At 43.9% G+C, this 60,948-nt stretch overlaps 2 protein-coding genes across 5 annotated transcripts; both read left to right on the forward strand.

The window, feature by feature from the left end:
• The first annotated feature begins 7,007 nt into the window (after window positions 1–7,007).
• nfic (nuclear factor I/C) lies at window positions 7,008–35,648 on the forward strand. Of its 4 annotated transcripts, XM_078259582.1 has the most exons (14): window positions 7,368–7,455; window positions 10,380–10,695; window positions 13,354–13,524; window positions 13,624–13,800; window positions 17,512–17,695; window positions 22,258–22,332; window positions 22,831–22,905; window positions 23,563–23,695; window positions 24,443–24,564; window positions 26,876–26,989; window positions 27,310–27,467; window positions 28,138–28,312; window positions 29,530–29,618; window positions 32,335–32,448. In XM_078259582.1, exons 2-14 carry the CDS (start codon window positions 10,666–10,668, stop codon window positions 32,353–32,355), a joined length of 1,524 nt encoding a protein of 507 aa, XP_078115708.1. In that variant the 5' UTR covers window positions 7,368–7,455; window positions 10,380–10,665; the 3' UTR covers window positions 32,356–32,448. The 4 variants fall into 4 exon arrangements, with proteins under 4 accessions (XP_078115706.1, XP_078115705.1, XP_078115708.1 ...); XM_078259580.1 differs by lacking the exon at window positions 10,380–10,695 and having other exon boundaries at window positions 7,008–7,455; XM_078259581.1 differs by lacking the exon at window positions 29,530–29,618 and having other exon boundaries at window positions 32,335–35,648.
• A 6,456-nt stretch (window positions 35,649–42,104) lies between these two features.
• sass6 (SAS-6 centriolar assembly protein) lies at window positions 42,105–59,768 on the forward strand. Its single transcript, XM_078259583.1, has 16 exons — window positions 42,105–42,307; window positions 46,537–46,597; window positions 46,712–46,791; window positions 46,879–46,983; window positions 48,151–48,319; window positions 48,537–48,614; window positions 49,545–49,664; window positions 49,816–50,007; window positions 51,574–51,768; window positions 52,419–52,508; window positions 52,756–52,935; window positions 54,146–54,227; window positions 55,471–55,574; window positions 55,723–55,802; window positions 55,943–56,034; window positions 59,710–59,768. Exons 1-16 carry the CDS (start codon window positions 42,246–42,248, stop codon window positions 59,760–59,762), a joined length of 1,743 nt encoding a protein of 580 aa, XP_078115709.1. The 5' UTR covers window positions 42,105–42,245; the 3' UTR covers window positions 59,763–59,768.
• Window positions 59,769–60,948: the final 1,180 nt, after the last annotated feature.

The raw sequence follows: 60,948 nt of genomic DNA on the forward strand, positions 1-60,948 counted from the left end.
CCTTTGAGGTGCTTTGAGTTTTACTATGGGGCGCATTCAGTTTAAATTTTCCAGCTGATTGAATATGTATCTCACACAGGAGATCTTGTAAAGCAACATGGTATATGTAATGATGTGCAATATATTTATAAGTAAAGAATGAATAGTAAATCTAAATGTTAAATCTAACACCTAAATGGTGATGTAAATAGCCCACACTGTGTTTTTCCAGCCTACTTTAGATGAAACCATCCATATGATGAAAGTGTACTGTAGCCAGCCCTGCGGCCCCTCCGCCTACTCCCCACTGATAGGAGGCTTCACCTGAGGGGAGAGCAGGCGGCAGCTCGGGAGACGGACCTTCAGTTAGCTGTGCGCCGTGGGTCACAGCTGGCCAGTGGCCAGCGTCAGCCAGGGCTCTAACCGGTGTAACAGCAGCAGCAGTTTGCTGTGCCGGCGGGGAGTCAGGACGCTCCAGGGTCAGACCCCTGCTTCCCATCTCAAATGGAAGGAAAGTCAGCTAAATATTCTAAATATATCAGCTAGATAAATATTTATTTTTTTTACATTCAGCGCCCCATAAATGACATGGTTCCCTCTTGTCTTATTTGTTCAATCCTTTTGTTAATTCACATTCAGTGTGGTCAGGTTGGGGTCAGCACACAATGACATCACTGCTGGGTGTAGTCAGCACACAGTGACGTCACTGCTGGGCACAGTGCCATCACTGCTGGGTGTGGTCAGCACACAGTGACATCACTTGTGGATATCTGTTTTCCATTTTGGATATCTAAAATGAAAATTATGACTTTTATAATTATAACAATTGGATGGTAGATATCTGAAATTGGAGTTTTTTCTAGTAAGAATTCTATAGCAGATATCTAGAATGTTCATTCTGGATAGGAAGAATGACGTTGTGGATATCTGAAATGCTCTTTTTGACTAGGAAGAATTGAATTGCAGATATGTGCAATAAATATCCAGTCTAGCTGTTAAATGTTAAAACGGCTTGCCATAGTCGTGCAACAGATTTGAACCTCTCAAGCAGGAGTGGTCAGTGAAAGATATCGATTTTCAGCTTGGTATCCAGTTTCTTTCGGTGCATTTACTCCCTCTTCTATTGCTTTAAGTGTCCATCACAGACCAAGACAGTTAGAAAGACCTGCAGCTGTGAGTTTATTACAGAAAGTCTTTCCAACGCTGGCACTGTGGCAGAAAGAGGCTGAGCTGTGTAAGCCCAGCTGATGAGTCTTAAAGCAGATCATTACTGCACCAACATCTGTCCTCTGGATGCTTCAAGTGACACAGCTCTAACTCCCCCCCCCCCCCTTATCACACCCAACCCCACAAGGTTAGAGTCCTCTGCTGCTTTGTGCATTTCATTCATGGACAGTGAAAGGCTGCCCTCTAGCTGAGAATAATTCAGCCACACATGAGATCAGTCAGGACATTCAGGGATACACTGGGAACTTCGACACTACTGCCAAACTGAAATGGCCCAAAGGCTGGAAGTGATAGTCATGTTTGTGTGCATGTGTTTTCATTTCCAGCGTCTGCACTAGAAGTAAGTGTACTTGTGTTATCTGAAGGCTTCCACTGCCCAAAGAGCACAATTTTCATGTAAGGCCCCCTTTATAGGGCTTTAAGTTGAAGTTAAAGTTCTTGACCTAGAAAACAATCTCACTATAAAGTGCATTTTGTAGTTGTTCTGGAGCTTCTTACGCAAAATGATGATGATTTTGAATCGTCTCACTGCTCACTATAGAGTAGCTTGTGTTACATTATAGAACTCGCAGACACGATCTGCGCGTAGTGAGCGTCTGGTTCACCGAGACAGCAGCTCATTTCCCAGGATGCACTTTGACTGTGAGTCAAGTGTTCAGCAGTGGGGTTCTATGGGATTTCCTTGGCTCTGAAAAAAATAAATGTATGTAGTGCTCTCCGGGAGCCAATGAACATGTTCAACACTTCCAGACTTCTGGTTGATATCTCTCAGTGGATGTCAGACTGACTCACCTGTTCACACTGAAAACTCACCTGTTCACACTGAAAACTCACCTGTTCACACTGAAAACTCACCTGTTCACCCTGAAAACTCACCTGTTCACACTGCCCTGTTTACACGACGACGCTTGCGGGTGAAAACAATTTTTTTTTATCGGATGTGCCTTTCGTGCCCTTAAAAACGCAAAAAAGTAAACCACCCTCCAGAGTGGAAATCTTAAAAACGCTCCACCGTCACGTTACCGTCTAAAGGGTAAAACCGCAAAAGTCTGAAGACAGCGGTGTGGAGAGAGGCGAGAAACAGGAGGGTACAAGGAGGAGGAAGAACAAAAATAATTGCAAAGAGCAAAGCAGAGTAGTAGTTTCTGATCAATTTTGAGCTTCTATGATAGAACATGTTTTCGTTCATCTTAAAACAATGACGGAAAAATATGAATTTTGTTTTCAGATTAAAAATGTACTTCTCCCTGAGAACTATATGTTTTGAACAACGTGTTTTCTATTTTTTGGTGTACTGTTTACTGACTGCTTGATAGTGTGTATCATTTTGATCACTTTGTTTATGATTTGAGAGCAGTGTTTGATTTTGAACATGGGTAAAACTGTTTGGAGACGAAAGTTTCATTTTGCGAGAGGAGTCCGAGGTTTTGTAAATAGTGCTTGAAGATGAGGTTTAATGTTTTCAGAAAATGGAGCAAGGTTTCAGAAATTGTGTTTTAGCAATTGAGAAAAACTGTAGTTGAAATTGCAATCAGCAGTGTTTGAAATGCACCAGGCTGAAATCCATTCTGTTTTGAGTGTATGATTAACAGTTTTGACTGCAGCGTGTTAGCGTTTGAACAAAATGCCATCGGACAAGTGTGTAGAGCTTCGAAAACTGTGTTCAAGCAATGAAAAACGAACTAGAGATTGGTACACATGAACTGCTGCTGTGCAGACTATAGTTAGACTGAGTTTTGCACACGTAGCTCCAGTTGTGCACACTGTCGTTTAGCAATCGGGGGGAAAAAAACTGCATTTACTCAACTCCACTCTCTTAAGGCAGCTACACACCAACCCGATATTTGTGTAACTGCCTTTACAGGGAGGAGTGAAGGAGGGACTCAGCCATCATCTTCTTCAGCAGATAGAACTGCTCATCTGTCAATGACTTATCTTTGTTCAAATTTCTGTTCTTCTGAGCACTTCTGTCCATGATGGCTCAAAAGCTGAGATTGAAACCCTTGTACACATTACACCTCTGCATAAGCATTCACTCAGTCCCTGAGGGCAGACTGCGCGCGTACCGGGATCAGCTGGTGCACTGTTCCTGAGCGTTTACAGTGACCATGCAACAGAGATGCAACAGTAAGAGGCGAGGTTTTGAACCGCGATGTTATTTTCTGGCCAGACAGTTATTACACGACTAACGTCAGCCACCTACCTCACTTTCAATGCTCCCAACCTGTACATGTTCTCCCTGCAGTTATGCAGAGCCAGCCTGAAACATCTTTCTGTCTGCTGACTCCATGGAATTATAAACTGTATTATTGTATATTCTCAGCACTGCAACTAGTTTTAACTGCCGTTTGTAGAAAGGGCTTCAAGTGAAGTGTGTGTGTGTGTGTGTGTGTGTGTGTGTGTGTGTGTGTGTGTGTGTGTGTGTGTGGGGGAACATAAAGGCCTCCAGGGGCAGTCACTATGCAAATTGAAGGAGGCTGAGTCAGCAACTGCTCCACTTCTGTTCTAGGACACACACACACACACACACACACACACACACACACACACACACACACACACACACACACACACACACACACACACACACACACAGTTACTGAGGAGGAGGCTGCTGTGTGAAGTTAGTTAGAGTGTGTAGGTGAGCTGTTATCAACAGAAGCCGAGTGCAGTCTCTAATGTCCAGGTCTATCTCCACAGAGCTGTGGAGTAAGGTCTGGCTACACCACCGATGCATTCTGGGATAGGAGAAAAAACTCTCTGGGTTGTTTTGCATTTCTTTAAATCAATCACAATGGTCTTGGTCGGCGCTAAGCTCCGGACCATCAACGGGGTCTCTGCTAAATAGTCTCTGGAAGGAACATGTTCTGGTGGAACATTTGCACCCCGCAAAATAAAACGCCACATACAATATTAACTGTTGACACAATACAGTAACGTGAGCTATTTAAATGTCATTGTTTGCTAACAGTAAAATAACTATTACAGTTTTTAACAACTGCTTACACACGTTATCAAAACTATGTCTCCTTTTTTAGAACTCCACACACAATTCCCAAAACCTCACACACAAAATGCAAAATGCCTCCCATCTCCTTTAAAATGAAAAATGAAGCATTTGCATCAAAAGGCAAACACTTTTGTCTTTCATAAGCTTATATCTACATTTCTATACAAGGTTCTACAGCGATAGTAATCTGCTGAGAGGGGTTGAAGAGTTCACTGTCAACACTAATGCAATGTTGAAACAGAAAATATGTATTTGGCAAAACATTACTGTTGTAACAGTAGCACGGTGTTGTATACAGTAGCATACAAGAAAACAAAACCATAAGCATATGTAAACCAAAAGTTATCATTTTTAGAATAAAGAACCCATCTGTGTGTGTGTGTGTGTGTGTGTGTGTGTGTGTGTGTCTGTGTGTGTGTGTGTGTGTGTGTGTGTGTGTGTGTGTGTGTGTGTGTGTGTGTGTGTGTGTGTGTGTGTGTGGCACATATGCACGCCTGTTCTTCCTGGACTACAGCTCTGCCTTTAACACTATAAGGCCAGTAAAGCTGACTGGAAAACTGGCAACTGGCTACCAGACCTGGGAGTACCTGGCAGACCCAGGAGTACCTGGCAGACCTGGAAGTACCCGGCAGACCTGGGAGTACCTGGCGAGTACCTGGCAGACCTGGGAGTAGCTGGCAGACCTGGGAGTAGCCTACCTGGCAGACCTGGGAGTACCAACACCCACCTGAGACTGGATCCTGGACTTTCTGGTAGACAGACCACGAAGGTGAGGGTGGGAAACAAGGTATCTGCTAAGCTCACACCCAGCACAGGAACCCCACAGGGCTGCTGCCTCATCCCCAAACCCTTTTCTCTGTACACATTTGATTGTGTCTCCACCCAGGACAATAACATCATCATGAAGTATGCGGATAATACAACCATCCTTGGCCTTATCAAAGGGAGGGATGAATCACCATATGACTCACCTTTTAGAGAAACTCCACCCTGTGTCCCGCTGCCGTAGCCACGTGGTCACGTGCATGTGGATCAGACTTGTCGGTGTGTTTTGAGGCGGTGTGAAAGAGTCCCGTACAGGAAAACAGGAAACATCACTGCCTCTATTGCTGCCACAAGAAACAAGTTTTAAAACACCAAACACAAGAACTGAACTGCCCGGGAGTTTGTGGAACAGCTGACTGTTTCCTCAGTCCCTCCGTCTCTTTTCTTTCTGTCTTTCTCCGGGAAATGAAGCTGCCTTCAAGTGCGCTCGGGAACATCCAGATCTTTAAACCAGCTGATCGGAAAACAGTAAATATAAAGTCTACTTGTGCTACGTTGGAGGGTTAAAGAACACAACAGGAGGTCACACAGATGGGCCTTTGCAGTGACACTCCCACTGCTGCACCACACCACAAGACAATGTGAAAAATCCAGAGTTTCCGGTGCACTTTTGCAATTGCAACTTTATTCATCTTACAGTGGTTTTCTCTTGTCCTTCTACTTTATATTTTCTTTATTTTTTAATATTTATATAGCTTTATATTTTGATTGCATTTTTATTGTATTTCTTCTTATATTTTTCTAGAGCTGACTCTAGGAGCAACGCACAAAAATTCCAATGTACCTGTACGGCCCTGTACCTGTGCAAATGGCAATAAACATTTATTCTATTGTGTACCTCTAGCTTTCTTCTTTTTTCTCTTTTTGTTTTTACTGTATACAGTATACTTTTCGCAATAATATTTGGAAAGATAACATATTTTATTTGACGTACTCAACATGCAAAAGGAATGAGTCTCCAGACGACTAATAGTTTTCTATTCAAAATAGTATTCTACATTCAGCGCGTGCGCGTGCAACTGCTTTCATATGATGGACATAAAATTATTTTGAATGCAGAGTTTCATTTTGAAAGATATTTGGGGAGTTTTGCTCTTTGTTTGTGTGTTTTTGGATGTGTGTGTAGAGTTCTGACAATAGGAGGTTGGCTATATGCTTTCAGAAAATGTCAAGAAAACATTGAGAATAACTGAAATAATCTCAACTCAAGGTCCACTTTAGAGTTTCAACCACATGTCATGGTATTGACCAGCGGATGGATGGAGACAGTGATGGACTGGCCATCTGGATTTTGGGAAATGCCAGAAGGGCTGCCCCACCTATGGACCCCTATGGGCCACTATGACTATATTATATTATTATACTATAATTTTGATAAGTTATTTTATGCATGCAGCCACACATTTTCAAGATTGTACTGTAGGCTGAGTTACTAATTTCCAAGCTGGATTATTGACAAAAATAGGGCTGGTGTGTTGCAAATGCCAGGGCTGTTTTTTGATCCCAGTCCGTCACTGGATGGAGATGAGAGTTATGCGCCCTGAGCAGGTTCCGTTTCCTGAGGAAGACCATGAGCTGTGGTTGAAAAATCAAAATCAAGTGACTGATACAGTGGATATGCATGGACAGCAGCACTATAGAGACATGTCAGGGATTCAACTGCATTGGACTGAGGCTGCCTTTGCAATTCATTTTTTTCATATCCAGTCCATAGTTAGTGTTGAGAACAATCTATGCTGCTCTCTCACTGATGTCCCTGCCAACATTACAAACCCCCTTTCTCTAGTGAGTGTGATTCTAGGCCTACTCGGGCTCTATGTTTCTTATCTGTGTGGATGGATGTGGAAACTTCAATTATTGCAATAACACAACTGCGCAGGGAAAGTGCCAGCAGGGCACGTGCAGTATGAGAGCGAGTAGAGGGGACGCTTTGATGAAGTGATTTCCTGATTTCAGAGGAAGAGAACAGCAGTAACGGGGCTTCTGATTTGGCAGGAAGTAACATTTTGGAATTCTAGGTCAGAGTTGAAGCCAGCGGCGGGACATTGTGTCACATGAAATCAACATACTGTAACTCCAGGTTTCTGTCCATCTATTGGCCAATAAACCAAGTGTTACAGTAACAGGAGAGGGAGAGTATAACGGGAGGGGGGGCAGTGAGAGGAGGCCGGGGGATGGAAAGGTGAATGTAGCACTATATTCCATTCTGCCGCAGCCTACCGGGCGGGGGGGTTACTGCCGTGGAGCCCGAAGCTTGACGCGGGACGTTCTGGTCTCGAGCACCGCGGATTTACTCCATCTGGCACGCGCATGATAATATAAATGAATATGGAATGATAACGACCGACGGCGTGAGATGGGCAGGCGTTGACATCAGCTTTAACTTCCCCCGGTGGCGGCTCCGCTTCGAAATGGTAGGAAACCTGTTCCGGTACAGTAATGTAGTAGGCTAGTGTTCTTCCTATCGGTGTGCTGCTTCGTGTTTTCCAAAAAAAAAGACGCAATGCGAGGACCTGAGTGAGTAACGTAACCTTTACCGTGAGCTACGCAGCTGAAAGTGGAGCAGACATTTCTCTCAATGCCAGCGAGCCTATGGCTCTGTTTATCCCCGTGCTCAGGTAGTAGCAGCGTCCGGACATTACAGTCCGAAAGTGACGCTTTACTGTGGAGAGAATCTGTCGCTGAATTCCATTCAAAAAGGTGCCAAGTAAAGCATCCCCTGCACGCCGCTCAATGCACAGCTGGCACAACACAGCTGGAAAACAAGGTTGACCTGTCAGGACCCACTCTTACATTCGGCTCACACACGACACGAGAAACACCCCTCACTTTTACACAATCTCAACTTTTAGAGTCGATCAGACACACTGTGGAGGGCGGATACCAGCACTAAAAAACGGTTATAAAACTTCACATTTTGCGGAGATAAAGCCAGGTTTTAGTATTTTATGTGCGCCGAATTTACCAAAAGACCATCAAACAGGAGAGGACTGTATGTCGCACACGAGGCGACTGGTATGTCCGATATTAATCAAGTCTATGTAAAAGTACTACAGTTATGCGTGAAGTTTGGAGCTTCCGACCCCTGGCGGCGCATTAGTTACCGGACAACAGATTTTTTGTATGTGTGTGTGTGTGTGCGTGTGCGTGTGCGTGTGTGTGCGTGTGTGTGTGTGCGCAGTCGCGGTTGAAAGTTGTTGAGTTTTGGGGATTTTGCAGCGTGCAGCGGCAGGCCACGGGACGGAGGAAGGCCAAGTTGAAGTTCATCTCGAGCCTTCTTCTCCTGGTCTGTGTTTGTGTGTGCGAGTGTTGCACGCGCGCGCGTGTGTGTTAGTCAGCAGAAAATGGCCGCAGTTAGAGCCAGCGGGCTGAGTTTTAGAATGACAGGCCAACAGAGGGCCTCCGGTCCCGCCACATAGTGAGGCAGAGATCCGCTGGGAGGGATCAACACAGAGCTGCAGTCCCGCTGTAAACATCCGCGGCAGATTCCGCTCTGTGCCGCTGTAGAGCCTCCACTCCGCGAGCTCCATTAGACAGGACACAGATAGAGAACAATCTGCATTTAACTGACTAACTGAACACAGCACAGTGCTGCAATAAAAACAGACTGCTGAGGTCTTGATGTGACTGTTTGCTATTTATTAATGGATGATAGCAACAGCCTTAAATGACAATTAGACTGGTAGCCTTAAAAGTGAAACGGTGTGTCGTTTTTATTTGCATATGGGCAAAGCAGTTTAAAGATGAAATATGTGTTATGGTAACACTGCAGGCCTGTGTGAGATTCACTTTATAAACACCCACCACAGCCTCAGACAGACAGAGTGGTCTGTAGTTCAGCAGCACAGCGTCACAGAGGAAACAGCCAGCAGTAGCCCTATATGAAGAGCCTACAATAATATACTGTTCACATGAAGAACAATAACAATAATGCACTCATTGATCTAGTGACAGGGTTCAGTCAGAATAATCACAATAAAGTATTTATTGGTAGGCTATTAGTCAGCGGCATTCCCTCATACTGCATATATTAATGTATTGATGGTTTAGCACACGTCACATCCCCTTAATATATATAATATGTGTATTACCCCATTGGTCTTCATATCTATAGCCATATATACTGGACTGCATTCTATCCTAATGGTGCTGACTGTGTGGTTGAATTTGATCTCATGTAGAAACAAAAGATCAGTTATAGGTGGAGGAAGTACTCTGGGACTTCAGTAAAAATACTCCCGATACAAGACAAACAACAGGAAAAGTATTAAAATACCAAAATAAGTTTCTGTATTATTATATTCAGAGTGCTACACTACTGTTTTTATTATTAGCTTATTATTACTGATGCATTAAATGATGAGGAGCATTTGGGTGTTTCAGTTGGTGAGGAGCTCATTTGAAGTACTTTACATACAGTGCATCATATTTCATAAACTGATCATCTTGTAGCCTACATGTAGCGTATAATCTTGATTTGATGACTAGTAACTATGTCTGCCCAAATACTGTAGTTCTGTAAAAACTACAATATTTCCCTCTGAGCATAGGTGAAAGTACCGTAACATGGAAATACTCCAGTACAATACAAGTAGGCCTACCTCAAATGTGTTCTTAAGTACTACAGTAGGCCTACTTCAGTAAATAGGCCTACATAAGCACAGTAGGCTACGTGGGGATTTTTTAAAGGGGGAAATGACATGTTGCTTTGTTTTTGGGATGTGTTCAGAAGAAAACACTTGAAATAATGAAGACGTTCTGAGTCACTACTGAAGATGTGACTGAGTTGCTATACTGTGTGTTTGTGTGAGAGTGTGTGTGTGTGTGTGTGTGTGTGTGTGTGTGTGAGAGAGAGAGTGTGTTCTTGTTTAACTATATTCGTGGGGTCCAAAAGCCGGGAATACAGTATACTTGTGGGGTCTGGACAGCTTTGTGGGGCCAAAATGCTGGACCCCACAACTTTAAAGGGCTGTTTGAGGGTTAAGACTTGGTTTTAGGATTAGGGATAGAATATGTGTAGTGTGTGTGTGTGTGTGTGTGTGTGTGTGTGTGTGTGTGTGTGTGTGTGTGTGTGTGTGTGAGAGAGAGAGAGAGAGAGAGAGAGAGAGAGAGAGAGTGTGTGCAGGCTAGAGACTGTAGCCTACTCTGGGTCCTGAGCTGACCTGGAGCTCCGGTGTTGGTGTCGGGCCGGCCCAGTGCAACAGAGCTGCTGCGGCTTTAAGCCCGGGCTTTGGGATGGGCTGGACTCATAACGTCATTTCATTTCTCTTTCTTTTATTCTTCGCCCCCTCATCTCCTTCCCTCTCGACATGACGCTCCGCTACACCCCGGGCCATAGTGATGAACTTTCTTCTCCCTGCGGAGCCTTTTTTTTTTTTTTTTCTCTCGGAGCCTCAACTTTTCTGGCGTGTCATCATTTGTGGAGTTAGCGCGGCAGAGTCATCCGAGGCGAGCAGAGCTGCCTGATATGTGGATCCTGTGAAACAGCGTCAGCAGCAGCAGCAGCAGCCCAGGAAATGCAGCGTTTCTCCACTGACTTAGCGGGACCGAGCGAGTAGAAATGTGCAGGAGCAAACGGCGAGCCTCGGGACGTTTGCGGGCTGATTCAGCTGCTTCTCATCAGCATGATGCTTTCTCCTCTCTCTCTGTCTCAGGTAACACGGCTCAGCACTGGTGTGGAGGAGACAAACTGTCATTTCATAATGCTGAAAACTATTTAACGACCAATGTTAATCCTCCCTAGCTGCAGCTGCTGTGGCTGTGTAGAAGCAGGCAGTTCAGGCCTGTGCTGGTTATCAGCTGCTGGCACTCTGTTTAGCCAGCCTGTGTGCTCACACTTTCCAGCTCCTCTGCGTACTCGAATGCATGTTCTCTCTGGAGACTGACAGAAGCCTCTGATAGCTGCAGAGTCCTCCCACGGTGCAACTAGTTGTAACCTTGTTCACACACACACACACACACACACACACACACACACACACACACACACACACACACACACACACACACACACCTTCTTCAGAGTCAGTGTTTCTAAACCAAATATAACAAGTTGACAAGGCAGGTCTATTCCAAAGTAGGGCTGTCCCAAACGATTATTTTTTAAACGATTAATCTAGCGATTATTTTTTCGATTAGTCGACTAATCTAAATTGTTTAACACTGCACTCTTCAAGTAAAATGAATTTGCAGTGCAACCTGAAGCCAGATATAGGCTATCAATCCAACAACAAAATAAAGTCACTTTCAGGAGGAATACAAAAATAAAAACAAAAAGAGTAGCCTGTATTTGCTTTGTTTTAACAGTAGGCTAGTAGGTAAAATAATGAATAAGCTCTTGTTTAACATCCAAACTCCTCTCCCTTTAATCTTACAGTAAAAAAAAAAAGTGCAGTTTTAGCAACATATGAAATCAGATGTATCAAATAAATCCAACATAAGGCAAGTTGCAGCGTGTCTAATATAACAGTCTGTAATCGATTGGGTCACTCATGATGATGGTACACCAAAATAATAACACTGCCGACTGACAGCGATTGATGATGCTTAACGTTAAGTCATAGCGGGGCATTAAAACGAATCAACGGACTAACTTACCGTTGGGCTACTACTGGGAACACATTCCGTGTCACTATGTTGATAATCGCACATGTCTACAGTGCACGTTGTGTCCGAGCCCAGCCTGGCCCGACACATTAACTGGAATTTACCCGATTTAACCCGACAGTTTTTTAATACGTGGGCCGTTATAACTGATTTTATAGAGGACTCAAGAGATATCGGAAACAATCTGGCCTGGTTGTGCAAGTATCGAAGTGCTGCAGATGGGGGAGACACAGCACAGTTTCCCTCACACTCAAGTCAGTGCAGGACATACACCGAGAGCTACGGGAGAAGCTGGAGAGGCATAGCTTGCTCCCCACCCAATTAGGCTAGTAAAGTAATGATTAAAAAAATACAAATACTTGATGAAGGGCCTGGCCCGAGGATAGTGGCGGGACATATCGGCCCGAGCCGGCCCGTGGGTCAAGTTCGGGCTCGGGCAGAGAATCTAAACTTTACTTGGGAGGGAAAGTGACAAAAAGGTTGCTGCTGTTATCCTGACTCAGGGATGCATTTTACAAAGTCTACAGACTACCACGTTGTTGTTGGCATTACGGGAGATCCGGGACGATTGAGACACGGGGACGAATGAAACATTCCAGTTTTCTCCGAGTGCAATGATGATAGACAGACTTCCTTAGGTCAACACATAGAGCATGTTAACCTACTTCTATCAGCCAAATATCTTCGTGTTATTTCCTTTTATCACAGAGTTACAGGCCATAAACGAGTTTTGATGGTCAAAAGTAAACTTCATTAGCGGTTACATTTTTTTCGATCATTAATTAGTGTTTTTCATTTAAAGGTTTGACTACATGCTTATTCAGTAGACCATTTAGTGTTCTCCACAATCCCAGACTATCATATTGCATGCTTGTTTACATTGAAAGCAAAACAGGCTATAATGGCATATGTCTATGTCGGGACAGTTGTTTCAACTGTCCCAGACCTGGCTGTAACAACATGTATTTTAAGTAAATGCACAAATATCTGTGTTTATACAATAATTTATGGAGGTGAGACATGGAATAGCAGTTTTAGAAAGATGAAAATCATGATATAAATGGGAAAACTTACTGTTCTAGCTATAAAAAATGGCAGAATTATCCATAGTGCATGATATTTCAATAACCGCTTCACGATGATGGCAATGAGTTGTTAACAGACATTCACGAAGACGTGGAGCCCAGCAACAATCTATCTAAAATAACAACTTTTGGGAGTACCATTCAGGATACGGCTCCACACACGCAGCCTTGTTTTTCCCAAATGTGGAGGACTTTATTGGGGTATCCTTTACTGTCTTTACAATCTCAAATCTGCTGTGTGCCGGTCCCTAAGAGTGGGGAGGGACTGAGGAGGATGCTAGTGAATCCTCAACAGTGTGTAGGAAGATGCCCTGCACACACACACACGCGCACGCATGCTTGACGCACACATGCGCGCGCACCTACGCACACACACACACACACACACACACACACACACACACACACACACAGAGTCAGAGGTTCAGGGCACTTGGGCATGAGTACAGGAAGAGCCAGGCCAGTGAGCCTCACTGCCTCCGGAGCCACAGCCATGAACATGTTACCACTGGAGAGTATGTGCACTGATGTGTGTCAGGTATACTGTACATGATGATGAAGTTGATTTGGTTATAATTGTATACTTACATTCATCTGTCCGTGTGTCTGTCTGTCCTGCAGGATGAGTTCCATCCGTTCATTGAGGCTCTGCTGCCCCAGGTCCGTGCCTTTGCATACACATGGTTCAACCTCCAGGCCAGGAAGAGGAAGTACTTCAAAAAACATGAGAAAAGGATGACCAAAGAAGAAGAGAGAGCCGTCAAGGACGAGCTGTTGGGGGAGAAGGCAGAGGTGGGATGGGTTAGTTAGAGTACATAGTAGAGATAATGAAAGAAGCTGAAGACGCATACAGTATTGTTCTGACCCTTTGCGATATCCTTCTGTTCCCAGGTGAAGCAGAAGTGGGCCAGCCGCCTTCTGGCCAAGCTCAGAAAGGACATCAGACCTGAATGCAGAGAAGACTTTGTCCTGTCCATCACTGGGAAGAAAGCTGCGTGCTGTGTCCTGTCAAACCCGGACCAGAAAGGCAAAATGAGACGCATTGACTGTCTCCGACAAGCTGACAAGGTAAATTAATGGCCAGTCACGTGCATGTGGATCAGACTTGTCGGTGTGTTTTGAGGCGGTGTGAGAGTCCCGTACAGGAAAACGGGAAACATCACTGCCTCTATTGCTGCCACAGGAAAGTTTTTAAAACACCAAACACAAGCAGTGAACTACCCGGGACTTTGTGGAACAGCTGACTATTTCCTCAGTCCCTCCGTCTCTTTTCTTTCTGTCTTTCTCCGGGAAATGAAGCTGCCTTCAAGTGCGATCGGGAACGTCCAGATCTGCGGAGAATCAGCGGAGCGACTGATCGGGTCTGAATGAAGCCTTAGTGCAGCTCCTACTTTCACATTAGGCTCGTTCGAGATGAGCCAGGTCTGCGCAGAATCGATCACCGGTGTTCGCCGCCCAATGCATGCTGGGTAGATTTGTGTCCGACTTGATCCCGACTTGCTCTGACGTCACGCACACGTGGGCAACGATAACCTCACGAGATCAAGGCGGATGCAGGCAGCGCAGTTGCTTTTCACCAACTGCAAGACCCAGGCTGACCCAGGGCATGCTGGGAAACGCCTGGCTCTCAGCTGATCTAACAGCTGATTGGTTCAGAATCGACTCAACACGATGACGTTTTACATGAACGTTTTATTGATTTTGAATTGGAGGGATTTTAACAGCTATTTGTCTGATTTAAAGGCTCATTCTGTACAGAACACATGTTGTGTGGCTGATAGTGACGTTTAGAAGTCAGAGAGACTAAATCTGTTCAGATTACAGATCATCTACAGTCTGTTGTTAAATAAAATCAGCAACAGATCACATGTAGAGCATTTTGACAGCTACTCTGTCATAATAGTTTTTATCTGGAGACTTGCGTACAAGCTGATATATGGGTCTGATAACATTTTATTAAATATGAATCAGGATATGAGCGTGTCTGTGACTTCCTATTCAGCCTGAAGGCTGCTGGAAACGGCTGGAAACTGTCCGACTTGACAGCAGATTTTTGTCACCGCCCCCGGCTGCTCTCGTCCACTTTACAGGCGAGGCGCAGTTCATCTCGAACGAGCCTATTATTCTGCATCTGAAAAGAAGGCGGAGCTTCAATGTGTCATAGAGGTGGCTTACTATATTATCGTGCAGTGGCTGCTCCCTGTTGAAGTTAAATGAAACGGGTTTCGGCTGCCGTGGCTGTTTACACGTTCGTAGTCCTGCACACACGTGTTCTCTAGTCCACAAACCAATCTGAACACACACTTTATCCAAACATTTAGAGCTTTGTTTGCACTGACTATGGAGAAGGCCTGCACGATAAATCGTTATAAAATCGTGATCTTGATTCATCCCTGTTCACGATTGTTTGTTTTTTTAAATCTTTTTTTTAAATCTTTTTTTTTCTCCTTCAATTAATTTATTGAAAGCATTTGACATTGACATTAACACGTTTTAATTATGTAAAGACATGTTCAAGGAGTTCCGATAGAGCCTGTATCAGGGCCATATTTAGTTCAATGTGTTATACAGTACGTCACTAGTTTTAGTAGCCTACTGTACTTAAATGACCAGTATGTACTTTATTTTCCTTATTCATTGAAGCCTCTATGTTTACAGGCTTGTGGTGATGCAGAGTGTGCTATAGGTGCCAACAAAAATCTATGTTTGGTACTGCCATTTAACACTTCGTGAGAAAAAAATGGTGGCAGAGAATTGTGATATCAATTCTAAGCTAAAAAATCGTGATTCATATTTTCCCCCGAATCGTGCAGGCCTAATATGGAGTGTGTATTGAAAGCAGTTTTGATGATGGTGATTGACGTGTGTTTTGATGTTTAACTGTGTCCTTCTGAGTCTCCATCACCCCATGGCATCGGTTTAGTTATGAAGGAGAGACACTTTTAAAAGTATGCATACACCTTTATTTCTAAAAGAAGGGTGTGTCGCCTCACACAGACTTCAGACCAGGCGTACAGTGTCCTGGAGCCCGCCGCGGGTCACATGATAAGGAGGACATGAAATATGAGGTGAAAGAGGTTGTTCCGGTCTACACAGCGTTCTGTATAATGTCCGTAAGAGCCATGTTGTATTGTTTGCAGTTTTTGGTATTTTATTCCCATTGCAGAAGTAAATTGTTTCATGCCATTTAAAATATGTAATATACATTAGAGTTCAGGTAACTGCTGATGTTGTAGAATGTGCTGTGATGTGTGTTTTGCCCTATCAGACTGGCGCTCCACTGGTCTCTCCTGCTATTGGACTATTGGGTTGGTTTCTTTACTGTAAGTGGAGTTAGTGTAAGTTTAGTCTCTCATGTCCAGCTCTAGCTCCACAGAGCTGTGGAGTAAGGTCTGGCTATACCACAGATGCATTCTGGGATAGGAGAAAAAAATTGCTCCGGGTTGTTTGCATTTCTTAAAACCAATCACAGTGGTCTTGGGCGACGCTAAGCTCCGGACGCGGTTTCAGGAAGGAACTTGTTTTGGTGGAACATTTGCACCCCGCAAAAGAAAACACCACACGTGTGGCCGGGTTAGCTAAGTTGGTAGAGCAGGCGCACATATATAGAGGTTTACTCCTCGACGCAGCAACTGCAGGTTCGACTCCGTCCCGCGGCCCTTTGCTGCATGCCATTCCCCCCTCTCTCCACTTTCATGTCTTCATCTGTCCTGTAGAAATAAAGGCCTAAAAATGCTCAAAAAAATAATCTTAAAAAAAGAAAACGCCACATACAATATTAAATGAAGTTTACTGTTGACACAATGCGCTAACATTTTCCTCTAAGCTTGATATTTTCAGCGTGTAGCTTGCTAACTCGAAGGTTGCTGTCGTTTCCCAAAGCGAGGGAGTTTGAGAACGGCAACACACAGAGGGAGAAGGGAGAGGGTTGTCCTGGAAATGTACTACCGTTGGTCCAGACTAGGGCAAGAAAGTGCTCATATTATGCTTTTTCCCTTTCCTTTATTGTGTTATATATCTTTTTTGTGCACATTATAGGTTTACAAAGTGAAAAAGCCCAAAGTCCACCCCAAAGGGCCTTACCATCTCCAAAAGAAAACACTGTTCACAAACTGCTCCAAACAGCTCTATTGTAGTCCAGCCTTCACTTCCGTGACGAACGTGCGTCAATGCTCGCATAGCTGCTAGCGTGGCACGCGCTCATACTCTGCTTCTGACTGGCTTGTTGTCCTTACCTAGCTACTGCGCATGTGCGACTCTCAACAAAGATGTTACAGCGGTGAGAGGTCTCACTCTGTAGCTAAAACAGAGACCTGAACACACAGGGTGAAAAGAAGAGCTGCAGCAATGTGCAGTACAACAAATATATGGTGTAAATATATGTAAGTTTGAAAATCAAACCATGTAAACCTATTCTGATACAACCTCTAAATACAATTATGAACCTGAAAATGAGCATAATATGAGCACTTTAATCTTTAAACGGAGAAAGTCAATTTCAGCATAAGGTTAGTTTTTGATAATCCAGCATTGCATACAGTATGGATACTTTTTTGTTAGTCTGTTTTTCACTTGCTACGAGCCTCGTCATCATCGGATAGCTGTGTACGTTGAGTCAGAAGCATTTACAAGCTGCCACTACAATGTCATGAAAGAGTTGATGTGTGTGGACGACTTGAGAGTGTTGAGTGAAGCAGTGGGGTACACGAGAGTCCACATGGTTTATTGGTAGATTGACGCTGCTTTCTGTCAGTAATGGTTGGGTTTGTCTTTCCCCAGGTGTGGAGGCTGGATCTGGTGATGGTCATCCTGTTCAAAGGAATCCCATTGGAGAGCACCGACGGAGAGCGGCTGGTGAAGGGAGGCCAGTGCTCCAACCCAGTGCTCTGTGTCCAACCGCGACACATCTCTGTCTCCGTCAAAGAGCTCGACCTCTACCTCGCTTACTACGTACAGGAGAGAGGTATACACACACACACACACACACACACACACACACACACACAGAGAGCGACACACACACACACACACACACACAGGGACACACACACACACCCACACACAGAAAGACACACACACACACACACACACACACACACAGACTCGCACGCACACAGACACACAGAGACACACAGAGAGCGACACATACACACACACACACACAGAGACTCACACACGCACACACACAGAGACACACAGAGACACACAGAGAGGGACACACACACAGGAAGACACACACACACACACACACACACACACACACACACACACACACACACAGAAAGACACATAGAGACACACAGAGAGGGACACACACACACACACACAGACACACACACGCACGCACACAGACACACAGAGACACACAGAGAGCGACACACACACACACACACACACACACACACACACAGACTCACACACACAGACTCACACAGACTCACACACGCACGCACACAGAGACATACAGAGAGCGACACACACACACACACACACACACACACACAGACTCACACACACACACACACACATGCACACACACACACACACAGACTCGCACACACAGACTCACACATGCACGCACACACACACACACACACACACACACACACAGACTCACACACGCACGCACGCACACAGAGAGACACACACACACACACACACACACACACACACACACATACACACACACACACACACACACACACACACACACACACACACACACACACACACAATATGTATGTATGTCTCTTGTCACCTGAATGGTGAAGACATGATTCCTGATGTCCTGCAATATGAAACTGTTGGTTGGATACGGACTGCTATGTTCTAAGAACCCTAGCTGGTCTAAAAGGGTTCTTCCTCCTTTGTGGAGCATGCCTGTGATCAGGGAATGCCATGGCCATATTAGATTATGAGGAGTCAGGCTTTCTCCTCCCCTTCCACTATCTCATTAGGTTGATAACGTAGCATTTTACGTTACTATAGCTAAGGCAGTGCTGCGCGACGTGATGCAAACGTTACAAGCTGAAGCTGCACATTATTCAAAGCTTAAGTGGATTTTTTTGGTTACTATTCACAGGGCATTTATCATAATCTCCATAACTTTAAAAACTCAAGTGAAGGCTGAAGAGCTTTCCTTCTCTTTGGATGATATAGCGATATAATTTAATTTAACTTTAGTAATGATTGGCGTATTATCGTAATAATGCAGCCACCACAGCAAAAAAAGAGAAAGAAAGAAAAGTTTATTTAGGCTCTTTCATCAGAGGGGCAGCTAAGCCAATCAGGGCAAACGGGCAGTAGCCCGGGCAACAATAGCCCGTACCTGTGCACGTCCCTGATCAGGAGTCTCCACATTAAAATCCACTGGATTCCAGCCTTTAGTTTGATTCACATTGGCCTCAGTCAAACTGGGGAACAAAGGTCAGAGGGACATTGGGAATCCTTTTGGAGCTCCGATCATCCATATCTGATTTAATATAAAATAAGAGGATTTCTAAGAAGCTACTTGCTGTCATAGCAATAGTCTTTATTTATACAACATTCAAAGACAGACACAAAAAAACACACACACACACACACACACACACACACACACACACACACACACACAAACATATATTATGCCAGGGGATTGCACTTAAATAACAAATAGGTAGGGTAGATATAGATTGATGGTTTTAGTGGCTTTTTTGTTTTAGAATATTGAATAGATGAAATGTAATGTTTGAGTTCATTTTCCAAAATGAAAAAAGATGGTTGGCGAATTTAGACTCATGAATACGAAATTTAGCAAGTAACAGTATCAAAAGTAGTATGATAGTATTTATTGGTCTTAGTGAAAGCATAGGAAAAGAAACCAAACAATCGAGTTTGACATGACAGGGCAGGAGCTTCTCCAGGGGCTGTGGATGTTACTGACTCACAGGTCATCTGGGAACTTCTGAACTGAGCTCTTCCTTCTCATTGGTCGGTTGAAACCATTTGTATAAATAGCTTTAATACAGCTACGAGTTGAGTCCAAAAACAACTGAAAGAAAGCATTGTGCACATCTGGTTTTGATATTGTGGCTCGAGGAGCTGTGGGAGGCTGACTCCCAGACGCAAAGAGGCAGCAGCGTGATGGGACGGAACAGCTCGGACTCAACAGTGACACCAGGAGTAAAATATCAACCGACTGCAGAATAAAGTGATCAGCAGCCAGCCAGGGGCACATAGAGGCTTCCCAGCAGCATGTGTGACTCCCAGTGGTTTTCCCGGGTCCGGCTTTGGTTTGAGCACCGTGCTTGTAGAGACTCTCTTAAGGTGCTGACACGCCAACCCGATAATCGGCCGTCGGACAATCTGGCTGGGTCAGTGACTCAAGTCTGTTCGGTGTGTTCCGTGCCATCGTCCGTCGGAGGAGCTGTCGGCCTTCATTTTGGCCGATTTGACATGCTCAGTCGGAGACAGGACAGTCGGGACTCACCCGGAAATGGCGAGCGGATGAGCCTCTCAAAATCTGACGAAAATCTTTTAAACTGACCTTTGTCGATCTGAAATGAAGACAGATTCAGCAACTGCACGGCCTATTTCTCGCTGAAAATGTTATCAGAAACACGTTTCGGTGAACTATTTTAGTACAATATGAGATTGTATTCTGAACAAGCCGCCATGACAGTCTGGCTGTGAGTTTCTGGAGAAAAAAGACCCACGTGACGCGTTCGTCCTATCAGCTGCCGGGTTTCATTTTCTGAGAAACAATACAGAGAAGCGTCGCCTGCTGCTATGGAGACGTATTACGTTTCGCGCACGCGCAGAGCGTATGCTCAAGTCGGCGTCGCCTCAGTGTGTTTTGAGGCATTTTTTGGACCTCGGGGACCCGACCGATCAGTCTGATTGCCTTTTCTGCCGACGGTCGGCCGTCTGGTTGGTGTGTAACAGCTCTTAGAGAGTGGTCTAAAGGCTGCTTCTAACACAACTATTGCGCCACACTCAAAATTAGCATGCAACATGTAATTAAGTTCCATACAATACAGCAACAAAGTGATTATAGTAACAGTAATAGTTGTGTTGATATTAGTAACAGTCAGCACTACTTGACCTGAAAGTATACTGGAGACATTGTTGGATTGTCTATCTGAAAGCCTGCTCGCATAGTCGTCATGGTCATGGTCATGGTCCAGATGGATGTGTTTGACATCATCTTTGTCCATCTGGCTGAGCAGCAGGATGTTATACATGTAGAGCTACACACTCACAAATACTTCACTAGTTTCCTGAATAATGAACTAATAATAAACTAATGGAAAGGTCTCCCTCTCTAGTTTAACAGCAACCAGTTCAGCTCCAGTGACTGGGACCGTACTGAAGCAATGGATTCAGCACATTCCCCCAACACTTAGGCTCTGTCTCATTCCGCATACTTACGTCAGTCCACTGCAATTTGCACTGACCACTTACTGCCGTAGTGCCCACTTTAGGGTTAGTATTGTCCCAAAAGGAACACTTACGTTAAAACACTTACCGGAAATGACGAGCGGTCGGCTCGGCTCGCCGCCTCTCAAAATCTGACGAAAATCTTTTAAACTGACCTTTGTCGATCAAAAAAACAGACAGATTCAGCAACTGCATGGACTATTTCTCGCTTAAAATGTTTTCAGAAACACGTTTTGGTGAACTATTTTCGTAAAATACGAGATCGTATTCTGAACGAGCCGCCATTACGCTCGGTTGTGAAATCCGGGAGAAGCCAGAGCCGCGTGACGCGTTTGTCCAATCAGCTGCCGGTCGACGTCCCTCGTCCCTCCCCCTTCCACTTTGTAGTCAAGATGGCGTCCGTTTAGTGCGCGTAGTGTCCATTGTTCCACACTGAACTTTTTGACTGTTTTTAGGGGTCAAAACAGTCCGGGTACTTTCAGTGCACTGACTTTTTGCGTTATCTACACTATATACTTAAAACTAAGTGTTTGAAGTGTGCAAGTAGGCGGTTTGAGACACAGCCTTACTCTACACCTTCTGTAGTTTGGGGTTTCCATGGAAACCAGTATACTCGACGCTCGGCTCATGACAGTGTGCACATACTGTGACTGCGGGATTTGTTAGGATTTGATTAGTCCCCCCCCCATAATGTGTTACTATGCCCTGCCCTCTACTGGCATAACATGTGTCCAACCCTCAGTTAGCAGGACAGAACCTGGAGGATACAAGGAGCACAGCAGGGTTTGATTCCTTCATCAGCGTAGTCTTTGTAATCTTAAAGCTGCTGCTGCTGCCCCTCCTAACCAACCAGGAAGCTGTGTGATGATGTCAGAGGGCACCAGATGGACTCACATTGGGACACTTGGGTCCTTCTGACACCTAAATGTCCCAGCAGACACACTGTCTAACATCGTGACCACCTAAGAGAAACCCTGATGGATTTCTCAGTATCCCTCAGCTGAAATCATCTCTCTCTCTCTCTCTCTCTCTCTCTCTCTCTCTGTCCCTCTCCTTCTCTGTCTCTCTCTCTCTCTCTGTCTCTCTCTGTCTCTGTCTGTCCAGAGGCAGAGCAGAGCAGCAGTCCCAGTCGTACAGGTGTGGGTTCTGATCAGGAGGACAGTCGCACCGCCACCATGGGTAATGTACAGGATCTTACATTATAGAGAAACATTGTGTTTTTCAGTGTGTGGAACCATGACAAGATTCTATAAAGGCACATTCATAATGTTGATCATGTTGGTGTCTGTGCATAAGCCAGGTTCCCTTTTTTAATCGGTTTGGTCAATAACACGAACAAATACAATAACTGCCTCATACATACAGTAAATAGTCCTTCAACTTGGTTTGATGTGATGGACAAAGTGAATACTAGGTCCCCAAAGGATGTTCCAACCATTTGAAACTAGATGCTCACAGAGCAGCAGTAATGCACACACTGGTCCAGGGATGTTGGATTATGACATAAGGTTTTCAAACTATGACTACTGTGCATAGTGAGATACTGGAGAGACTCTTGATTATAATGTTACTCTCACACACACACATACACACACACACACACACACACACACACACACACACACACACACACACACACACACACCCCTGGTGTCTAAATGCTGTGTGTTTCTACAGATGGTCCAGAGTTCCAGGAGAGTTTTGTGACTTCAGGAGTTTTCAGTGTCACTGAGCTGGTCCAGGTCTCAAGAAGTAAGTCTCATGTACTGTTAGCTTTAGCCTTTAGCCAGCCTACTACCACCAACTCTTTACTTCTGACTTTCAGTGCCATTGAGCATGTCACCTCGTATGATTGTGCTTTGGAATACTGTGCATTGACATGACGGTGCCATATTCCATCAGATTTGGGAAACATGAGTTTCCCAGTCACAATTCTGACTTGGATGTTGATGTAGGTGACAGAGGTACTGACTGCCGTATGAAATGAACACGGCTCGACATTCATGGTATATTTTGGAGGGAAATTGCTCTTCATACTTGTGTGGAAAATACAAGTGATGCCAAAAGGAGAGCAGTGATATGAATGAACACATATATTCAGCACTACCTCAGCTGTGTCCCTGCTGCTTTACAACCTGGTTGGCTGCTGGTGGATTGGAAGTTTATTTGTTATCAGGATAATGAACATTTGATTTGCTTCACACCTCTACAAAAAGGGAGACAAGAGAGAAAATGCAATACAAAGCTAGTTAGGATATCTGATCAGCATAATGTGCTGTGTGACTTTTTGTATTCAATTGCCTGAAAGATAAAAAACTTTTGGTATTGAGAGGCTGATATCAACTGTGTGTGTGTGTGTGTGTGTGTGTGTGTGTGTGTGTGTGTGTGTGTGTGTGTGTGTGTGTGTAGCTCCAGTCGTCACAGGAGTAGGACCCAGTTTCTCCATGGGGGAGCTCCAGGGTCATCTGGCCTACGACCTCAACCAGTCTGCCAACCAGCCAGTCAGCCTGAGACGATCACTGGCCAGCACCTCATCCAGCGGGTAATACACACACACACACACACACACACACACACACACACACACACACACACACACACACACACACACACACCACATGAGTAATCTCAGGTTTTACCATGACTTACACCAAGCTTAGTTGGACCCAGGTTTGGACCCCCGAGCAGCCTTTGAAGGAAGGTAGACGCACCAAAATGTCCTAATCTGGCAAAGAAATGATAATACGTGCTATGCATATGCTGGCGTGGCCATATGGCCTAACATATTGTAGTGGTGATGGTTAGACCTCATCAGCCTGTGACTCCGCTGTGTGATGTCCTCTGGGGCTGTCTGAGAAAACAACCCTGATGATGTCATCCCCACAAACTGACAATGTAAAAGATGTGTTGTGTTTGAAAGAGGTTGACATTATGGGAAATGTTTTTAAGAGTGTTTGGCCTCTGCTGCTTCAATTTCAACTACTGTCTTTTTAAAGTCCCCTAACATTATGGAAGTGTAACGCGAAGGTGCTGGAGTACTCCTTTAAAAAGAAATGTAATAGGTTAAACAATTCTGAAGCTTCATTTATGGACAATCTCTCTGCAAAGATGTCAGCTGTTATTCATAAAAAAAACATCTGTATTTACTGAAGGCCTTACATTTAGCCATTGACCCCCCTCCAAAAGTACTTGAAAAGAATATTTTCTAGCTCTCTGCTTTCATCTGTCTCACACAGAGCACCATGAAACATGGTCCATGATGTCTGAGTGTGTGTATATGTGTCTGCAGGAGTAAGCGTCATAAGTCTGGCTCTATGGAGGAGGAGGCAGACAGTCCAGGAGGGGAGTATTACCACTCACCTGCCTCTCCTGCCAGCAGCTCCAGGAACTGGACTGACGACATGGAAGGAGGTAACAGAATAAGAATATAGTGTCCAGTGTCTGTACTATGCCACACAATATCATTTCTCATTAAAGCATGAGCACAACTGAATACTTCCATACTGGAATCGTTGTCTGCCAGCTCCGTTTATCCCCCTCTCCATGCTACGAGGGTCCCAGGACAGAAGGGGTCCTAAAAAGCCCTGTTAGTAGGGCTGCATGATATGAGGAAAATGTCTAATTGCGATTTCTTTTGACTGATATTGCGATTGCAATATGATTCACGATATTGAAGGGAATGATGTTTTTTGTATTATTATTCTCATCATCATTGACTAATATTAAATCTTAAAAAATTGAAATGATTATAGTGTGATTTTTGCGAGGATCTGTACCAAACAAAGATGTTTTCTGTAGTCTCTAGGATAGGATTTGTAGCAGTAGTCTCAATTATTCTCTGCAGCACCACAATACTTTATTTTAGAATGGTTTGACACATATTTTGCCTTTAACAAATATTGCGCCCCTCTGCGATTTGGATATTGCATTAGTCCATATTGCGATTTCGATAAAATTGCGATTAATTGTGCAGCCCTACCTGTTAGGTGATCTGAGCTATACAAATAAAATGGACTTAACTTGACTCTGGTATGTGAAGCACTTAGTGAATAAAAGACAACAATGGACTCGCTGTTCTTTATCCTGTTTATTCCTTTAGATCCATTGTGAAGGACCATACCAGTGTTCTGTGATAGTTTTTTAGTAGATGATGTATATCACCTTTATACAAATATACAAATATTAACTCACACATTCTTTCTTTATAAGTATTTTATTTACAACATGAAAAACTGCCAGTTCACAAACAACAAGAGTTCCCATGTGAATGTCCTACATGCTGGCTCTCACTCACCCAACACTGCCATCTAACATTCACGTCCTTCCTGCACTAGTTGCATGGAATGATGGGGACTCAAAGATGCTAACTGTGTTGTTGTAGACTAAAGGTAGGGTTAGCATCCACAAGCCTCCTCCTCCCGCTGTTGAAGGCCCCCCCTCCCAAAGTCTCCCCCCCTCGGCTATGTAGGCAGACAATATGATACGATATGATGAAGAGGGTGCTGATCACATCGACGATGATGATTGGTGGCTGCTGTTAGCCAGTGGCGCTCCCGCTGTGGTGGAGTGTAACTAAGTACATTTACTCCAGTACTGTACTTAAGTCCAAATGTTGAGGTACTTGTACTTCACTCAAGTCTTTTCTCTTCATGCCACTTTCTACTTCTACTCCACTACATTTCAGAGGGAAATACTGTACTTTTTACTCCATTACGTTCACCTGACAGCTTTAGTTAATAGTTACTTTACACATTAAAATATCTGCACACAAAACACATGTAGTTTATAAAATCTGATGTTTTATTATAAATGAAACTAGCCAACAATATAACGGCCTACAAGTCCAGCTGAAATGATTAGACAATTAAATACACAACAGTTTGGATCCTTTACACTTTCTAAAATGGGCATTTTGAAAAAAACATTTTTTCTGATGATACTTACATACTTTTACTTAAGTAACATTTTCAATGCAGGACTGTGGTATTAGTACTTTTACTTAAGTAAAGGATCAGTAAAATACATCTTCCAGCGCTGACAGGGAGACACAGTGCTGCTTCAATGAACCTCTGGGTGCTGTTTCAAAGAACTGATGAACTCATACTGGATCTAATGCAGCTACATACATGAAGTTAAGTGTGTTCCCCACCAGAACAGTGAACCTCTCTACAGCAATATAACACACAATATAAATTCAACTTTTATGTAAGAATGAAAACTGTGCTTTAATTTCAAGAAATATTTGCTTGTTCCAAAATTTGAGCTGAGCTCTACCATCAGGAGTCCTCTTATACTGAGGAATGATGGAGATGGGGGTTAGGGCGGGACAGGGGATTGGTGTGTTGTCAGCAGTCATGTAGGTGTTGACTTCTACATAGTGACCGGTCAGCTGCTGTGCACGTATATACGTGCACCCAATATCCAACTGCGTCGGCTCGGCCATTAACAGCTCAGTGTTAGTGTATCTACTGTAGGTGTGTAATATTAGTTCAAATGGACGCTGTGTGTATCAGATCACATACATGTCACCATTGATGAACTAAACTGATCTGGATCAAGAGGCAGAGTAGCTCAGGCTCAGCTTTGTTAGCAGAGTGCAGAGTGACAGGTGGACCTGCAGGAGTCCTCTGTCAGAGCGCTAACACAGGAAATACCCTGCAGGAGTCCTCTAATAACAATATATACCAATAATAGTGGTAATATGTCTGCATGTGTGTTTTAGGTCTGTCTCCTCCAGTGAAGAAGGCAGAGCTGGACAGCCCCTCTCCCCAGGAAGACTCACCAAGACTGGGCTCCTTCACTCAGCACCACCGGCCAGTCATAGCTGTTCACAGTGGTCAGTAACACACACACACACACACAGACACGCACACACAGACGCACACGCAAGCACACACACACACACACACACACACACACACACACACACACACAGACATGAATGCACGCACACACACGCACGCGCGCACACACACAGTCACACACACACACACACGCACACGCACGCACACACACAGACAGACAGACAAACACACGCACGCACACACACATATCATTCTTATCATCCCATAAGGATAACACCAAGAACAAAATGTCATTCACTGTGTCATGTCGTTCCTCCTCCCCCTGTGGTGTCTCGTCCTTCTCTCTGTCCAGGTCTGTCTCGGAGTCCCCATCCCTCCTCATCTATTCATTTCCCGCCCTCGTCCTACTTCCCCCACGGAGCAATCCGCTACCCTCCTCACCTGGCCCAGGACCCCCTGAAAGATCTGGTCTCATTGGCCGGCGTCCCTGCCAATCAAAGCGCCAGCTCGGTGAGTACAGCCAGGTCAAAGGTCAGCTCACAAGAACACGTCACAGAGTTCGCCTCAGGTGGTGCAGCTTGGTTTTTATACAGCTGCTCAGACAAAGAGCCATCTGAAGACTGGGGTTTCTATAGGGTATAAGTAGTGTCCAGACCTTCTGGACATGAGAGACTAGTCCACACAGCATTCTGGGATAGGAGAAAAACGTGCTCTGGTTTATTGGCATTTCTTTAAACCAATCACAATCGTTTTGGGCGACGCTAAGCTCCGTATGCAGAGATGATGCCTCTGCAAAATAGCCTCGGGAAGGAACTTGTTTTGGTGGAACATGTGAAGCGGAAGGTGAGGGACATCCGGCCGAAAATGAGGGACATCCAGCGGAACTTCCGTCCTGGATATAGACTAGGGTATAAGTGTTAACGCCAGTTAACTTTGGACATTCAAAGTGTGATGCATATTAGTTCCTGCCTACACAAACTGGGAATCATAGTCTAAGTCTAAGTGGAAAACTGCTGATAAAAGGTTTTTAGCTTCAGAGTGCAAAATAATAAACAATGTTTGGGATCTATATTTTAGGACTACCATGACTGACTGTAAGGTTTATAAAGTAATGCAGCGTTCTAACACATAGAAACACAATGTGAGTACATTTGTCTGTCTGTCTTTCTGGTGTTTTCAGCTGAATGGCAGCAACCAGGTCAAAGTGCTCAATCACTACATCTCCTCTCAGATGTTGGCACCGCCAGGACCAGCGTCCTCCCTGGCCCCTCCCCCATCCCCCCTCCCCAGGCCTACAGAGTCAAAGGCCACTCCCACCTCCTCTGATGGGGGAGCAAACTCGCCAACATCACCCAGTAAGTGGTCAAAACTAACTTCTGCTCACCGTGTTGATGTATGTTCCTAACCTTCCAATAGATAGAACATTTATAGTCCAGGAACATGTACAGTCAGAGAACCCAGAGGGTCTGCTGGTGTTAAGAACATGTTGGAGAGAACCTTTTATTTCTGTACTGAGTCTGTAAGGGACTCATTTTATATGGAAATAAACATGTATGCTAATAGTAAATATAGTACATATTGTAGGCCAGATTAGAAAATTCCAACTCATGGGAAATTAAAAAAGAGATGCAATGAAATACCTTTAAATAAATCGACCAACCTAGCTGTTATACAAACCACTGTGAACCTATTTCACCATGCATTTAGAGAGGGGGTAACCTGGCCCCTGTGTTGGTCCTGTTGACTTACTGCATAATGCTCCTCTGACAGACTGAACAGAGCGCAGAGGAAAGATCAGCAGCATTATTAGGTTCCATGGATAAACTCAGGGTCTGTCAGCGCCTTATCTTTACTAGTCTGGGCCTTCCCACCCCAGTTTTGGTAGACGGAATTATGTGAACATGAGATAGCAGTGTGTACTGCGAAGGACGAGGATCCAGGTCCCTGCTGAGCTGGGGTGGGGGTGGGGGGGGGGGGTTCAGCTAGCCCAGCAGCAGAGTGCTCTGTGAGCCTTTGTGTTCCCTATAAAGCCTGCTCCCCACATGAGATGGTGGGTGCTGTTGTGTTTGTTAGAGCCGTCCTTATTGGGATGTGATGTCACAGCTGCTTGACCAATCACTGCCGGCAGCCCCTGGCAGTACCTGGGAGTCCGTATCACGTAGCGAGCAGAAGTGTAGTCCAGGAACTGGTCCCTGCAGCTGAGACCAGAGGAGCAGAGCCTGGGACATTCTAGAAGTTCCTGCAGCAGAAATGGGCTAATGGTACGAGGGGCTGGAACTCCACAATCTGGAACACTCCCCAGGTCAGATGGGTGGAGCTTGTCTTCCTGCCTGCAAGAGACAGACCATAAAGGAAGAGAAAGAGAGATGAATCTGCTGCCTGACGGTAGAAACAAGCACAGACTAGAGATAGACAGTGTTTGAATCAGTCGATGCTGTTCTCTGTTGTAGCTCCTCTGTGACATGGACAGATTTAGTTCAAAGTAATGCCTCATTAAACTTTACAAGTGCCATGGAGTTATGGGTTATAGGGTTACATTATGAGACTGACGTTGTTGCACAAACACCCTCAGCATACTCGGCCCCTGGGACCCCCCCTGCCAATCGCACCTCCTTCGTTGGAGTCACGCCCCGAGACCCAGGTGGACTCTACCAAGCCCAGGTTAGTACGCATCATTTGACATTGGCAAGCTCACTTCAGCATGGACTCAGTTGACCCTAGAGAACCTGATTATTGGAGGGTTAGGAGCCTCCAGGAATGGTGCTGGCACCTGGCCATGCAGAAGATGCTTCTGTATGCTGAGACCCCTGCCACTGCCAACACACAGAGAGGTTAGACTGTAGTTTAACACCAGCTACTGAATAGGGAATTGTGTCTAAAATAAGGCCCTAAGGCCTGTCAAATCTGACTCCAATTTATTAATTCCTGCGCCTTCTTACATCGGACTTAAGTTTACCAGAACACAAGGATCAATCTGAGACGAAGAGTTCAGTTAAGCAAAGTTTACTGAGTCCAGCATAAACGTACAACACAGCTGTGGATTCACAAACAGCATCTAAGTTTCCCTGGCAACAGACACTTTAAGTCAGAGCTGGTCCACCAAGATCTCGTCTGAAAATGAACGCTGATCTGAGTTTTCCCTGTGTTTTTATTTTCTCCTCACAGGGGGGTGTCTCCTAGTTTCTAGACAGAAACTGTGATCTTCACAAACACACACACGCACACACATACACACACACAAGGTCGGGACCTTGTGGTGCAACTTCCTCGTCTGCTCTGTAACTTCAACTACTTTTCCTGTGTTTCTGCTTATCTGTCTAGTACACAATGCATTCTTATGCCATAAAAGGCTTAAACTATAGTTAACGGCTTAAGGTTAACCTTCTATGCGTCAGTGACATTTCATGTTGTCTCTACCTTTGTCCTAGAACTAGGATGTGTCCTCGCCAGACTTACTAAGCTGCTCTTTCATTCACGTTTAGTTTTCCTCTGAAAGTGACATTTCTGAACTCATCCATGCTGTCTCTTTCTGCTGCTGACTCTCTGGTGTTAGCGTAAGAACTTTCAATACAAACTCAGTGCTCTGTGGTCGAAATACAATAAACCATTGGTAAAACAGGGACTATCGGCAGCTTCCGTCCAAACATACAAGTGTGTGATAAGCCTGAGTATGAGTCAGCCAGCTGTAACGTAGCTGAGGTGAGTGGGTCAGTAGGCGCCAGCTGCAGCTGTGTGTGTGCAGTGTGCTGCTACTGTAGCTACAGAGGCAGCTCTCCAGAATCATGTACAGTGCGTGTGTTGAGCTGCTGCTGCTGCATTGCAGTGCCTCTGCTCCACCAACAGCTCAGCTGATTCTGCTCTCTGTCTCTCTCTCTCTTTCTCTCTTTCTCTCTCTCTCTCTCTCTCTCTGTGTATCTCTAAAGTCTTCCACTGCTGAATACGTGACATACACTCTCAGTGGTTTGTCATTTGGTTGTTGTGATTGAAATTTGATCAGTGAAAGGTGTGTAAATGAGTGGGGAGAGGAGATGATGTTGCAGGTAACAGCTTGCCGTAAATACTACAGAGAAGCTTCACCACACTCCGTCTGACAAAAAGACAAATGGACAGTTTGTCTGAGCCGACAGATGTCAATGCTGCATGTTAGACTGTGGTTTCAGTTCTGAGGCACGGCAGAGGCACACTGTGCCATGAATGGAGGCACAACGGTGTACCTCAAGGGATCCAGCTTCTTATTGTTCCTTCTTATCTGCTCTGCTCTGAAAGAGAACTAGCTGTAGTTATGAAATAGGTGTTAATCCAGACACAGTGTTTAAAATACTAAAGACAGTGATGTTGACAAGTGGTATTTGTAAAGTATGTGTTTTCTGCGTCAACACCAGCTCTATTCTCTTTGTTCACATGTGGTCCCATGTGTACAGTAAGTCAACTGTCTCTCAGTGAGATGTAAGAGGACAGCTGCACAGTGGACCAGATGTCCAGACAGGACACACAGTCCTCAGGTTCAGGTTGTCATTTGATTGATTGACTTCATTTGGTTGGACGGTTACAGTTTGGGTTGAGGGGTGAACATCAGGAATAGTTTGAGATGAAACATCAGTTATTGTGCCACCAGAGAGCCAGGGTGTAAGGACCGACCTGCCTATGGTGTCGGACCGTGGACCTGGATGGTGATCATAGGGGTAGATGAAGCTGCAGCTGATTTATCTTATTGCTACTGACAGAAGTCAATTTCTGTGTTTTTTTTCAAATGTTCCATGAAGTGAGTAAGCACTGCTCATAAATGAACCAATAAGATCTTTATTTGTATGAACAACAACTTCACAGTCTGTACGAAATCATAGAAAATGGTAATGTGTCACTTACACATACTTCGTTTATTAATATCTATATAAAAGACACAATACAAGTTAAAGTGTGAAACTTTAAAGTGTGTAACAAAGCACTGAATTATGTCACACATGTACATTTGCTGATCTGTTTAAAGTTGTTCATAATGTATATATATATATATATGTTATATATACTGTATGTTTGATCTGAGATGGTGATAGTGTGTGTCTGTCAGTGTGTGTGTGTGTGTGTGTGTGTCTGTCTGTCTGTCTGTGTGTTAGTGTGTGTTAGTGTGTCTGTGTGTGTGTGTGTGTGTGTGTGTGTGTGTGTGTGCGTGTGTGTGTGTGTGTATCTGTCTGTGTGTTAGTGTGTGTCTGTGTGTGTGTGTGTGTGTGTGTGTGTGTGTGTGTGTGTGTGTGTGTGTGTGTGTGTGTGTGTGTGTGTGTGTGTGTGTGTGTGTGTGTGTGTGTGTGTGTGTGTGTGTGTGTGTGTGTGTGTGTGTGTGTGTGTGTGAAAATTAACTGTGTGTTTGTCTCTGTTACAGTCTTGGTATCTGGGCAACTGAGCGACCTGTGGAGGAAGGCTGACTGTCATGTCAGTACTGTGCTGGAGGACAGGAAGCAGTGTGGTCCAGACATTGCCAGAGGGAAAATCTATTCATCTTTGTAGAAGTGTGCGCATACATCTATATAAATTATCCAGTGGGATATATTTCTATATTTGTATGAACCCAGAAGAGACAGCTATACGGTGGACAGAAAGAGCTTTGCTGCGAGACACTAAATGCTTCTTCCAAATGTCCTCTGACGTGAGCTGTGATGTTCCAGTGAGCTGATGAGTCTGGTTGGTCCCGATGAACTGCAGACCAGAACCAGAACCAGAACCAGGCCTCAGCACCCCGTTCTTACGGTAACCCTAGTGTATTCCCTGGGATGGATATACCTGGGTCTCTACACTACATCCAGTAAAGGCCTCCTCCCTGGGACAGACACAGACCTCACACCTCTCTCTCTCTCTCTCCCCCCCCCCTAACACCCAGAATGCCCCTCTCCGCTGCAGGTGCTGCTTATAATATATGCAAATAAGCCTCCCTTTTCTTCCGAAGCGACTAGAAAGAGATCCTGTTGTTGATTTGTACTGTTTCTTTGCACTTTTGAATGTGTTATGGATCGTCTGAAGAATTCTTTTCTCTCTTCCCACCAAAAAGACAGAGGCTTTGTCTTTTTTATTGACAATCATCAGCCTGAAACAATTACGTTGCTTTGCTAAGCTCATGTTTTTAAGACTGTTTGATTGTGCTTTTTTTATCCGAAAACAACGAGTCATAGTGGAATATAAGAGCTATATTCATGTCCCTCCAACACAACACACAATGCTACAGCTGGACACCAGGGAAGAGTTGGGACATCTTTTTACTATCCTGCTGCTTCCTTCCCTTCAGATAGCACTTATCCAAGCAGCCAGAGGCACCTGTAGCATGGTGTGTGTGTGTGTGTGTGTGTGTGTGTGTGTGTGTGTGTGTGTGTGTGTGTGTGTGTGTGTGTGTGTGTGTGTGTGTGTGTGTGTGTGTGTGTGTGTGTGTGTGTGTGTGTGTGTGTGTGTGTGTGCGTGTGTGTGCGTGTGTGTCTGTCTGTGTGTGTGTCGTCCCTGCTCTGTTCTGAGGAGATTGTGTTTGGGGGTTTGTACTTGTATGTAGGTAGATTAGAGAGATATTTAGCAGCGTTGCACTATGAGAAGGTAACGATGTTACCCAGCTTGCAGGCTGTGGTGTGTCGGTGGTTGCTATGACAGTAGGTCATGTGCACGCTGACTTGAACTGAGCACAAAATCCAGGTTTCTTGTCCAAAAGGCGTCCCTGACCAGTCTGTGGAGTAGCGTTGGTTTCAAGTCAAACCTTGATGGTTTTACCACTGGCAACACGAAACAAGTTAATGATTTCAAACCAGTCGGTTGCTTTTCTGTGTCAACCTCGTATGTGACAGTTCTTTAGTGAGGAAACAATATTCTGGCTTTTCACAGCTTAATTTACTCAATAATCTTTTGAAATACATTTAATAGCTTAAACATGCTGCATTTTAACTTTTGACAAGGTTAGCATTTAATATGAATCCCTGTCCGCACGTTCAAAGAAGGAAGACAGAGCGAGATGTCAGTTCGGGGCATAGCAACAACTCAGTCTGTGTGCAGTGGTCAAAGATCTGAAAGCAGAATCAAATTATTAAATGTATCATTTATTCATACTTCTCTGTGAAATGCAACAGTAGTAAAACATGTCCTTGGCCTTTTGCTATTTCATACACCATCGCTTTGGAGATGACAACTCTGAATATAAATTAGAATTTTAGGAACTCATATTTTATAATGTGTGCCATATTTGAATCTCCAAGGCTTTGTAGCTGTAAAGCAGACTGGTGACATGTGTTGCCTGGGGATGTGGATCGGTGTTTCTGTGTTGAGGTGCAATCAGATTGAACGGCAATTTTCACCTCCGCGTTATTCACATGAATTTGTTTCTGCAGTCTGAAGACGTTACTCCGTGATCCAAACAGCAGCTTACGGCCGTGGTCCCACAGCTGTCTTCCATCTGGAAAGATCCAATGTTTTCTGAGGGTGAAACCAATATTTCCAACCACTGCCGCCGGCGCTCCACAAGGGTGTGTGCTTAGCCCACTGCTGTACTCACTGTACTGTGTACTGTTGGTAGAAGTCTGAGCAGCAGACCTAGTGTACGTCCGGTGAAGCCGAGTGGAGCAGTGCTGCGTGGTCAGTGGAAATATTGGATTCATACACTGTTTTTTATTGCTCCGGGCAGAAAGCAGACATCTGTGGGATCACAAAAAGCCTGTGCAGATGTAACCTGCTGTAGTAAAAGATAACTACGGTAGTGACATTCAGAGTGAAGTGTGAACCCGCTGTAGAGAGTGGCTGTGTGTGTTTGAAATCATCTCATATTTTCCTCCAGTTCTCTTTGTCTTTTAAAACGTTGTTTTCCACTCACACAGAAGCGTCTTTCTGTTGACTGCCGTGGCTAAAGTTCGGTTTGTGTTCGGTCTGATCACAGGGGTCTTTTCCGTCCCTTTCCCCGGGTTAGGGTTAGTGTCAGCGTCTGCAGGCTTCAGAGTTCACACTGAAGGTGCTGATAGGAGCTGGGCTTTGGTTAAAGTTGGCTTCCAGCTGATGTACAGTGCATGGTGCTGCCCTGGTCGCTGTGGCGACCAAATGAATGCATGGCTCAAACTGATGATACCTCTCCCTCTCTATATCCTGCTCTCTATTCTCAGTGGATTGGAGGGCTGTCTCTTTCTTTAAATTTGTATAATAGCCCTGTTATTAAACTTCTATTTTGCACGATACGTCATGAAACACATTATGTGCCTTGCCTTTAGTTAGACAACAATAATACATTAAGGAAAAGTGGTCACACTTTTCATGGTACAGCTGGTAGCACTTAAAAAACAGCAACAAAAAAAGCTGCATGTGTGATGGCTCAACATGAAGCGGTGTAGCAGGTACACAGTGTTAGCTTAAACAGTGCAGTGTATGAAGCAGAGGCTGGGGGCATTGCTTATCCTCTGCTACCATCACGCTGAACACAGTGGGATGGGAAAGTCTGACATTTGGGGGAATGACACTTGAGAGTCACATGGAAGGACACACAGTGTAGACCTGTTGCATACGTAGTCCAGAGCTCTGCACGGAGCTGAGCTAACGCATCTCAACCCTGACCTCCAGGTCATCAGCTGATAGGGTGGGTGTGGTGATTGGCCCCTCCACATAGATACTGTTTCACATGACCAAGTGAATCATCGCCATGATGACAGAGAGCTCAGAAACATGGAGTCAAAGTGCTGCAAGACTAAAACAGCTGTAGCAGCAGATCTCGGATGTCCCTCCACTGTAAGCAGCTGATGTGGCTCAGATCGGTGTGTGTGTGTGTGTGTGTGTGTGTGTGTGTGTGTGTGTGTGTGTGTGTGTGTGACACTGACAGTGGTAAAATGTTGCGAACCAAACACTATGGAAGGTCCTCCCAACACAAACCTCAGCTCTGCCTGCATCCTGTTCTCATATGAAGTGTTAAATACACAATTGACAGTATTTATTACCGGGAAAAGTCTTATTGTGAATATTTTGTCAGGCATTTAGCCAAAGTGGCCAAGCCACTCAACCCCATCTAATGGAGAGATGTTAAGCAGCTCTGTGATTGGCCACTGGAACACCGTCCATAAGATGACTCTGACCACGTGACCAATCACGCACGAGATACTACAAAGGCCATAGATGAGTTTGACTTTTATATGGGTGCATGCACGTAACACTATTCTTACTCTGCTTGGCAATCATGTTAGTCTTTAGTTATTTCTTGAGTTGTTTTTGTTGTGTTGCTTGTAGCATTATAGTTTTAAACACTGCAGTGTGTGTGTAAAATGTGTACAACATGGACTTATCAGTCATAAAAAGGATGTACAGATGTTTGAGATGCTGGCCAAGTAGCAGAGGAAGACCCATGAGATGGGAGGAGTTAAGCTCAACTGTGTGAGCGAGGATGGACCATGAAAGGCAAACACTGTAGTGGAGAGAGACAATATTGGAAGTCGGGGTGAAGGGAACTAGAATGGAAGGAAATGGAATGAAGGAAAGCCAGCAGACCTGGCTGACTCAGGTCCTGGGGCAGCTCTTAGATGTTAGTGGACCTCTCGTTAGTGAAGAGTGCTTTAGAAATGAGCACAGGATACAGATACAGACACACACCTGAAACTAAATAAAATGTGCTCAGTAGTGACGATCAGAAAGCTCAGAACGCGGAGCTTTGTGTCTACTGAAGAGCTTGAGTCACAGATACCAGGCCGTTGTTTGCACTCCCTCTTTGAATCAAAGATATGCTGGCTGTAATAATGCCCTAAATAAGACGACTGTGGTGATCTGTGTCTCCGGCAGCACCAGGTATGAAGCTGGACTGTCACATGGTTGTTTCTGCCTGTGATGCACAACAGAAAGCTGAGTGCAGGACAACTAAAGTCTCTCTAGTTCAAATTGAAGACAACACAGAAACCAGCTTAATACTTTCATTTAAATCAGCTGTCTTCCACAGCTCAAAGAAGAGAAGCTAATGTTTATTGTAATGATCCCTGAGCACATCGTAGCACTGCTCCGTATGCTCTACCTGGAGCCAAGATCAACAGGGATGCAACTTGTGAAATGATGTACGCTCTATTTAAGCAGAGTCTGTATGTTTCCAGGCTGGCAGGAGAGGTTTGCTTGTGTGTTGGAGCAGGTTGTGATTTGTGATTCTTTTTTCTCTCTCGCTGACAATAGAACATGCACAAAAGAGAGCCAAAACGCGTCCACAGCTGAGTGAAGTGTCTCTTCATTCCACCCTACAAAATGTACCAAGTAGAGACAGTCGGTTATTATAAATGAAATGGTGAGTCATACAGTGAGCCCAGGCCTCGATATCAAACTAGGCCAGATAGTAACAATGATCAGGACATCTGGAGTCCAATGTGTGCAGAGCTGAGAATAATGTGTTCATCACATGCATTCAGCCTCTCACGCAAACATTGAGCTCTCCACTTTCTCTGCTCTATTCAAATATACCAGCAGGTCAGCAACAAACAGAAGCAGTGGCGATCACTTGGCTGCTTCGTTCAGCGTCATAGGGGCTGGTACTGGGACATCACCAGACCTGGCCAGTGGAGATGGGCTGTGCAGGTAACAAGCCATAAAAACAACCCAAAGAGTGGAAGGAACGTCTAGAGGAAACACTGACAGACTATAAATAATGTTCTTCATTTAGGTCGGATTAAAGATGTGACCTATTTTCGCCTCGGTGAAAGATGTGGTGACACCACTTCACAAAAAAAGGTTACCAAAGACGGGAACTAGGGAACTAATCAGCAGCGTCACGCTAACTGATGAATAGCTAACAAGTATCTCCTGAATCTCTCAGCATACCAAGCTCACAGGCTTTCCAAAAGGAGACACCTCGATCACTCTAGGCGTTCCTGCTGCAGTGAATGGATGCATGTCGGCTCAGTGTCACGGCCTGCGCCGACACTTGAACAACAGAGCCATTCACGTTCACGTTGTTAGTAACAAATGGCACTTTTCCATTACGTGGTACCTGCTCGCCTCGACTCTACTCGCCTTTTTTGGTTTTCCATTACGAAAAAAAGTCCCTGGTACCTGCCAACAGGTACTTTTTTTAGTACCACCTCAGTCGAGGTTCCAAGCGAGCTGAGGCGATACCAAAAGGTGACGTAAAAGCGACAGAGGGGGGTGTCCTGAACAAATCCACCATTTTGAAATAGTTTATCCAGCTGTATTTTTTTTTGTTGTGCTGCCTCCAGCTTCATTTGAAACTAAATGTGTCTTCTGGCTGCGGCAACAACAACACAGCTTCCACGTTCTGTGTGTGTGACGCGTTAGGTCACGGCAGTTTACTGCGGCGACGCTATGCTGAGGCGGTACTAAAATCTGCAATGGAAAACGGACGCACAGTGCGTTGAGTCGAGGCGAGTCGAGCAGGTACCATGTAATGGAAAAACGCCAAAAGTTTCTGCTGTCAATCGTACTGAGTTGTTACTTGGTCATTAATGGCCGTCAATTAAGGGCCCCCCTTAGATCCTGACTGAAACGCATCACCCCCTCCATTAGTTACTGTTAAACAGCCTTCAGTCAACACTCTTCTTCTCCACCTCCTGACAGGTTCAGCTTTGGGAGATGGAGTGCGTCCGCCCCCCCCCGGTCAGGAGACACGGTGTCACAGTTATTATATTCTCCAGGCAAATGTGATGTTGCCAGTCGAAGCATTGGCCCAGAAAGATGCTGCGCTGGGGAAAGTATGGAAATAGCCGGTGTATCGGTTGTTTTATATCCAAAGCACATTTTTACCTATGCTTAATAATTCTATATATCACATTAACTCATAAACAATAATGTGTGCCAAAAAACAACTCAGTTTAATGCACTATATGACTTGAGGGACTTGAATAATAAAGACGCAGTGTTTAGTTTATTTGAGGTATTCAGGCACAGTTTGTTACGTAAGCATCTACTGGAACAAATCATTACGCACTGCCTCTTTAACATCTATTGTCTACTTTACAGTCCTTGATTAATTCAGGAGCTATTGGTTAGCTATGCATTCATTAGCACTTAGCATCCATCGGTTTACTGTTACTACCTTCTTTGCGTTGCCTCAGTTCGGAGCCGGAGTGTCCCATTTGGCACTTGTCAGGATCCCAGGTGTTCCTGAAGTAAGCACTGGATCCACTTGATGCTGTGTTAAACTTGGTCGAAGCTGCTAAGCTGACATGATTGGCAGGATGAAAAGTCACGAATCCTGCTTACTCTTATGGAAACATCCACTGTAGGAAAGGTCCGTTTCTATTTAAGCGAGTTGGCTGCATGTTGTTAACGTGTTGGTGTTAAGTTCCCTCTAGATTTGTCTTCACTCTGCGGTACAAACCTGACCGCTGTTAGCACTGTTAGCAGAGAATAACCAAACAGTTAGGATTCATCATATCAGAATCAGAAGTGTTTTAGGATTGGGATTGTCAGGTTAGGGTTAGTATGGTGAGCAGTTCTAACTGCAGGTGAACAGAAGCGCTGCTGCTGCTGCTGCAGTCGATCAGATCTGCAGAAAGGTTCGTATCTAACAATTGAGTTTTGGGTTCGGGGCATTTTTCATAGAGGGCTCTTTTCTACAAACGACTAATGCCATGTCACACTCTACCTTGCTGTTGCCTGAAAACCTTGTAAGTTTCTTTTTGCTGTTTCTTACTTGAAATGTATTTGTTAGTGGCCCTTCAAAGCCTTTCTGTAGTTCAGACTGGCAGCAGTTGGAAACCTCTGATCAGATTTTGTAGAGCTGCAGGTTTTCCTGTGACGGTGATGCCATATTGATTCCTTTCTGTATGTGCGGGTACGTTGCTTCTGCACACCGCATAATCCATGTGCTGAAGACAGTTTGTAACCAACGAAGAGTTGTTTCTCAGAGAACATTTTTATGCAGTCTCATACTTTAAGGATTTTTCTTCTCATAACTTTTCAGATATTATAGTAAAGGACTGCTTTGCTTGCTTCCAGATATATATATCCCTTACATCAGAGAGAGCATAGGCATGAACAGCTTCCATCAGTTATTGCATGACTCCAGTCCACACAGGCCACAGTCCTTTTCACTTTCACTGAACGTCAGGACGATCGGTATTCAATGATAGATGATGGTTCCCCCAAGGCCCAGGTCACAAGTCTGTTATTTTCTAAATTGGAACATCTCAGAGTGTATTATCACACCATGGTCACTTCCCAAAGAACCCATTCTTTACCAGAAGCTTCTCATCTAACTTGACTAATTAACTTGATATATGATTTTAATGGACATCTGACAGCCAATCAGTAGACAAAGCATGACTTGATATGCCAGTATAAGATACTAATAGTTGTCTTTCTTGTGACATTGACCTGGCCTGAGACGCTCACTGTGGAAAGGGCTCTGCTCTGGACTGGATGTAGTTTGTAGCAGCTTTAACGCCAGCTTTGAGTACTTTTCCTTTGGATGTTTTTCAGCTGAAGCTAAATTCAATAATCAACCTTTATTTGCATGATGTAAAGTGTTCCTCTAAGACTGCATTGAGACAGGGACAGGACAGGATGTCTGAAGCAACACCTGTCTGTCCAGGGTCTGTCTTTCTGTCCCTGTTTGAATGAGTGACAGCTGTCCCAACCAGTGTTTCTGACCTAATGTTGTTCTGCTGTGGGGGATATTAACATCTTTGATAATATGTCATTATAACCATATTTAGCCATTGCTATCAGCAAATGCTGATGAATTCATTACTGGAAATGAGTATGTTTCCCTATGCAAAAATATACCATCAATAAACAAGCTATACCACAACTGATTGTTCACGTTATTCATATCTGCTCATATCATGACGACTGTGGAGGCCTGTCTGAAGTCTTAGCGGGCGCCCCAACAGGAAACAGAAACAGCCCTGCATTTAAACAACGCTGCAGAGGATTAGAGATGGCCATGTTGTTCAGTACAGGTGAGAAATGAAAATCCATCCAGTAAGGATCCATGATGGTGTAAAGACTACACTCACGTTGAGGACATTATTGGCAAGAGTGTTCCCCAATCACACACATCAGTCTGCAGTAGCAGTAGTACCAAACAGGAGCAGAGCAGAGCAGAAACAGAGCAGAGCAGACACAGAGCAAAGCAGACACAGAGCAGAGCAGACACAGAGCAAAGCAGACACAGAGCAGAGACTCTTGGAAGACTGCATTAACAACAGGCCTGCCCTCGTCATGGCTTCATCATGTCTGCAGGAAAATAAAACCACACATGGCAAACTAACTGAAGACATGACCCTTTATTTAATAAACTTGTTTGAGCACAGGGCCCTGGCTGGGGACTTTTACTGAAAGGGAAACAGCACAGCCTCATTACATGAAGGGCCATCAGCCACACACACACACACACACACACACACACACACACACACACACACACACACACACACACAGACAGAGCCTTCTGCTGCTCTCTAAAGTCAGTGTTGAAATCATCAGGCTCTCTCATTCAGGATATATTGATTGTTTACATTGTAAGAGTGAAATTGTCATATGTAAACATAAGTTTAGACATAACTGTTAGTTATCTGTGATTTATTGATATGTGTTCTGTTCTGTAATGAATGACTGATTTGTGTTCACACTTCAACAGAGTCAAGAGTAAAACCCAGAAGGTGTTGGCCAGATATGTGTATTTCCCTGTGACGTCCCAGAAAAGAAAACCTGGAAAATTCAGAAACGTTCCAGGAGACGACGGACACAAGCAATGTCCTCGAGCACTGTGACTGTAAGCCCCGATGTCCACTGGAGCACAGCGTCTCCATCACACATGTCTATATTCATGATGTATAGTTGTGCCAGAGCAGCTTGTGTTTCTGAAGCAGGAGATGTACTTGAATGAATGAAGATGTGAATGAATCCAACCACTCAGAACAGGCAGCACCACAGCAGTGAAGCATACTTAAGGACTGAATGGGTACGATATGAGGACAGAAGGGAATCAATATCAGGACTGATTGATTGATTGATTGATGAACACAGTGTTTCTTTGGGACATCTGCTGGGAAAGACTACAGGGAAAGTACATAATAATTTAATTAGTAACAGGAATCATTTCGTTTCCCTTTGGTTTAGTTTGCTGCTGCTCTCCTGCTCAAACTCCGCTCCACCAGCAGGGGGCGGGCACGCGCCCACAAGCTGCTGCCAACCGCCATTAGGAAGAAGACGAAGAGAATTCCTGTTCCGTTTCCAGGGCGATAGTTGGCGGCTCAAAGCGCCAAATCCAAACACTGAGAAAGATAGAGCAACATGTCCGAGTGAAGGAGCACTTGGCCGGGTTACTGACGGACTCTCTGCCGCTCCCTCTGGTCCGACATGGAGACACTGTTCAGCAAGACGCTGCACGTCCACGTCAGGGCCAGGGACTGCGGGGACAGGTCAGAGACACTTTGTTTTGACTGCGGGGACAGGTCAGAGACTCTGTTTGACTGCGGGGACAGGTCAGAGACACTTTGTTTGACTGCGGGGACAGGTCAGAGACACTTTGTTTGACTGCGGGGACAGGTCAGAGACACTGCAGCTAACGTTAAGCAGAAGAAACGTTAGCGTCATCACGTGTAGGCTAAAACCATGGCTAAAACAGCCTTTAGCGTCATCGGATGTAACGTTAGCGTCATCAGGTGTAACGTTCGAGCCACGTAACGAGCACCTGAAGGATATTGCACAAAACCAGGATAAGAGTTAACCCGGGATATTCCAGTTATCCTGGATGAATTTAGCCTTGACTCGGTTACACAAAAGCAGAGGCACCTAAATTACCGTAGAGATTTATTCTGTGCAGCTAGCCTGCTCCTGACCAGGCTAACAGCCAGGATTTATTAATCCTGGAGCCTTTTCTGTTCACTCAGCAGTGGTTTTACCCTATTGTTACCAGCCTGCATTAATATACAATAGGTGCATGTTGCTGTTGAGTAAAGCAAAGTTATTATTATTTAAAGTTGTGACCATTATTTTTTATAATTATTCATGTGACAGTCATTGTTACTGTTATATTGCTGTATGAAAGCTGCTTGTTGTTAGAAGTGTGGTGAATATATTACAGTTAGTTAGAAAAGGCTGATTTAAATGAACTCAGTGATGAAGGATAATATATAAAGTGCTATACACGTGTTAGCGGTTCTAACAATGGCAGACTGGTCAGGGACAAATACACCTTTAATTATTTTAGATGATTTATTTCTTTTAGTATTCTTTAACAAAGGACCATGTATGTTCCTCTTCCATGTGCACTGTATTTGGCATTCTTAGCACACAATTTGTTTTGTCGCCAGTGAACTGGGACTATAATTTTGGAAGATTGAACAATTATTATAGGTTTTAATAATTGTACAATCCTCCCTTTATTGTAGTCTTAGTTCACTGGACCAGTAACTATATAGTGTAGGCTACTGTACATTCATGTAACAGGGAGAGGACACCTCAATGGTTTTTGACCTTATATTTTGCGGGGGCGGGAATAACTGATGAATACACTCTGTTACATTAATTGTTTACAGTGTGGATTCAATTGATTACTTAATTATCTTTATAGTTTCTAGATTTCAGAGTCCAGTTTTTTCAGTGTCTTTCTTTTCTATGTCCATATATAGGCCTTCAAAGCAAAGGAAGCAAAGCATATATGTAAAGAAAGAAACTCTGCCTCTGTTGTTAAAAAAAAAAAAAAGTGTGGCAGAAGCGGGCCGACTGAATGATTGATAGTCTAAAACTATACATTTACGAACTACTTCATGGTAAATTTCCTGCGTAACATTATCTTCTGCTCACTTTTAAGGCAAAGAGTACAACAGCTCATTTGCGCAAATAATTAGCCTAACTCCTTGAATGGTATGACGGTTTCAATTCAGAGCAGTGGTCAGTTAATGTATATATTTAGGCTACTTACGCGGTCGGTCCGTGATCGTCTGCCTCGCTTTCTCTCGCTGTTTCATTACAGCAGCTGTGTTTCTTTAAAAAAATAAAATAAAATGTGTTTCACTCTCTCATAATTCCATATGAAGCTGCTGCTCACTCTGTGTAAAGAATAAACAATACATATTCTCCATTTTAGCATCAGTAAATCAGAAATCTGTGATCGACCTCGCGGTGTGTTAAAGAAAGCCGTGAATGCGCATCTATCCGAATTACTTCATCCTGGCTCGACCTAGTCGCTCCTCCTCAGCCTGGCTTGGCCTTCGTGAAACGCACCAAGCCAGGATGCACAGAGAGACTAGTTCAAGCCTCGCTTTGTCGGTTATCCTGGATTTATAAATTCTACTTTTGTGCAATACCCCCCCTGGTGTCTGTTGGCTGCAATCAGTTGATTCTAGTAAATAATGAACGTGGTGTTTTTGTTTATAATATTAAATGATGGTTCATGTGCTCACCCGGACCCAGCTGACAACAGTTGAACACATAAGAGTAGCCTAACTAACATTCTGTGTTAGGAAAATCTAATTGTTAAGAGGTTTTAAATCTTTTTGTTCGCTCAGAAACCCAGATGTTCCATAAAGCAGATGAAGTCTCTAGGTATCCATAAAGCACAAAATGTGCCATTGTTACATAGATTATTAATGTTTTGTTGAAGGAGAATTTATATTACATGGACACATGTTTATAATTGTGTTTCTTACGTATGAAATTTAGTAGTGAAGTTAGGGCTGTGTATTGGCAAGAATCTGGCGATACGATACGTATCACGATACATGGGTCACGATTCAATATATTGCAATATATTTCGATACTGTGCGTAAGGCGATATATTGGGATTTTAAGTATAATTTTAGAAAAACTATTATTTAAAAAAATGCATGATGTGCATTAAAGTCAAAGAAGTTTATTTTAGGTAAACGATTCAGTACACAGAAAATCAAACTGCCAGTTTGGGATTGTGGTTTACAGCTTCTTAGCGAGCTAATTTGTATATGCTAAAATAGGCCAAAGTTCAGCCACAGCTACATTGTTAGCTTCTAGCAAAAAGTCAGGCACTGCTAGGCACTGTTAGGCGAGGACACTAGTGGTGCGTCTCAGCATAGCCATCTAGCGGAAAGGGGTTTAAAGACAACATAAACGTGAACCACTGTCTTACATGAATAGTTTTGCACATAAACTAAAATAAAAAAAATCGATATTGTGTTTTTGAAAATCGATACAGTATTGTAGGGCTGCAGTTATTGATTATTTTAGTAATCGAGTATTCTACCAATTTATTCCATCGATTGATTGAGTAATTGGATAAGAAATATTTAGTAAGAAATACTTAGTAAACAGCTATAGTAAATATTTATTATTGCTGTTTACTAAAAAAAAAAAAAGGAAACCTGTCTTTTGTATATATACTTTTGTATATTATATTTTTTATTGCCAAATTCCAAGACCCTTAAAACAATGTAAATTTTTGGTGGCCCAAATGTTAATATTTTTCACCCCCTTCCCCTTGTTGCCTCTGGCTCTTTACACTGGATATGTAAAAGAGCTGTTCACTAACCAGAGGGTAAATGTGACGGTACAAAGCTTACAGCAGGGCTATTCAACTACACTGTTCCCGGGGGACACATTTTCAGAAGCCTAATACTGAGTGAGGAGAAAGAATAGAGAACGCAGACATCACCGGCATGATGACGTCATTCACGTGCATGTTAAGTGGCCACGCTGGGGGCTGAACGATTAATTGCATTTGCAATTATATCGCGATATGTTAAAACGCGATTTCCTAATCGCAAAGGCTGCGATTTGGTCACGTTACTCGCAAGAGCAAAGCAGTCTGCCCTCCGCCGAGAAAGCATCAACTTAGCACGCTAACGCTACGTCGTACCCTGAGCAGATTTCTGTCATTCAAACAACTTTTGTAATCTGGGCCGTCAGTCTCGTGTCCACAGAAGCGTCAACGTGGCGTGCGCTAGTAATTATCCTCCGTGCGGAAACACAGTGAGCCGTACAACCTTAATTACGTTGATTTAACGAAGCTTCGAGGCAAAGAGTTTTGCTTCGAGGATTTTTTGTAATCGAATTATTCGAGGAATCGTTTCAGTCCTACAGTATTGCAAAATAAAATATTAAGTTTATTGATTTAAAAAAAAAAAAAAAGATTTCTTACACCCCTAAGGGAAGTTTAACAGCACTGTGCTTTAAATTGCCGTGAAACTAAGATTAAGTACTTTTTAGCTGCACAAAATGTACGTTCCGTAGTCTTACAGTTCGGATGTTACAGCACCTTCAACATAAGAGGAGAATAAGCATGAGCATGTCAAATGCCATGGCGGGCCAAAACAAAAGGACGACGGGCCAAACCTGTTAACCAAATAAGAACCCCACCTGTTCAAGACACATAGTGGTGGCGTCACAGAGCTGGTCCGTAATGGCGTCACAGAGCCGGTCTGTGGTGGTCCTCGCTGACCAGGGTCGGGTCATGTGAGTCCATGATGCTCCTCTGGTTCCAGCGCAGAGAGAGACAGCTGCTCATCCTGCCATCAGCTGTGCTCTTTGCGCGCTCTTATGGGGGGAAAAAAAACAAAAAAAAAACAGTTGGAAACGGTTACATGATCTATCACCAATAATATCCTTTTAAATAACCCGTGTGATACAGACCGCATGAAGCCAGTTTTATCAGTCTGAACTGTTTATTTTACAGGAAAGCTAATATCCGTGTCACCATTGACCTCCAGTTGACAACCAGTCCAGTTCACAAAAGGGTGAGTTTGGCATAAACAGTTGGTAGTTTTAATGAAATGGCTAATTTTGAGGCTGCAGTTTTCAGTGTAACCAATATGCTGTTAAAGACAGGCTTTCTTCTGTGTCGGTATTAGGATCTTCTAGTAAGACTTACCGATGATATGGATCCATACTTTCTCTTCAACCTGTCCATATCGGAAGAGGATTTCCAAAGGTGAGTAGATGATCAGTGTTTGACTGTCAGGAAGCAGCTGCGTTTCCCTCTCTCTGACCTCTCCTGTCTGTCTCGCTGTTTGTGTAGTCTGAAGGTGCAGCAGGGGCTCCTCATAGACTTTGCATCATTTCCTCAGAAGTTTATCGACCTGCTGAATCTGTGCTGTTCTGAGCAGGAGTCAGACAATCCCAGGTACCACCACACCACTCGGTCCAACCAGATACATTCAGCTGCACACTACATGATTGCTGTCAGTCGATGTTCATTTTTTTGTTCATAAATAATGTGATCATGAATATTGTGATCATCACCTAAGAGCGAGATCCAGGTTACAAGCGGCAGAAATGGGTTTCCTCAGGAGGGTGGCTGGCGTCTCCCTTACAGTGCAGATCTACCTGGCCGTGCGACGCTTCTGTCGCGTGCTGCTCCCCTTTATTCCTATGGGTGACGTCAAGCGACTCCCGCAAAGCATCCCGGGAAGGCGGCGCTGCATTTGCAAAAACCACTGCGCGTCAAAAAAGCTGGCCGACGCCCATCTTTATGCAAATGAATCAACGCGACTATCCAGTAGAGTAGACGAAAATCTTTCAAACTGACCTTTGTCGATCTGAAATGAAGACCGATTCAGCAACTGTATGGCCTATTTCCCACAATGTTTTCAGAAACACGTTTCGGTGAACTATTTTCGTAAAATATGAGATCGTATTCCGTCCGAGTGGCCATGACAGTCGATTAGAAATTCTCGAGCAGCCAGACCCACATGACGCGTTCGATGTATTACGTCGTGACACCACGCTTCAGTCGTGTCGCAAAAAAATGGATCTGCACCGTGAGAGAGAGGGTGAGACGCTCAGTCATCCGTGAGGAACTCGGAGTAGAGCCGCTGCTCCTTTTGCGTCAAAAGGAGCCAGTTGAGGTGGTTCGGGCATCTGGTAAGGATGCCCCCTGGGCGCCTCCCTAGGGAGGTGTTCCAGGCACGTCCAGCTAGGAGGAGGCCTCGGGGAAGACCCAGGACTAGGTGGAGGGATTATATCTCCACCCTGGCCTGGGAACGCCCCAGGATCCCCCAGTCAGAGCTGGTTAATGTGGCTCAGGAAAGGGGTCCCCTGCTGGAGCTGCTGCCCGCACGACACGACCCAGGATAAGCGGACGACGATGGATGGATGGATGGATATATATTGCGTTGTGATACAGACAAAAGTGCAAAAGCTGAGATCAGTTGGTTAGATAGTTTCAGACTCCCAGGGAGAACACGGCATGCTTTCATCAGCTGGTGGGAGTTTAATCTGCAGGGCGGACTAAATACTAGAGATGTGTGTAATTTACTCCCGTAAACAGGACCTCTGACCTTTCCCACAGGTTCCTCCTGCACCTGTCCAGTCCGTCCGCAGTGCTCGATGGGCCGGCCAGCTTCAGTGTTGTAGAGACCAATGCATTCAAACACCTGAACCACTTGACTCTGCGGCTGGTCCCAGGCTCTGACAAAGAGGTTAAAGACTATCTGGCAGTGTGTCTGTCCTCTCTCAAGGTTGGCTCATTCATCATCCTCATCATCGTGCTTTCTGGCCTTTTTAAACAGAGCTGCTGAGGGGAAATGTCTTTTAATTGGAAAATCTACAGATATGCAAACCTTCACATGGATATGTTAGGGAAATAGAGGCCTCTGCTGATGAACCTTAAAGTAAAAGTTTCAGTGGAATCCTCCCATCAGCCCTTTTTAAAGACATGTCATCTCCATGTTTCAGGCAGAGAAGCAGGCCCTGGAGATGAAGCTGAAGAAGACTGAAGACGATCTGTCCAGGCAGCTGAGTTACGCTCAACAGGTGTGCTTTCTGTGCACGTTCAGCTGCTATCTAATGAGAGGCTAGGGCTGGGCGATAAATCAATATATCGATTAACTCGAATTTCATGTTTAGGGTGAATTGTTTTAAATGAAAATCGATTTTCTGTGAATGAGCGTGACTAGAGTCTCTCAAAATCTGACGAAAATCTTTTAAACTGACCTTTGTCGATCTGAAATGAAGACAGATTCAGCAACTGCACGGCCTATTTCTCATTAAAATGTTATCAGAAACACGTTTCGGTGAACTATTTTAGTACAATATGAGATCGTATTCTGAACAAGCCGCCATGACAGTCTGTCTTTGAATTTCTGGAGAAAATTCCACGTGACACGTTCGTCCAATCAGCTGCCGGTTTTCATTTTTGGGCAACAATACAGATTAGCGCCGCCTGCTGTTATGGAGACGTATTACGTCTCGTTGCTTTGGTGTGTTCTTACAAATAACGCCACATTGCAAAGTGTGTTTTAAAAGCTGTTGCTACCAAAGGTAGCAGCACAACAAAGTTTATTCCATCATCTTAAACAGAGGCATGCAGCCGAGTGGGAACGAAATGAACAAGACCGCAGTTCACACACACCCGCAAAAAAAAAAAAAAAGCTACAGTCTTAGAAAGTTCGAATTGTTGAAGGGCCCCGGCGCTCGCTCTCTCTCTCTCTCTCTGGTCTCAGGGTGTGTGTAAAATCAGAACAAAATAAAGAGTACATTTGTTTTGAGCAATTTCTTTGTCAGTTGTAGTTTGTTTTTCAATAGAAAATTAAAATGGGGTTTGGTGTAACATTTTTATCGCCCAGCCCTATGAGAGGCCAGCCGTAACGCTCTTTTGTTAATCCCTGGAAGTGTTGTCCACTTATTGCAGTGGTTAAAAAACAACCGGATCTCATCTTAACATGTCTGTTTTTCCCCTCACAGACTCTGTCCGAGAAGACTAAAGAGTTGGACAAGCTGCGTTCAGAGTGGACGAGTCAGAGCAGCTCTCTGTCCAGCCGCCATTCTCAGGAGTTGCAGTCGGAGCGAGAGAAGGCTGCAGAGGTAAGACGCCTCATTTGCCCACACAGCGCAATACAAGTCCCTCCCAACCTGAGCCTCTGCCACATGTAGGGATTTGTTGGGTCAGGAACACACCGAGCAGCATGGAGCTGGACTTGTGAGAGCCGTTTGTGTCTTCCCGCTGTCGTTTCAGTACCAGAGCAGGCTTCAGCAGCAGACGGAGCAGCTCCGCCACGAGCTGGAGAGTGCTCATAAGCAGAGCAGCCAGCAGCTTCAGAGCCGCGTGTCGGAGCTGGAGGCCTGTAGCAGAGAGCTGACCGAGAGGAAGTACAAGAACGAGGCGCTCATCAGGGACCTGAAGATCAAATTAGTGGGCGCCGAGGAGGTGGGTACACCAGGAATGACTGCTGGGCCCATACTAGGGCTGCACAATATATCGTATTTTTTTAAATCGTCTTATCGTTTTATTATATCACGATATCAACTGGCGCAATGTACACATCACGAAATGCACTCCGAGAGTTGAAAGAAAATATCAGGAGAAAGTCATTCTTTTTTTTTAGTTGGTGCCTTTTTATATTCAATTAAATGTTATTAATACATTTGTTTAATGAAAGAATGTTAGAAATCCTTTTTATTTCCTTTTTATATTAGTTTTAAATTCAACAAGCAATTTGTTGTATTTTAGCAGAATACTGAAAGCAGCTGAAATGCAAAACCGAGAACAATTTAATATCTGTTTCTTTATCGCAAGTAATATTGTTATTGCAATACTCAACAATGTTATCGCTTGTGGGATATTTTCCTCATATGGTGCTACCCTAGCCCATAACGTCACCAACCAGTATCTTGAACTGTATTCAGCAGGTACAGAGCAACACAAGGGTTGATCAGGAGTCTGTGCGTTTGTGTCGGTCTCTCGGCTGTTTGTGGAGGGAAATCTCTGTCTCTGTAGCTCCACTGTGTTCCCAGCTAGCCTCTGACTGTCAGTCTGCTGCTGGCCAGCTACACTACAGCAGCCTGTTGCAGCAGCTGTGCGTGCAGTAAGTTCTCTCTTAGGAAAGGGTGTAAAGTCCACACTAAGGGGCCGTCCACACGGAAACGCTTTTTGGGTGTAAACGCACACGTTTTGTGTCGTTTTGGCCGATCGTCCAAACAGAATCCTGTCAACGCACTGCCTGAAGACGCACTTTTTTGAAACCTGGTCCCAGGGTGAAAAAAAAAAAAACAACCATACGTTGAAACCAGCTAGTTTGATACTAAAGTTGTGTTGATGTTTGGTTGTACCACAGAGACATATGGTTCATCTTAGTTACAGTGACATATAGTCCACACTAAACAGAATATTGTCACAGAAAATGATGTTTCACTCCCCGCATCCAATCAGTGACAAGCCCTTTTCTTGATTTTTTTATTATTATTACTGTGTTGTCTCTTGTTCCCAATTGTCTTTGAACATTTTGCTCTGCAATAGCTAAGAAGCTAACAGCTAGTCGGTAATCCTCTGATTCTCCGAGAGAGAACACATTGCTGATGCAAATCAGCCGGTCACTCCTCCTTATCCTCCACGTTATCCCACCTGTCAATAGGATGCCGCCATGACAACCGCTTTTTAACACCTACTGTGAGTAAGATTTAGGTTGTAACTTATGCCTACGTCAGAACTATTTATTTGAGCAACCAACACGTCAGTAGCCCGTAAACTCTGACCTAAGTTAGAACTTACGTTCAAACTAGTCTATGGTCTTTGAACTTCCACACAGCTGGAGCACCTCAGTGCAGAGGCTTTGGACAGCAAAACAGCTGCTGAGAGAGAACCAAACAGACAGATCAACTCTGAGCTGAAAATCAGTATAAAGCTGCAGAATCAGCTGGTTTCACTCTGTAGTTTGATACATTGCGTGTGTGTGTGTGTGTGTGTGTGTGTGTGTGTGTGTGTGTGTGTGTGTAGGAGTGCCAGCGGTCCAAGCAGCAGCTGCTGTCTCTGCGGAGGGAGAACGGCGCTCTGGACTCGGCGGTCCATGACGGCGAGCGAGCGCTGAGCCAGCTGCAGATGAGAGTGGCCGTTCTGGAGCAGGAGGTCAAAGACAAGGATCAGCTGATGCGCCGCACTAAAGACGTGCTGGAAGCCACGCAGCAGCAGAAGGTACAGCAGCTCGCGCCGCCACAGCAAAAACGGGGACAGGGAGTCCAAAATCAAATCATTTTTTTACGTGTTTTATTCTTCAGTGCCAACACACACACACACACACACACACACACACACACACACACATGAACACCTCCGCACCGACCCATGCATTCAGTTAGTTTCAGTTCTCTGATTAGTTGGTCTGGAAGAACACCAGACTCATTCTTACAGGCTCTTTGTGGTGATCACATACTGCACAGGTGCTCTTTGGATACTTCAGGTGTTTTCATTATTGTTATTTAGGTGTGCTGTATCGTCTTCCATCTTGTGAAGAGCTCACTGCACGGCTAGAAACTGCTCTCACATGCAAGTCTCCTCCAAAAAAATCATCCAAGGCACTCTGGAGGCTTTGTGACCTGATGAAAAGGTCTTTATTTGACATGGCAGTATGCATTTACAATGGCTGACGGGTCTTCTTCAGGGTCTTGGTCGGCTGTTGTTTGCACGCCTACAGTATACTGTGTTACACTAATCTGTGGAGTTCTGTTATCAATGTGCTACGGTCAACAACAAGGAAGTGATGCATCATCCATAGAAGGGAGAAAGGAGGAGGGGGGAGTATTGTTAAAGTTATTCAGTCTAATCTTAACCCCCTATGTTTTTAGGAATCAATGGAAGAAAATGCTGAAAGTAAAGAAGGTCAGATAAAAAAGCTCGAGGCCACGGTGAAATCCCTGTCTGAGGAGCTGATAAAGGTTTGTGAAGCTGCATGCAGGCTGCCCCTCTGCTACAGTATACATATACATGTAAATACATGATATCAGGATCAGGCCACGTTTGTCAGTCCATCTCCACCACAAACACACCTGCTATGTGGATCACTTCATAGATTAATAATAATAATAATAATAATAATATATCAACAACTGGTGGTGTACCTAATAAATTGCGTGTATAACTGCACCGTCTGTTTCTTCCTCCTCCTGTTTGTTTTGAGCCCAGGCTAACGGCATCATTAAGAAGCTGCAGGGCGAGGTTCGAGGCCTGGTTGGAAAAATCAAAGTCAAGAACACGGTGACTGTGTCCCAGGAGAAGGTCCTCCAAGAAACGTCTGAAAAACTGGAGAACGTTGAGAAGGATCTGCAGAGCGCTCGGCAGCAGCTCAGCACCAAGGAGGAGCAGGTAGGTCTTCACGCGCACGCATGCATACACGCTCATACACACGTCGTCCCCACGAGATCTCACGAGATTAAACGTGGGTAAAGGAGGTAAAAAAAAGTGTCTTGCGATATCGGCACACAAGTACAGAGCAGCAGCCTCGAAATTAGCGTAGAAAATCCCCCGCCCGTTCCCCAAAGTTGACTCTGAGTTTACTTTTGCAGAGCGATAGCGGGAGAAAAAAAGCTGCCTGTAAAACCCAGCGTTGACTATGCCCGTTGATCACGCCTCTTGTGCAGTAGAAAATGCAGAGCAGACTCCCCAGACTAATGTTCAATCTGAAAAGATTGAGCTGGGTCTGGTGATAGCCAGACTAGCCAGAAACCACTTAGTTATATTATAACCTCGGTTCTCTGAGTGAAGAGACTCTCTCTCCACCGTACATATGGAATAAGTAACGGTGTAACTGTTAGTTATACAGGAGAGAAGCCAGTCATTTGAGATTATGGCAAAACCTTTCAGTGCTCGGTTTTCATTTTGTGACTTTCGATTGAATTAAGGACTATTTATTTATTCATTCATTGAAGTTTTCTGTAAAATAATGTTAAAATCTCGTCTCGATCTCGTGAACCCAATCTCGTGTCTCGTCTCATGAGCTGGGTGTCTCGTCACACCCCTAATACACACACACACATATACATATATACACACGCACGCGCACACACACACACACACTTATACGTGCTGTCAAAAAGAACATAAGGTCTGCTCTAATAAGTCTTCATACATATTTAAAAACTAAGTTTTCAATATACTTTTATTCTAGAGATGGTGAAGGATTTCCAAACACACAAGAAAATAAGTGTCCAAGTAAAACTAAAGCCTTTGTTTCCATTAATATTATCAGTTTTATCGTATCGGCCTCAGCAATCATACAGATGTTTGTACAGGCTAACCCGTTCTTCCCAGCCGACCGTGTTGAACTGAAAGCGCAGCGCCTGCAGTGGTCGCGTAGTTACAAAAACTCAGAGGCGCACGACCACGCGCCACGACAGCTTGCGGGGGCCTTCGCGCTGGAAACGACAGCCGTGGTGACGCGCCGGGAACACCGCGGCTACCATATATAGTACCTAGCTTGACGCGTCTTGTCCTGCACCTGCTAACCCCAGCGCACATGAATACAACATAACTGATTTGAGACGAAGTGGATGAAAACGTAGTTTGTATGTTGCAGGCGTCCAGGCTGAAGGAGCAGTTGGAGACGACTGTACAGAAGCTAAATGAAAGCAGAGAGGTGTTAAAAACCAATGAGAATGGTGAGGAAGCGTGTCTCTCTCATTTAACCCTTGTGTTGTTCTCGGGTCTATTTGATCCATTTTCAAAGTTTTTTTTATGAATTTGAATTTTAGGTGTTTTATTAAATTTCATAGCATTTTAATTTTTTTTGACATAAACCATTGTGTGATCAACTCAACATCCTCTGATCTCAACTATTAGTCAAAATAACTCATAATTTCTGTTTTTCTAAAACTCAAAAATTAGGTATGTCTATACCTAGAGATTGGCGTGGTTTTATTTCAGTTAGCCTAATAGCTGGTTTGATTTGCATTGAGAGATGATCTTATGGAAAGTACCCCATGCCAATCTCTAGGTATGGTGAAGGGTATGTGATGATGTGGGGGTATTTTAATTCCAAAGGCCAAGGGAACTTTATCAGGATGTATAGTATCCTGGATCCATGAAATAACTGGCCTTTTAAAAATAATTTGCATGCACGTTGTATATTAATAAGTTAAAAATAAACCATAAACATGAAATCCAAAATGAAATAGACAGCAATCTCCTCTGTAGACAGACTACTGTGGCTGTACTGCCATCTGCTGGCAGAGAGGGTGAACCACGGCTTGACCTACTTCCACTCAGACTGCGCCGCATACTTGTCTTTACCCAATCAGATCTGAGGAACTGCACAGTCTCAGTGAGAACTGGTACACAGTTACAACTGAGATGAAACTATATTACAGGTTACTGTACTCTTGACTCTTGCTGCGCACGTGAACAGATGTGCAATGTTAATAACTCAGGTGTAACATAGCACACTCATCAGTTAGCCTGCTGATGCTAACGTAGTTACAGATGCTACATAACAACGTCCGTTCCACCGGAGTTCAGACTGACGTTATGATGCTCGCAAACACAACCTTGATCGAGCCGTTAGAGGAGGAGCGTCCCCCTGCTTTCTCTGTCGAGGCCGCTGTGATCGGACCAATGAGGGCAGAGCATTCACTGCCTCACTGCATGCCGACTGGTTATTATTCCAGGGGTAGACAGGGAGAAGAGCCACTCCTGACATGTTTGAAGACGCATGAAAATACTCACTTGAATAATAGTTTGTGTCATAGCTTTTTTATTTTATTTTATTTTTTTTAAATTTGGTGAAATGTTAAAATTTCTCCTTCAATAAAAATCCACAGCCTATGTGAGTGTACTAGTTTGAAGATCAAAGGACCTGGTCCGTTTTTTGACCACGACTCATCTGTTGTGTTTCTTTAACCACAGTTATCAATTGGCTTAACAAGCAGCTGAATGAGAAGCAGCTGTCCAGGAAGACTCATGAATCTGTGGACAGTCCTCCACTTCTGTCCACAACAACTGGACTGAGGGTAGGAGAAACGGAACCAAACGCACATTATATACATCAGTTATACTGTTAAAGCCACGTTCCTCACATGAAAAATAGTGTTAATACTGAGGCCAGTTACAGATGTGCTGTGTGTGTGTGTTTTTTTTTTTTTTTCTTTCTTCCCCCAGGCCCAGTTCTATCCTCAGACAGCCAGACTAGATGGGACTCCTGCTGAACAGAGATCTGCACAGCTGCCCGCCAGACACACGTGAGTTTGGTTCTTGACGGGCAGCCAGTTGTCATGTCAGATTCAGAAACACTTTTATTACCTAACTGTGTGTGTGTGTGTGTGTGTGTGTGTGTGTGTGTGTGTGTGTCTGTGTCTGTGTCTGTCTGTTATGTCCTCAGGGGAGACGCTGCAGGTCTGGATTCAAAGTACTTTGAGAGGAGAGATGATAGCATCCCAATCTATGGTCTGTCGTCTAATCTGCTTAGCAAAGGTAACATCATTACAATGTCCATCAAACAGTGAATACTGGTTTGATGTCTTCCAGCGTCAGTATTTCAAAGCGTTTGGTGTGAGAGCAGAGGTCGGCCATTTGGCAGAAAGATCATTCTTTCAGGCAGGACTAGATCCACGACCTTTTCATGATTCTGTTGGTTTGTAAGACTGTTTCCAAGTTACTGTACAGTACAACGCAACTAGTTTCCCTATTTGATAAAGTACAGCCCTACAAGGTAACGACGCACCACACCAAATCCAGTCGCAAATTTAACACTTCTTTAAGAAGCCTCTTCAAGGGTTCTGTACTCGAAATTCAGACATTAATATAGCAGCAAACCAATATTAGCTTTGTAAACACATAGTGAAGTAATGGCGCTCTGAGCAGAGAATAAAGTCCCACTTCCTCTGTGTGTGTGTTGTAATTCGAGCGTCTCTGTTCTTCATTTTGGTCAATTATATAATGTTCCTGTCTATAATAATAATAATAATAATAATAATAATAATTAGGGCTGTCCTGCTGCTGCAGGAATAGCAACGCGGATTTCAGTGCCTCATGCTGGTGCCACTGATATGTCTACACTTCTCTCTGATGCTCTGAAACAGACGTTACAGGAAACACAAACATCGCTGCACATGACGCTAGTTAACACTATACTCGACAGCAGCTGACGTTAGCCTACCGCTAGCTAGTAGCTGGATTAAACACGGTTACAATGCTGACAGCTAACGCTAAACGGTGTAAAGTGTGACTGTATTTCACTGTAGAGGATTCAACACCGGGATGTAACAATCTGCAGCTGCTGTTGTCGGAAAAACACAGACGGTGCGTTCAATGAAACTGGTAATTTACAGCCTCGTGGTGCATTCATAGTTGTTGTTGTTAAATGCCCTTTTCCCATCTGGTGGTTGTTTTTGTCATTCAACAGCTATTTACTAGCGAAATAAGTTATTGTTATAGTGATTACATTATTATTAAACATTTAATTTTGACGATATGGCCTTAGCAATAAACAAGCCGTTCTTTAATGTCACCAACTGTTTAGTACCCTTCTTTTTTTTTTTTTTTACTTTCTTAAAAAGTATCGGTTCCGGCACCGTTAAGGTACCGTTTTAAAAGTACCGCTTTAGCACCGGTATCCAAACCAAACCCAACCCTAATACTGACTCTAGATTCAAATGTGTGACTAGATTAAATATATAATAAACAAATACAAATCTTAAAATCAAGTTCATAAAGTCATTTTCTTTGCATTCATTTGGTTCCCAATCAAGACACACTGGTAAGAATGGCTTTCCATTGTTAATATGTACTTAAAAACTGTTCTGAAATGCAAAATAATACAATTTTAATCATGTGATAAAACATGCCATTAATCGTGATTAACTATAGAAATTCAACGATTAGTCGCAATTAAGAAAATGTAATCGTTTGACAGCCCTAATAATAATACATTTTATTTAAAGGCGCCTTTCTCGGCACTCGAGGACACCGTGTTAGTACCTGCGTGAAGCCGGCCCCCCGTGTCATCCAAAAATTATTAAAAACACTGCTATTCGTTTGTGCTGTAACAATTATCGTTTGTGCTGTTAAGGGTTTTAAATAATTAAACTTTACATTTTCTGGCCAGTGACATCACCCAGCCCCCCATCAATGTCCCAATGTGTCCAAAATGGTCTCAATCGTTGCCGTGCCGTTAAAAGAAACATTTGTGCTACTTCGGTTTTTACATTATCAGGCTTTATTTGTTACACGTGTACTATTTGCGCTGCAAAGGCTTCTGACACCAGCCAAGTTAAGACTTAATGTCAGTAAACGTCCATAATAATTGGACTTTGGGTTAAATGTTTTTGGCAGTTTTCAGTGGTTATGAGGAGCAATATGAGAGAGACATTTCGTGATGATTGATCGTTGTTAAGGTACATTAAACCACGTTAAGCCTTTTCACGTTATGACTTATAAAGCCCATGAGAACCGTGGGGAGTCAACCCACAGCCGCTCTGCTGCCCTGCTGAAAATGTGAAGCAGAAACGCTTAATGTCAGATAACGCCCATAATAGTTGGACTTTGGGTTAGATTTTTTGACGGTTTTCAGTGGTTATGAGGAGCAATATGAGAGAGACATTTGGTAATCATTGATCATTGTTTAGGTACTGTGGTATATTTATGTTGCAGCACTGCGTTGCCGATTTGTGGAGAAGGAACTTCGTTGACACTGTTCTTGATTATAAAAAGGTTTATTACATCAAAGATTCCAGCATCAATTTACAAGCTTCTGCAGGAGCTCGGAGAGACGACCAACCCAGTCTTCAAATATTGTCGCTCTGAAGTTCTGCGGCTATCTCATTGTATATATTCTGTGCATTTAGTGGGGGTGTGAGTATATGCTTGGAGTAGGGAACTGACCATTTAAGGCCCCAGACATGGTATAGCTCCAACAAAATATCTTCTGTCTTAGGGGGCCCCTTCTAATGTTAACAGTTTCCAAATGTTTCAGCAACAGTAGGATAAAGTTCATAGGAATTCCCTTATATGGCAGTCCTTAAGTCAAAGTTGTAAATCTTCAGATACCACAGTACATTAAACCACGTTAAGCTTTTTCATTGCCATAGGCGCCAATGAAGAAGAAAACGTTAACGTAAGATAACTTGTAGAATTGTTGGATTTCGGTTTAGTTTTTTTGACAGGCTTAAGTGTTCATGACCACGTTAGGCTTTTTCATGTTAAGCGTTTTAGAATGTCCCGTTCATGAGTGATGGCTGGTGTCAGAAGCCTTTTGCAGCGCAAATAGTAGACGTGTAACAAATAAAGCCTGATAACGTAAAAACCGAAGTAGGACAAATGTTCTTTTTTTTTTTAACGGCACAAATCGGCACAAACGTAGCACAAACGATTGAGACCATTTTGGGGAGATTTGGACATTGATGGGGGGGCTGGGGATGTCACTGGCCAGAAAATGTAAAGTTTAATTACTTAAAATCCTTGACAGCACAATGGCTAATTTTTATGGCACAAACGAATAGCAGTGTTTTTAATGATTTTTGGATGACACGGGGAGCCAGCTTCACGCAGGTTATGTTAGTGCATGTGTAGTCTGGATCAACGGAAGTAAGTTTCCAAGATAAAGCCTGACATCCTTCCTCTCTCTGTGTGTGTGTTTTCGTTCTCAAACTCTGTTCTCTTCGGGAAACAACAACAAGCTTCGAGCTTGTAAGCTACACGCTGAAAATGTCAAGTTTAGAAGAAATTTGGATGATGGAACATGACAGGCCTGCTTGATTCTTTAAGGGAATTATTGTAAAGATATATACAAAGAATGTGTTTAGGGCATTTCCCCTCTAATTGGAACGTTTTAGGAGCGATTGGTGGGATTGCTGTGGACGAAGTACACACAGAGATACACTGGGAAGAGCTAATGATGTTTAACCATGTATCCAGCTGATTTAAATAGCTCACGTTACTGTATTGTGTCAACAGTTAATTTAATATTGTATGTGGTGTTTTCTTTTGCGGGGTGCAAATGTTCCACCAGAACAAATTCCTTCCTGAGACTGCGTCCGGAGCTTAGCATCGCCCAAGACCATTGTGATTGGTTTTTAAAGAAATGCAAACAAAGTGTTGTAATAATTTGGAAGTCTTCATGGAAATAAACAACTTCATTTTCCTTTTCAGAGTTCCCTCAGCCAACAAAGCCCTCCGTAGCGTCTGCTTACTTCTCTGCATGAGCAGAAGAAGACCTCCGCGTCATGGCTTCTGTTCACTTGTCTTTAAGTATATGTTATTGTTTCAGTTTTTGTGTGCTGATGTTAAACGCATACAGGAAATGCTGTTAAAACCTTCTGTATGCTGGATTCCAGTGATCATGGAGAATGTGTCAAAGTCTTCAAATTAAAATAATAGTATAACTTAAGTTTGTTACTGTTTATATTCTTTTTGTTGTCTGTATTTCAGTTATGAAGTGTAGTCTTTAATAAACCGCTTTTCCATCCCATCTGTAACTCCTGGTTTTACATCTACATTTATTTTATTTCGTCTTCCTTCAAGTCCCCATTGAATTTGAAAATGTGTAAAATAGTAAATATTTGTGCCGTTCAATATGTATTAAGGTTAGTATTTCATTCTAGTCATCTGTTGTCATTGCAATGCCTCAAAATGAAATGGAGCCCCACACACGGAGCAGCTACAGGGGCTGTGATTGGCCAGACTCCTTTGGCCAATCAGAGCTGCTACTGCTCTGTGGGTGGGGCTTGATTACATCTTTAGGTGGCACCAAGTGACAACTTCCCACACATAGGGAGTGCTTTGTTGTTGCAGGAAACAGTCAGCTTTTCTGCAAACTCCCGGGCAGTTCAGTGCTTGTGTTTGGTGTTTTAAAACTTTCTTGTGGCAGCGATAGAAGCAGTGATGTTTCCTGTTCCCTGTACGGGACTCTGGCTCAAAAACCACCGACAGAAGAAGTCTGATCTCTGGTTACATGATTGGCCACCGCAGCATGATGTGGGGTTGCGTATCTCCAAAAGTTGAGTCTGTCTTAACCCTTGTGAAAATCAACACTTTTTCTGATGTTTTGGTCTCTTTTTTTTCAACAATTTTGGCACCTTTTTCAATGTTTTTGGCGGGTTTTTTTTTACGTTTAACGGCTCTTTTCAATACCATGTATATGCGCCACTAACACCAACTTATTACCACTATAGTTTTACACTTATTTTTGGAATTCATGGTCAATTAAAAACCTCATTTATAGGAAACTATACCTAATTCTTGAGTTAAAGAAGCAGAAATTATGAATTAGTTAGACTAGTATTAAAGGAAGGATAATCACAGAAGGGTCGACGTTCAGTGAGGATACTGTTCCCAAACATTTCAAATGTTTTTTTCAAATGCTAAAAAATTGAATAAAACACCCAAAAT

This window comes from Sander vitreus, chromosome 9 (genome assembly GCF_031162955.1).
Source record: "Sander vitreus isolate 19-12246 chromosome 9, sanVit1, whole genome shotgun sequence".
NCBI lineage: Eukaryota > Metazoa > Chordata > Actinopteri > Perciformes > Percidae > Sander > Sander vitreus.

Coding starts and splice junctions, on each gene's coding strand:
- sass6 (XM_078259583.1), top strand. CDS start 42,246: ATGGAGACACTGTTCAGCAAGACGCTGCACGTCCACGTCAGGGCCAGG. Junction 46,984..48,150: donor CAGGAGTCAGACAATCCCAG/GTACCACCACAC, acceptor CCTTTCCCACAG/GTTCCTCCTGCACCTGTCCA. Junction 52,509..52,755: donor TGTCTGAGGAGCTGATAAAG/GTTTGTGAAGCT, acceptor TTTTGAGCCCAG/GCTAACGGCATCATTAAGAA.
- nfic (XM_078259579.1), top strand. CDS start 7,375: ATGATAACGACCGACGGCGTGAGATGGGCAGGCGTTGACATCAGCTTT. Junction 13,525..13,623: donor TGTTGGGGGAGAAGGCAGAG/GTGGGATGGGTT, acceptor TTCTGTTCCCAG/GTGAAGCAGAAGTGGGCCAG. Junction 26,990..27,309: donor AGTCATAGCTGTTCACAGTG/GTCAGTAACACA, acceptor CTCTCTGTCCAG/GTCTGTCTCGGAGTCCCCAT.